The 70655-nt window shown below is 37.3% G+C and overlaps 2 protein-coding genes across 2 annotated transcripts in view; both read left to right on the forward strand.

The window, feature by feature from the left end:
* Positions 1-5721: 5721 nt before the first annotated feature.
* Positions 5722-60290, forward strand: ctnnbl1 (catenin, beta like 1). The gene is made up of 16 exons (XM_082145607.1): positions 5722-5881; positions 6984-7166; positions 10155-10261; positions 10495-10634; positions 11592-11689; positions 12948-13041; positions 19853-19944; positions 21412-21484; positions 23199-23257; positions 25672-25820; positions 27974-28155; positions 37919-38016; positions 40210-40290; positions 49751-49888; positions 49982-50054; positions 59886-60290. Exons 1-16 carry the CDS (start codon positions 5852-5854, stop codon positions 59972-59974), a joined length of 1686 nt encoding a protein of 561 aa, XP_082001733.1. The 5' UTR covers positions 5722-5851; the 3' UTR covers positions 59975-60290.
* Positions 60291-65415: 5125 nt separating this feature from the next.
* Positions 65416-70655, forward strand: part of vstm2la (V-set and transmembrane domain containing 2 like a) — a 75788-nt gene continuing 70548 nt past the window's right edge. Inside the window, exon 1 of the mRNA XM_082145748.1 lies at positions 65416-65679. Within this exon, the coding sequence (XP_082001874.1) occupies positions 65562-65679 (118 nt within the window). The 5' untranslated portion in view covers positions 65416-65561. The remainder of the gene's footprint in view (positions 65680-70655) is intronic.

Consider the following 70655-nt stretch of genomic DNA (forward strand, 5'->3'; position numbering starts at 1 on the left):
ACGTTCAAGTTCAGAAAAAAGAGGGATTTTGCATTTGCACAGCCTGACGGCAAACGACTCTGCGCTTGTCAGACTTTTAATTGAATTTCCAGTGGAGGTCTTATCAGACATTCATAAACCTGATTACCTGCATGACCCTTGGAGCCTGACAGCAAAAATCTCAAATCTGACTGCTTAAAAAAATGAGCAACAATAAACAATTTAGCAAATATCATTTAATATATGGGCCTTGAAAATTGCAATGCAATGCTGTCAATGGAGGGACAGAAAGCTCTCAGATTTCATCAAAAATATCTTCATTTGTGTTCTGAAGATGAACGAAGGTCTTACGGGTTTGGAACGACATGAGGGAGAGTAATTACTGACAGCATTTTCATTTTTGGCTGACCTATCCTTTTAAGCATATAGCCTTTGATATTAATAGACACCAACCATATTATGATAGTTATATTATGTTAAGACAGTAGATTATATCTATCTATCTATCTATCTATCTATCTATCTATCTATCTATCTATCTATCTATCTATCTATCTATCTATCTATCTATCTATCTATCTATCTATCTATCTATCTATCTCTTTCTCTGTGTTTTAGGTCCTTCTGTTGTTTAAGTGTGTTGGGTTGAACAGTGAATATTTTGGTGTGATAGGCTCCGCCCCCTGAGCAGCTGTTCACACACACACCCCCCTGACCTCTCACACCTGTTTCAATTAGAGCGCGTCACCTCGAACCTGCGCCCGCCGAGCAGAGACTGACACAAACACACGGGTCACACACACACACACACACACACACACACACACACACACACACACACACACACACACACACACACACACACACACACACACACACCACACACACACACTCCTCAGTGATTTAGTTTAGAAAGCGCTCAGACATATGCTGATGACTCGTGATGTCAATCACAATCACAGGAGAGATTTACACTCACAAAACACTGATGAATTGAGTTCTATGACACGGGGTTACACAATATAGAAAACTGTTTTCATTCATTAAAAGCATTTAACATTTCTTCAGGTATATATCTATATATCTATCTGTCTATCTATCTGTCTATCTGTCTGTCTGTCCTATCTATCTATCTATCTATCTATCTATCTGTCTATCTGTCTGTCTGTCTGTCCTATCTATCTATCTATCTATCTATCTATCTATCTATCTATCTATCTATCTATCTATCTATCTATCTATCTATCTGTCTATCTGTCTGTCTGTCTGTCCTATCTATCTATCTATCTATCTATCTATCTATCTATCTATCTATCTATCTATCTATCTATCTATCTATCTATCTATCTATCTATCTATCTATCTATCTATCTATCTATCTATCTATCTATCTATCTATCTGTCTGTCTGTCTGTCTGTCTGTCTGTCTATCTATCTATCTATCTATCTATCTGTCTGTCTGTCTGTCTATCTATCTACAGTATCTATCTATCTACAGTATCTATCTATCTATCTATCTATCTATCTATCTATCTATCTATCTATCTATCTATCTATCTATCTATCTGTCTGTCCTATCTGTCTGTCTGTCTGTCTATCTATCTATCTACAGTATCTATCTATCTATCTATCTATCTATCTATCTATCTATCTATCTATCTATCTATCTATCTATCTATCTATCTATCTATCTATCTATCTATCTATCTATCTATCTATCTACAGTATCTATCTATCTATCTATCTATCTATCTACAGTATCTATCTATCTATCTATCTATCTATCTATCTATCTATCTATCTATCTATCTATCTATCTATCTATCTATCTATCTATCTATCTATCTATCTATCTATAGAGGGGCAGTCATGGCCTAGTGGTTAGGGAGTTGGACTGGTAACCCAAAGGTTGCTGGTTCGATTCCGGAACCGGTGGGAAATGACTGAGGTGCCCTTGAGGCTAACCCCTATTAGATTAGCACCTAACCCCTAATCGCTCCCCGGGCGCCACACAAAGGCTGCCCGCTGCTCTGGGTGTGTGTATCCACGTTTGCAGTGTGTGTGTGTGTGTGTGTTAACTACTCACTACTCTGCTCCTAATGTGTGTGATGGGTTAAATGCAGAGGTCAAATTCCAAGTATGGGTTACCATACTAGGCCGTCACGTGTCACTTCACTTCACTTCACTTCACTGTCTGTCTATCTATCTATCTACAGTATCTATCTATCTATCTATCTATCTATCTATCTATCTATCTATCTGTCTGTCTGTCTCTCTATCTGTCTACGCTCCATTATAAGGTCCAAACCCTGTGTATAATGTGGATCCTCCATCAACCTTCAACACGATTCATTGCAGCTTCTGTGTGTCAGTGTGAGCTGTTTGTGTCTCACACTCAGTTTTACAGTGTAAAGTCATTATTCTCTGTCGTCTCTGAGTGTCTCTGCTAAGAGCTTCTGCTTGTTTTCTGTTATCTGTGCCGCTTCACCAGAAACATTCGCACATCTGTCGGCTTCATCCTGGAACCAATCACGAGTTTGCATGCTTTAATTGAACAGGAAGTGTCTAACACATAGTTAGACGAGTATTCGTTTCAGTGTTGAACTCAAGAGAGAACAAAGCCTGTCCTTGTAGTTCAAGATTTATTACCATATGGTGATTTGTAACTGCTAAATAATATAAAAATGTTTTTGCTCCTCTGAATTTCATATGCATTTGTTGCATGCTTTTCAAAGGATATATATATAAGGATCAAGGACGCCGCATGTGAGAAGTTTTTCAGGGTCCAACCTGTCAGATATTCACAGAATCACATCTGAAAATGTTGCTATAGTAACCATTCATTTGGACGTGCTAAAACAGGAGGTGACATGCAAATATCGCTCTCTGCCTCCCTCGCTTTCTCCTTTATGATTCCTCCTCTACACCTCTTTTTCCTCATTCTGTCTGCTTCTCCTGATCTCTCTCTCTCTCTGTGGTTGTATAAGGTATAAACCCTGGTGTTGTTTGACAGCTGTGTGTGATGTAGAGGTCTCTGGCCTCATTTTTCTCAGTGCACGCATTCATTATGCATGATATCATTCAGCGGTTTTCAAATATAGATGGTTTTTATACGCCGCTGGATCCGCACTGAGATTTTATAGGAACGTGGATTCAAAGCAATGAAGGCATAAAATGAAAATCAGTCACTGTTAAAGCACAAATGTTGGGAATATACCATAATTTCTACACAACGTCACTTAAAGTTTCTTGCACATCAAAACCATCAAACTTAGTTGTTTTTTTTCTGGACATGTTTTCATGACATTCACCCATCTACTGTATGTCCTACTGTACAAATAACATGCATGAGAATTAGAAGTTTTTGATATCGGCTGTTTTTTAACTGACTGAAATAGTCCTGCAATGGCAGCAGAAAAGCATTTTTTTTTTCTCGCAATTATGACTTTTCCCCCCGCAATTCTGACTATTCTTCTCGCAATTATGACTTTTTCATTGCATTTCTGACTTTTTTTCTCGCAATTCTGATTTTTTTTCCGCAATTCTGACTTTTTTCCCCACAATTCTGACTTTTTCCCCCACAATTCTGACTTTTTCCCCCACAATTCTGACTTTTTTCTCGCAATTCAGAAAAAAATTTCTTGCAATTCTGACTTTTTTTCTCGCATTTCTGACTTTTATCTCACAATTCGGACTTTTTTTCTCGCAATTGACTTTTTCCTCCACAATTCTGACTTTTTTCTCATAATTCAAAAAAAAATTCTTGCAATTCTGACTTTTTTTCCCCCGCAATTCTGATTTTTTTCTCACAATTCAGACTTAAAAAAATCTCGCAATTCTGACTTTTTCCCTGCAATTCTAACTTTTTTTCTCGCAATTCGGACTTTTTTGTCTCGCAATTCTAACTAAATTTTTTCGCAATTCGGACTTTTTTTCCTCGCAATCCAAATTTTTTCGCAATTCGGACTTTTTTTCACAATCCCGACATTTTTTCTGAAATTTTGACTTTTTTCTCGCAATTCTGACATTTTTTTCGCAATTCCAACTTTTCCTCCCACAATTTTGACTTTTTTCTCACATGTCCGACTTTTTTCCTCACAATTCAGACATTTTTCTATAACAATTCTGACTCATATCAATGACAGAAGTTGAACTGACTGAAATAGTCCTGCAATGGCAGCAGAAAAGCAAGATAATGTACTCAAACACAACCCTGATCCGCCCTTCAGTACGGATTCATGATGGGATGAATATTCCATGCAGGTCGGCTGGTGAGGCAGGCGGAAAATCACCTGTTCAGTCGGCATCGTTCTGGATTTATGAGTGTTGTCCCGATAGCGCCTCTGTCTTGTCAAATCTCACAGGAGCCAGTCATCCGTGACACGTAAAACAGGCCGGACAGAAGCGGCCGGGCCTGAGAGAGAGAGAGAGATGCAGGAGACAGATTCACAAATGAGGCCTTTCAATCAGATTCTTTGCATTATTTAAACAGCCAGTAAATATGAATTGCCCGTTATGCCCAAAGACCAGAAACATATGCAAACCTCAATGCCTGGCCAACATATTGCACACAAAGCTAATATGAAATAGTTTGCAGTATAATTGCATAATCTGCATATCTGTGTTGCATTATGAAGTGTTTTCAGACCAATTTTACAACAATGCAACCACATAAAGCACAATATATAGTTAAATGAATAACATTCACTGAATTAAATATGCAACATGATGAGGTCATGTGAAAACAGTGTTTAAAACATTTATTATTACATAATGCATACAGGGATGCACCGATATGAAAATTTTGGCCGATACCAATAACCGATAAATCTTTCTATTTGAGAGCCGATAACCGATATATTGGTCAATAAATCTAATTCCAAATTTTTCTATAATTTTTGAGAGCCTGATTACAAAAACAAAAGTCTCACCATTAAAATCCATATCCCAAGCGCACACAATTATGATGTTCTCATTATAATTTTATGTAGCCGATATGACAGACTTGCGCTGCACATGTTGCACTGAACCGAATTTTCCTTCGTTGAAGTGATTCCAATCATATTTCAAGCAATTCAAAAGCATCATGTTGAACATTATGCATAATGTTCACATAATACATTAATTATCGGCTTTAATATATTGGACATATTTTCGTATTGAGCCGATATCGATAACATATTTCGGCCGATACCGATATGGTGGCCGATATACCGTGCATCCCTAATGCATGCTGTTTCATATTTTATAAAAATGTTATGCAGTTTGCCGCATGCAGAAAGTAGTTTGCTAGTTTTCCAATAAGAGTGAGATTAAGGGAAACTGTAGCTGTGTTTCTGTAATCTCTGAGTGACTGTGTGAATAATTAAAGCTGTCTACTTACTTGCTTATCTTGTAGGGAAACAGATAAAAAACCTGCAGCAACGTTTGCATAAGCCAAACAGCACTGGACAGAATGACTGTTATAGATTTGTGCAAGTGATTTGAGGTAGTGGATTAAAACTGTCTGCTAAGAAACAAAATGCTGCATTGCAAGAGAGGTTTAATTTCCTGCTTATCCAATACACATATTAATACACGTTTCTGGACTCATTGTGAACCATTCTTTAGTTATTTCATTGTGACATGCAATACTTTTCATAATAACCAAACAAATCCTGGCAGATAGGTGTGCGTGTGTGTGTGTGTGTCGTAGTGTTGTAGTTTGTTCTCCTCGCCTGCTGGTGTCGCTGCTGAGTTTCGTCTCTCCTCGTCTCGCGCCGGTTAATCACGCGAAGAACAGAAATCAAGTTTTGTTCACGAGCGTGTTGTGTTTACACGCTGGTATACAAAACTTATACATTTTTAAGGATTATAACCCAGAGAAATCATCATGGATGTGGGAGAGCTGCTGAATTATCAGGTACTGACATGTTTAATGTCTCACCGTGATCTTTATTCGGATGAGTTTGTCACTGGTTGAACTGTTCTGCTACTACTGGTGTCAATGCTATCTTAAACTTTAATATTTAATGCAGAAATAAACTGTTTTTAGACGATTACACATTATTTAAACGTGTTTTAAGGTTGTTTAAGAATGTAAAAGATTATTAACCCGTTACCCAACTAGTACATACGCATGCGGGTTATTGAGTGTTCGTTGTTATTATACGTTTATAAAAGCATTGATTAGTCTTTTCCTCCCTGATATAACAGTACTGTAGTGGTGGAGTCAATGTAAGATGGGTATCTGACTTACTATGGTACTGAATAATTACCATATCCATGTGTCTGGAAATAATACCGTGGCATCATGCCCAAAAACTATGATAACACTGTCATTTTGTAAATTTGCAATTAAATAACATTTTCTGGATTATTATTGGATTCAAAATTAGGTGTTTATTAGTGCTGGGCAGCGATTAATCACATCCAAAATAAAAGTTTGTTTACATAATATATGTGTGTGTACTGTGTATAATTGTTTTGTATATATAAATACACACATATGCATGTATATATTTAAATAAATATTTGCATGTGTATATTTTGCATTATTTATACGTAATTTATATATATATATAAACATATTATATATACACATTTTCCTTAAATATATACATGCGTGTGTATTTATATATACAAAATAAATTGTGTGTGTGTGTGATGGGTAGGTTTAGGGGTTGGGTTAGTGTGTGTGTATGATGGGTAGGTTTAGGAGTCCGGTTAGTGTAAGGGGAGAGAGTATACAGTTTGTACAGTATAAAAACCATTATGCCTATGGAGAGTCCCCACAAAGATAGCGAACCAGGCTGTGTGTGTGTGTGTGTGTGTGTATACTGGACCAGTCACAAGTTCAGAAACAATACTATTTTTATTGTTTTTGAAAGAAGTCAAAATTTGTTTGCAATACCCCAACATTTACATAAAAATAGTTGGATGGAAACATAGTTACGGTTGTGAATGGTCAAATGGACCGTCAGGATCCGTCTCATCTTCACTCTCTCATGAAATCCTCTTTTCAGCCGGACCGCGGAGCAAAGAGACCCCGAGAGGAGGACAGCCATGAGGAGTCGAGAGGCAAGAAGAGCTCGGGCCGGGACGCCGGACGGGTCCTGGTGAGGTCAGAGCTGGACAGTGAGGAGCAGACGGGAGACGGGGACAAGATCCTGGAGAGACTGATGGATCAGGACGGAGAGGATCCAGAGGTGAGAACAGAGCATATTCATGTGGGTGTGCAACACGGAGGTTAAAGGATGCGTTCAGGTCATGGTGGAAAGACCGTATTTATAGGCTGAATACACATGATTGGCATCACAAAGTCGTGAGTACGAGTGGGAAACTCTGAACTTTCTTTAAGCCGGTTTTCGAGTTTAGGCCAGAGCCATAGAGAGAGAGAGTTGCGACACTCCCATAGACCTCCGTTGTAAATAATGGCGGCGCTTTTAACCGCCTACTTCCGGGATATGAAGATCGGAATAGTTCCAAACACTGTCATTTGGGCGTTGGACACCATTCACTTACATTGCTGCGTGTCGAGTTGTTCCAGAGTTAAGTTGCCGAAATATCGACCTCTTTTGAATTGTCAACTGTCTATATTGTATCAGAGGCCCTTTGCGATGCTTATACTGGTCTTCATTTGTACATGCACAGCGTAATTATTTATATTTTATGTTGGTTGTTTCAACCAATTTTCAAGCACTGCCTGCTAGCTAACGTTAGTTAGCTAGCGCGACTTCGTCAGCTAAGAGTTCGGTAATGAATCGCTACCACCTTTATAGCAACTTTTATTTAATTTAATTTTTTGGGATATACTAACTTTTCATTATGTTATTATTGTCTTGAGTGAAGCGGCTTGTGAGAACAATGCTGGACCTTTAGGATTGTTATGGCCATCACCAGTCCTGTCTGTTTCATGGATCACCTGCCCCTGGTTTTTGTTTTTCTTGTTCACACACACAAGCACACATTTTTGTTGTCTGTCATTGTTTAATAAAAAATATTTTATTTGAAAACCTTCATTTGTATCAGCCATGCTTAAATTCGTTTTTAATCTGTTATAGTTTTGATAATGTGTATGGCCTTAATCTTAAAATAATATTCTTAGTCTTAACATGATCATGTTTCACGTTGTGGTCCTGGGGATGGCCACTTTCATCAGAAGAAGTGAGCTAGCTTCTAAGCGAATTCTGAACGGACCGCCACGGCAGACCTCTTTGTGTGATCACGAAGATAGGCTAATGGCTGAATCAAAATTTATAAGCAAAATCACGGGAATCAATAGCCTAATACAGCCCAGTTGTGCTAAAATAAATATCATGAGACGTCCATCATCAGATGAATGATATGGAAAAGTTAAGTTAGAGCCGCTAAAGCCAGTGCTACTACCCATGCGAACATGAACACTAAGCTTTTCCCTCCAAAAATATAGCCTAAAACTTATCTCCAAATGCAAAACTGACATTAACAAAATGCAATAATGCAATAACAGCTGAAAAAGTACTTGGGTGTGTGTTTTATTTTATATTTACCGTTCAATAATGCAATCGCTGCTGTCTGTCCCATAGAAGAACATGACAGCCAGCGTACGTTTTGGAACTATTGGGGCTTACATGAACCACGTGACAGCCATAGCGGCGACATCAAAGAGTGTCGCAACTCTCTCTCTCTATGGCTCTGGTTGAGGCGGATGCAATGAACGTCGCATCTGTATTGATGGTGCATTTTTTAAATTAATGAAGTTATTATTAACAATAAAACTATCTAAGTTGCATGTACATATAGGTAGTATAGTAAAATTACGATATAATATAATGATTTAATTCACAACACTTTCATTAACGTAATAAAAACAAACAAAAAAGCGCCTATTCTTTATTCATCATTATAGAAATATTAAAAATCTTGCTAATTGTTTTGTAGAAAAGGTACACCACCTGACCAGGGCTGCGTTTCCCATACAACGCTGTAACTCGCTGCTTCACTACTATAGTGCGATACATCATTGAAGAAATCAACTAGCCAGTCACGACTGTTTCCCGAAACCATATAGTCACAAAGTGGTCGTTCAACCACGTTGGTTAATGATGTCACACATGTGGTGGAGTAATAACTTCTTTTAATGAAACTGTTTGAGATCGAAATCGAATTAATGCGAGATGTTTTGCTGTAAATTACAGACATCTGAGGACTATTCCTCATTTTTCTCAGTTATTTTGCTTTATTTCCAGATTGAATCATTGGCTCGTTCTTACACACTAGAGCACGTTCACACATGCGCACTCTTCAAAAACGGTGCTTTAAATCTCTTAAAAGACGTAAATGACACTTGTATGTATTCTAAATTAAAGACACAGGTTGTACTGAATGTCATCTTGCTTATATTCCTCAAGATAAGGATTTATTGAGTCCACATGTCATGCAAACTAGAAACTCTGCTTCTAACCACAGGTCAAGATCTGTCGCTCAAACACACAACTCTGAGATGCTGTTTGCGAATGTTTGTTAGAATGATGGTTTTGGGAAACACCGACTCGTTGAACTGCTGATAACGACGGAACTTGTGAACATAGTTGACTAACGATGCTTTTGGGAAACGCACCCCAGAGTGACTAACGTACCAAACGTCGTAATTAATACGACGTATTAATAATCCCAGGTGCACATGAATCCCCCAAGAGCCCTCTGATTGGTTTATTATAAGCACAATAATGCTCTCAGTAATGTGTGTTCAGCGAATAATGCTTTCAAGATAGGATGTTTTGTGACAATATATTTTTTTATATGTAATACATAGTTTAATAATAGTAACTGTTATAAAAAATAAAAAAAATGTGTCTGGTGCCAATAATAATAATAAAAACAATGTATTTAGTTAGGCCAAATGCTGATAGTATAAATATTTATTGTTTAAACAGTTTTTAATCAATAATGGTTTTTTTTTCATGTCTATACTGTTTTGCATAAAAAAAAATAGCATTCACAGTAGTGTTGAATTGTTCACGCTTCAAATTAAATTAGGCATCAAAACATAATAAAGTACAGCAGAACAGATGAATAATAACTGTTAATACTTTTAGAAATCTGGTGTAGAAAAAGAGTATTTTTAACTGGGGAAAAGTCTCATATGTAATTCAGAGGCGCACTGTAGATGAGAATCATGACCTTTGACCTTCTGACCTGCTGTGTGTCTGCAGGGGGAGCCCGTGGATGAGAGCACCGTGAAGAAAATGATCCTGACCTTTGAGAAGAGATCCTACAAAAACCAGGAGCTGAGGATCAAGTTTCCCGACAACCCAGAGAAGTGAGTTACGGAGAACTAGAATCTCACCGTTCACTTTTAAATGTGAAATGAGATGCAAACGTTAATCCACAGTGGCTCACAGATATACTACATGTGCATGACATATGTGATGCTTTGCTTTATTTATCATTTCGTTGTATGTAACGGTTACATTTTTGCTATGTACTTATATTTTTGACACCTTGGCATTAAGAAAAAAATATAGAAATGACATCACTTCCTGTTGTCGGCAGATTCATGGAGGCGGAGCTTGATCTGAATGACATCATCCAGGAGATGCACGTGATCGCCACTATCCCGGAGCTGTATCATCTGCTGGTGGAGCTGAACGCGGTTCATTCTCTGCTCGGCCTCCTCAGCCACGACAACACTGATATCCTGACCGTCACATGACCTTAGAGTGACACCGTGTCCTAACCTGATGACAAATCATGCGATGTGTGTGTGTGTGTGTGTGTGTGTGTCGTTGAGACTCAGGGAAAATGCTCCGCTGGTTTGGATGCTAATATAGTTATCAATATAGTTATGGTTGTTGGTGTGAACAGGCCTGTAATAGTAAGTTTGTTAAATTTGTTATTACGCACAATATATTGACATTTTTGTTTAACTTTTATTCATTAGATTTACATTTATTTAGCAGATGCTTTTATCCCAAAATTCATGTCTAATTATTTTTTTTAATTTTACTCAACCTTTAAAAAAAATTGTGCATAAAAAAAAAGGTTGTTGGCTGCCATAACACAATTATTATTTTTCTGTAAACAACCATAACAAGAGGAAACATTAGTTATTAGCCATAAAATACAAAAAGTTTGGGGTCAGTAATTAAATTTTTTATTTTTTTTTGATAGAAGTCAATTTTCAGCATCATTACTCCAGTCTTCAGTGTCACATGATCCTTCAGAAATCATTCTAATATGATGATTTGCTGCTCAAGAAACATTTATGATTATTATCTATGTTGAAAACAGTTGTGCTGCTTCATATTTCAGTGGAAACATTGAATAGAAGTTACGTTCATTTATTTGAAATATAATCTTTTGTAACGTTATAAATGTCTTTTCTGTCGCTTTTTATGTTTGATCCATATTTGCTGAATTAAAATATTAATATTAATATTTCTTAAAAAAAACTAAAAACTTCCTGACCCCAAACTATACAAATGTTTATATATATTATTGCACATAAAAAACATGGTTATTGGCCATAACACACCAAAAAAGATCAATATCTGCAGAAAAAAATGTTGTGCATCCCTATTTAAAATAATGCTTGTTATGTTTTATCTTTAGCTGATGATCAGTATTATAAATCCTTAACGTTGAATCACATATCAGCATCGCGGTGGTTGATCTCCTGCAGGAACTGACAGACATCGACACGCTTCACGAGAGCGAGGAGGGGGCCGAGGTGCTCATCGACGCACTGGTGAGAAAATATTTATTTAATAATCAGAGAAAAACATCATCAGTGTCGTCGTTAGAGGAGATCACCGGCGGATTCACGGGCGCTAGCGGCTCACGGTCCATCAGCACAATGACATTATTATGAGAAAATGACATGAATTACGACATGCGAGAAATTTTGTCTGGTATTGGGCCTGACTTTTGCAAGAGAAAGAGAGAAACAATGTAATATCCAGACTGTTGTTGTGTGTGTGCATCAGACGGATGGAGGAATCAGGAAGAGCGCGTGAACAATCAGAGGTTGATTGAGTCGTGTGGGTCTGATTGCTGCTGTCTAGTATTTGTGTTGTGCATTCAAGCAAACGCATTAACACGTCTGAAAGAGCAGCTCCGCGGACAGGCTACAAAATAGGGCTTGAAACGTAGTGTGTGTGTGTAAATATGCTTTATTTAGCGTACGTTAGTAGCGTAGTCAATCATTTTATCCCTTAAAACTCATCTTTTATCACCAAAATGACATATTTAAATGTTTTTTTCCTTAAAAAGAAGTTCTTCATCCCCTTAAATATCTTGAATGTAACTCGACACCCTTGCCTCATTTAGTATACGCGGTTCTATGAATATGCAAATGAGCCCCGCCTCCACTCACTCACTCAGCTCAGAGATCCACTGGTTGACGATCACACGTTGATCTGATTGGTTACAAGGTAGTTTGTGGTCAGAAACACCAGCGATTTCAAAGCGTGTGTTTGAGACTGTCTTTGGTTCACTGCAGTTTTAAGGAGGAAATACTCAGCAATGCTGTCGACTTATGAATTTACACATGCTTTGTCTTAAAGCAAACACCACATAGACACATAAACAACATTAAAAGCTGGATTTTCACCACAGGGGGACTTTAAATTGATCAAAAGTGACAGTAAGGACATTTATAATTTTAGAAAAGATTTATATTTCTAATAATAAATGATCACAGGAATAAATGACCGTTTAACATATATTCACATATAATACAGCTATTTTAAAATGTAATTATTTCACAAAATTACTATATTATTTATCAAATAAATACAGATGAGCAGAAGAGAGGCTTAAACTTCAGCAATTTATCATCTACTTTCACATTTTTATGGCTTTTATTTATTTATACATCATAAAGTTTTGCAGCGTGTCTAAATTTAGTTTTAAACCATGATTTGTGTGATCATCTTCTAGCATTAGCCTAAATAAATGCTGACGTATTTTAATGTTTGTTAAATATCTTTTATTTGTTTGTTTAGTTGGAGGGTCAGGTCGTAGCTCTCATGGTGCAGAATATGGAGCGTTTGGACGAGACGGTGAAGGAGGAAGCGGATGGAGTTTATAACACTTTAGGTAAGACACAACAACCAACTAACACACACACACACACACACACACACACACACACACACACACACACACACACACACACACACACACACACACACACACACACACTAACACTAACACACACACACACACACACACTAACACTAACACTAACACACACACACACACACACACACACACACACACACACACACACACACACACACACACATAACACTAACACTAACACTAACACACACACACACACACACACACACACACTAGAGCTGGAGTCAACCAATGCACAGGGTTTTATCTGTCAAGGTGAAACAAAGTCATGTTTGCAAACTCCCAAACTATAAGAAGCAACAGATAATCTCTGGATTTGCCAGGTTAGACTTAGAAAAATATTCAGAGGTTTCTTTTAGATACTTTGTAGCGAGTTAACTAGATCTGCACAATCACTTATATACATACATACACACATATATATATTATTTATATGTGTGTGTGTGTAAATGTATATAGTATGTGTGTGTACACACGGTATATAGCCGCTATATATAAAATATATAATAAATATATTATATGCAAACAAACATATAAATAAACATTTTATGTATTATAAATATGCAATATAATTATATATATGTATTGCAAGTGTTCCATCTGAGTCTAAAACATATAATAAATGTCCTTTAATGAGGGAGTAAAATGCTCAAGCACTCTTTTAAAGCTGTTTTGCATGTTGGAAACACTGCGACTGGCTTGCGTTTACAGGTTTGGTTCTGGATAGATGCTGTTCAGCTGCAGAGAGAGAGATAAATGCTCTGACTGAACGGATTTAAACGGCACATTTCCTCCATTTCTTTCTCTTTCCCTGTCTTCCTCTCCCGTTCCAGTTCTTGTGTAATCTCTTTCCCTTCCTCGTGAGATTTCTCTCTCTCTCTCTCTCTCTCTCTCTCTCTCTCTCTCTCTCTCTCTCTCTCTCTCTCTCTCTCTCTCTCTCTCTCTCTCTCTCTCTCTCTCTCTCTCTCTCTCTCTCTCTCCTCTCTCTCTCTCTCTCTCTCTCCCTCCCACTCATCCGCTGTGAGATTTTTCTCCCATCATGCCTCTGATTGAGTTATCAGGTGTCTTCAGAGTCTTTTATAATACAGATGAGACTCCAACTCCCCTGTGATGTGTCATATAGAGCTGTTCGCTCTGCTCGCTCTTTCCGTCTTTGTGTGTCCCGCGCTCGACAATGAGGATTTTTTTCTTCTTCTGCTAGTCCAGGAGGTGGTTCAGATTTTTTGTGACATTTTCTCTGGCCCTGAGGTGATAGGTGTGTGTGTGTGTGTATGTGTGTATGTATATATATATATATTATTATTGTTTTGTTTTTTTATAGCAATTTTAAATGAAGAGTCAGATGCAAAGAATATTTTTTTATGAAAGCAATAGTTCTCCCAAAAATTAAGCCTCTTCTCTTTTACAGCAGCAAAAAGGACAAGAAAAATACCATAAAAGTAGAATCATACTTTCAGTCATACCATAAATGTGTAGCGTGCGCTTTATTCCAAGTCTTTGTGTGAGAAACTCGACAAAAACGTAATTTCTCAATGTAATTTAGTCAGACAAAAACCATATGAAACATTTCCAGAAACATTCAATATTATGATCATCAGTGTTTGAAATGCATGTTTACATAAATTATATAAAAATATATATGGAATAAATGCATATTTATTTTATACATGTAAGTGACAGCAGCCTAATATTCTTGCTGTCTGTTTTTAATGTTAATCAAACCTCAAAATCACTCACTAGTCTTGACTGAAGAACTTTTGTAATTTTAATAAGGATTTAATAAGGATGTTTAATTTATACATTTATACAGTGAAGATTATGCAGTGTTATTTTACATTTGCTTTCTTTATTACATTCCTGTACCTGAAAACTACTGGCAAACCGTCATGAAAAATCTGAAAAGTATCTTTGTTATATTGTATTTTTTTTGTGTGCTTTTGCTTCTAATTTGATTATTTGTTCTTATTTTATTACTGAGTGTTTACTTGTCTTTAATAATGTTTTAAATTTAATACGAGTTAGGCTAGTAGTTTTAGCTGTGGTATCGAAATCTGTATAAAGAATTGTGAATTTTCACTGGTTTCTAAAGTTTTGGTGTCATTACGGTCTGTTTTTGCAAAAACAGTTTCATGGCAGGTAAAAAATATTTATGGCCGGTAAAATTGAAGTCAAGTTACTGGCCATTGGCAGGTGTGGCAAAAAATGTACTGTATATATACAGTGTGTGTGTGTTTGTATATAAATAGTTATAATATACGTGTATGTACAGTATGTGTGTATATGTATGTATAAAAAAAAAATAGTTGAGTGAGACATGCGTTGAGTGAGAGATGCGTTGCGTTGAGTGAGACATGCGTTGAGTTAGACATGCGTTGAGTTAGGCATGCGTTGCGTTGAGTGAGAGATGCGTTGAGTTAGGCATGCGTTGAGTTAGACATGCGTTGAGTTAGGCATGCGTTGCGTTTAGTTAGGCATGCGTTGCGTTAGACATGCGTTGCGTTGAGTTAGACATGCGTTGCGTTGAGTTAGACATGCGTTGCGTTGAGTTCGGCATGCGTTGCGTTAGACATGCGTTGAGTTAGGCATGCGTTTCGTTGAGTTAGACATGCGTTGCGTTGAGTTAGACATGCGTTGTATTGAGTTAGACATGCGTTGCGTTGAGTTAGACATGCGTTGCGTTGAGTTAGACATGCGTTGCGTTGAGTTAGACATGCGTTGCGTTGAGTTAGGCATGCGTTGCGTTAGACATGCGTTGAGTTAGGCATGCGTTTCGTTGAGTTAGACATGCGTTGCGTTGAGTTAGACATGCGTTGCATTGAGTTAGACATGCGTTTCGTTGAGTTAGACATGCGTTGCGTTGAGTTAGACATGCGTTGCGTTGAGTTAGACATGCGTTGCGTTGAGTTAGACATGCGTTGCGTTGAGTTAGGCATGCGTTGCGTTAGACATGCGTTGAGTTAGGCATGCGTTTCGTTGAGTTAGACATGCGTTGCGTTGAGTTAGACATGCGTTGCGTTGAGTTAGGCATGCGTTGCGTTGAGTTAGGCTTGCGTTTCGTTGAGTTAGACATGCGTTGCGTTGAGTTAGACATGCGTTGCGTTGAGTTAGACATGCGTTGCGTTGAGTTAGACATGCGTTGCGTTGAGTTTGGCATGCGTTGCGTTAGACATGCGTTGAGTTAGACATGCGTTGCGTTGCGTTAGACATGCGTTGAGTTGCGTTAGACATGCGTTGCGTTGAGTTAGACATGCGTTTCGTTGAGTTAGACATGCGTTTCGTTTAGGGCTGGGATAAACGATTATTTTTTAAACGATTAATCTAGCGATTATTTTTTCGATGCATCGATTAATCTAACGATTCATTTTTCCAGTCCGATTCGATTTCGATTCGATTCGATTCTCGCTTATCTCCCCAATCCCCATTAATTGACTAATAGCAATTTATACATGTTAATTTACATATCTGAAAGAAAAAAAACATGAATTCCTTAACATTGCAATATATGTTTATTGCTCTTAAAATTCCAAAATAAAAGACTATACAAGTGCATAGTAATGCATTCTTAGTCAGGTAGCATTCATGCCTTGAAAACACATAGCTTACTGAAACAAGCTTACTGAACACATAGGGCCTAGCTTACTGAAAAAAAGTTATTCTTTCAGATGAAAATAACAACAACTTGATGTCTAGCATTCAATAAAAAAATAAAAAGGTCACCCCAAATACTTGTTTAGAGCAATTGAAAGAATACAGTAACCAATGTAAACTTGGGGGCTTTAAGCTAATACAGAGACTGCTTTTCCAACAAAAAATAAATAAAAATTAACAGTGGGAGCCAGCAGCCTGTCATGGCGTCCTTCCTGAACCAACAGAATTGAACATTTATGTTGAAAACACATAGTCCTAGCTTACTGAAAAAAGTGCATATTTTAATTCTTCATTCACATAAAAATAACAACAACGTATAGTAATACACTCTGCCACTCACCTTTTTCTTACATTTTTTTTTTTTTTTAAACGAATAAAAAAAAAGTACTTAACTAGAAGTTAATAAATGGAACATTTGTAAAGTGTTACCGATTTGTTATACACCGATTCAGACGTCTCGTGAGTTCAGTGTTGGACAGATCAGTTGTTTTAACCATTCATTAAAGTGAATCGGTTCAAATTAGTCATTAGTTCGCGAATCGGACATGTCATTAGTGGACGTGTAACCTACGGCAAGCGTTGTGTGATTATCCCGGCAGTTTATTTTTTACCACAATTCACACTCCGTGGTAATTCAAGAGAAAAAAATCTCCGAATGCTCCACGTGAAACTTTGGTCTTCCGCCCTTTTTCTATCGTGTGTCTAATGATTTTGATTAATATGCACGAGGGCAGTGCCGTCGCAGGTGGGGTGCGAGGCCCTGTGCGAACTTGAAATGCGAGGCCCTGCTCTTTGATGTGGATGCTCAATTGCGCATGACACACGGACGTAGCTGTTCTAGTTCTATTGCACGCATAACCTCGCTGCAATACGTTTTTATCAAGTAAAATAATACAGCATAATCATGCACATAGTCTCAGAGTCAGCTATGACTTTTTGCTATTTATTTCAGAGGGAAAAAAATCAAATGTGCAACGAGCGGCTTTACATCAAGTCAGCTCGAGAATTTTCATGTGAATATATACATAGATCCGCCTATGTTAAAATGTGTATCTTAATGGTCCAGTGGAAGAACTTTCGCCTATCGTGTTAGAGGTTTTCGGTTCGGATAGTATTTTTTTTCGTATAGTTTTTTCCCTCATCAAAACCGATTATGTTCATCAGTGATTGTATATCAAGCAGGGACACATTTGTGTGCATTATGTTTGGTGATTTCACCAGAATGAAGACAGTATTCGCAACGGATTGAAGCGCGCGTCCGAGTGAAGTTAGTGCGGTGTGTGCGCGAGCCACACGAGAAAACACTGTATCCGCCCACTGATCGCAGCCGCAACAGCACTTTGATCACTTGATTTAAAAAAACATTTCAGCACTAGATCATCTCTTATTTAAAAAACGAACGAAATGAATGCTCTGCCAGTTAACTGGCAAGATGTTTTATAAGATGTTTTATTTGTAGAATTGTTATATTCGTGCCGCGAGATGTTTTAAAAAGTGGTGGGGACAACAACAAAAACATATGTAAAAAAAAACAAAAAAAACAGCAGGATTGCGAGGCCCCCTAGTGGCGCGAGGCCCTGTGCGGTTGCACAGTTCGCACAGCCTATGCGACGGCTCTGCACGAGGGAGAGAGAGAGAGCAAGACAGCGCTCGTGTTGTTTGAAGACGGTGAGTGCGCGCGCGCGCGGCCGGGGCTCTCTCTCGCACTTATATGCGTCCTGTCAAGCGCAGTCAGTCATTCTATTCTACATCACTCACCGATCAAATAAGGCTTTGGCAGCCACCAAAAAAAATTCAATGCAGGAAAACCCCTGGATTGGTTATATACCGTTGGATAGAATGATGGCCATCGCGTATCAGCGCACATAAGGTACACACTGTGAAGTAATTTGCACACGTTTTTTAGAGAAATGAAAACAGGTCGACGAATCGACGCGCATATTTTGCGTCGACGTATTTTTTGCGTCGACGTCATCGATGACTTCGACGCGTTGTCCCAGCCCTAGTTTCGTTGAGTTAGACATGCGTTGCGTTGAGTTAGACATGCGTTGCGTTGAGTTAGGCATGCGTTGCGTTAGACATGCGTTGAGTTAGGCATGCGTTTCGTTGAGTTAGACATGCGTTGCGTTGAGTTAGGCATGCGTTGCGTTGAGTTAGGCATGCGTTGCGTTGAGTTAGGCTTGCGTTGAGTTACACATGCGTTGCCTTGAGTTAGACATGCGTTGCGTTGAGTTAGACATGCGTTGCGTTGAGTTAGACATGCGTTGCGTTGAGTTAGGCATGCGTTGCGTTGAGTTAGGCATGCGTTGCGTTGAGTTAGGCATGCGTTGCGTTGAGTTAGGCATGCGTTGCGTTGAGTTAGACATGCGTTGCGTTGAGTTAGGCATGCGTTGAGTTAGGCATGCGTTGCGTTAGGCATGCGTCAGCCATGCGTTGCGTTAGCCATGCGTTGCGTTAGCCATGCGTTGTGTTAGCCATGCGTTGCGTTAGCCATGCGTTGCGTTGAGTTAGCCATGCGTTGAGTTAGCCATGCGTTGCGCTGAGTTAGACATGCGTTGGGTTGCGTTAGGCATGCGTTGCGTTAGGCATGCGTTGCGTTAGGCATGCGTTGCGTTAGGCATGCGTTGAGTTAGTCATGCGTTGCGTTGAGTTAGCCATGCGTTGAGTTAGACATGCGTTGCGTTGAGTTAGGCATGCGTTGAGTTAGACATGCGTTGCGTTGAGTTAGGCATGCGTTGAGTTAGACATGCGTTGCGTTGAGTTAGCCATGCGTTGCGTTGAGTTAGACATGCGTTGCGTTGAGTTAGGCATGCGTTGAGTTAGCCATGCGTTGAGTTAGACATGCGATGCGTTGAGTTAGACATGCGTTGCGTTGAGTTAGCCATGCGTTGAGTTAGACATGCGTTGCGTTGAGTTAGACATGCGCTGTGTTGAGTTAGACATGCGCTGTGTTCTGATCTCACTGCAGTTTCTCCATCAGTTATCATGGCAACTAGGTGAAGCAGACTTTGCAAAAACTAGGTCATAATACAACACACACACGATTCTTAAAAGTGTGCGTGTGTATGACAAGCTTGGACACTCAGTAACAGCAGATCTCTGTGTGTGTTTGTGACAGCTGTGATTGAGAACATGGCTGAGTTTCGTCCCGGGCTGTGTACAGAAGCGGCCCAGCAGGGTTTGATGCAGTGGCTGTTGAAGAGGATCAAGGTAACACACCATCCCTCACTCCTAATGGAACTTCATTCACTGATGGCTCTTTATGAATGTTAGTCTGCTCATTAATATAGTCTGATAATGGAGTTTGACTGACTTATTATCTTGGCTTAACAAAACAAATATACTGTTATTGTGCAAACTTGGCTTGAGTTTTTCCCAATCTCTAACATGACAACATTTTCTTAGAGCTTTAAAACTACATCTGGTTTGTTTGTTTATTTAATTTATTTTTTGCATTTATATGCTTGACTTGAGTTTACTCTAAATTCTCTGAAATGAGACCAAAGTTTCCTAGAGCTTTCAAACTTCATCTTGTTTATTTATGCATTATTTATTTATGCATGCATTATTTATTTAGGCATTTATTTATGAATTTAAGCATTAGTTTACTCATGCATCTATTTTTTATGCACTTATTTAAGTGTTGATTTATTTACTCATTCGTTTAAACATTTTTGTGTTTATTTTTGCAGTTATTTAATCATTTTATTTGTGCATTTATATACTTGGCTTGGGATTTTTCAAATTCTCTAAAATAACCCAAATTTCCTAGAGCTTTCAAACGTCATCTGGTTTATTCATTTATTTATTTATGTATGTATGCATTTATTTATGAATTTAAACATTAGTTTACTCATGCATTTATTTTCTTAACCTGGAATTTATTTATGCACTTTAAAAGCATTTTATAACCTTTTTTTGGGCATTTATTTATTTATTCATAAGCATTTTTGCGTTTATTTTTAACGCAGTTATTTAATCCTTTATGCATGTACTTACTATTTACACTTATTATTTACAAGTTTTGCTTAATTAGCTTTTCTTTACTATTAATTATCATAACTATGCATGAATACATGGTCAGCAAGTTACACAAGTGTGTAATTCCTGTGCACCAAACAGACTTGCAAAAACAATGACCCCATTTGTTGAGTCACTCAAACACACAGCAGTATTTCAGTATTTTAAAAGCACACTTTTGATATTACTTAGCGTTGACTCTCTGCACATTAAACTGGGATAGACATCAAAAAAATTACACACTTCACCCTTAAAGTTAAAAGTCAAGCAAAAATATATATATATTTTAAATAACTTCAGCCTTTTTTCATAGCAGTGAACAGACAGTGTCAGCTGGTTTGAAGTTGGCTGTACGTAATGACGGGTTTAACTCGATCATTTATTATTTTTGAGCTGGATTTGAGATTTTCATAAGAGCTGTAGGCCTGCTGCCACAATTCACAGTGTTTTTTATCCACATGAGGTGAAATCCTCCTCAGATTTACCGCTGGCTGCCGGAATAAGAGCGTCATGCTGTTCGAGTCTTAATGCTCCCTGAAGACTTCCATGAATCCAGCGCACCAGCAATTACAGTGACAATAGTGAAGACGACGCACAGATCGAATGGGACGCTGCTGCCAACGCCATTGAAAGTGTGTTTGTTGTGTTCCCAAACAGGCAAAGATGCCTTTTGATGCCAACAAGCTGTACTGCAGTGAAATACTGGCCATCCTGCTACAAAACAATGACAGTAAGGAAAAATAAGGGACGGATTGCTTTGTTTAGGGATGTGCATGGGTTTATCATTGACTCCAGTGCATTAAATCTGTGCTAATGTATAATTGCAGACTCTGTGTTGAAAATATGGAGTAACAAACTGTTAAAGGCCTTTTCACATCAATAGCAACATTCACAGCGCATTCTTGATGTGAACAGGCCTTTAGCTTGACATTTTGTGACATTTCCAGTTGACATCCCACTGGTTTGTCAAAATGATTTGTTGATAATAATTGATATATTAGTTTGATTAATATTTTTGGTTTAATATTTTGCATTTTATGGTACTAAATTATATTTATGCGGTAGTTATAATCCTTTATTCCCTTTTTTAAGCATGTACATGTCATAAATCTTTAATGCTTTTGAGCACAGACTTAAGTTTGGTCTGTTTTTAAAAACGGCACTTGGAGGATTATTGCTGAAGTGAAAAATAACTAAAATTTAATTTTTTTTACTCTAAAACTGTGAAAATCAAAGCCATAAATCAATCTAAACAAGCTGTGCTCCAAATTTGAGGTTGATATCTAAAAAAAATTAGCTTTCAGTAAGATTTTGTTTGTGCGCAGTACCAAACATTTCCACTGGGTGAAATTAAATTTTTGACTGCGAACAGTGACTATTTTTTTCAGGGCTATTTAACCTTTTTGAATTGTCCATGATTATTTATTTTTTTGTGTGTGTGTTCACACGGCAAGTGAAGTAAAGATGAAGTAAAAAATTCAGAAAAATAACAAAATGTAAAACAATGCTGGTCAAAAATGACTCCACAGCACATAGAGTAAAATGATATATATTTACATTTTATTCACATCAACTCTCAATGATGACATCATTTATAAATGCTATAAAAGAAGTGTATGGCCAGTGCTGATATCTAAGAGCAGAGTCACTGATATATTGCTGATTTGACTCTATTTACTCTAACAATAACTGTGCACCCTCATTGAATTTAAAGTCTTATATGCAGTATATTTCTGCATATATTTAATGTTGATGTCAAGATAACAGATGTTTGGGGTTGAAATTCCAGCAAAAACAACTAATATTGTGATATATACCATTACTGTAATATTAATAGGGCCCTATGTTTTATGCAACGCAGAAAACGTAGACTGAATCCAGTCGTAAAATGTAATTTACTGTTTAACGTGGAATGTCACGGAATACGGCAAATTTGGGATGTTCTTCACAAAAACCCTCCAAAATAAAAGTTTGGTTTAACGTGAAGAAATTATGATAAATATTCTGTATATTACAGTACAATGTACTGAAAACCTGTTTGTTTGCAAAAAAAATAAAAGTAATTGTTTAATTTTCATTTGATTACATTTTAAAAGATTTATTAAATTCTTAAAGATGAAAGCAATGACATGCTTTTTGATTATTAAAATATAATTAAACTATTAAAACGAAATCTAGAAAAATTGAAACGAAAAACAAAATAAAACTAATTTCATAGTGCGCCCTCCGTTACTAATGGCTTCAAGCGAGCCTCAGTGAGCTGCTTCATTGTGTGTGTGTTGTATTCCTGTACAGTGGGGTTTATCACATTCACATCTCTCTCTGTCTTTTCTAAGGTTTATTAGCACACTGAACTAACATTCATCATCTTTTCTCTGTCTGTCTCGCACCACTCACTAATTTCTTCCCTCCCCCTTCTATCTCTCTTTCTCTCTCTCTCTCAGAAACGAGGGAGCTGTTGGGAGAAATGGATGGTATTGATGTACTACTGCAGCAGCTTTCAGTAAGTCTCACTCTCTCTCTCACTCTCTTCACACTCTCTCTCACTCTCTCACTCTCTACTCTCTCACTCACTCACTCTCTCTCTGTCTCTCTCTCTCTCTCTCTCTCTCTCTCTCTTTCTCTCTCTCTCTCTGTCTCTCTCTCTCTGTCTCTCTCTCTCTCTCTCTCTCTCTCTGTCTCTCTCTCTCTGTCTCATTCTCTCTCTCTCTCTCTCTCTCTCTCTCTCTCAGCTGCTGTCTGAAATCACAGTGTGAGACTCTTTAGAGATCATCATGACCCAGAATATACGGGCAGCTTCTTTCATTGTTCTCCAAACTGCTATTTTCTCATTTAACAATCTGTTCAAAATCTCTTTGATTGCGTTTTCATGTTGTTCAACATGACCATGCAAAATGTAATCGTTTACTTGCAAATAAAAATGTAAATGTGCATAAGATCCCACCGTCCCTTCAGAGCGTCTCCAAAACACGTGAACACACACACCTGACTGCTGCAGATTCATTTCACCGTTGATAGTGTTGACAATGACACGCATCATTTCGAGTCACAGATTACAGTAGTTATGGTGTGAATGCAGCAAAAGCTGGTTGTTTTGGTTCAGGAGAAACTGTATAAGTCGGCTGCTGTTCGTTTGCGCTGCTCTGTGACTGACGTCTGTCTAAAGCCCTATTCGGACGGGACTAGTGTAACATGGAGAGGAGGGGTAGAGTAATAATGACCAGAGCTTCTCAGTGATTTTAGTCCCGTCCGAATATGCATCTCAGTGATCATGACGGACAATGTCAGTAAAGATTACGCAGACTTTTACCTTCAGGAAACAGCGTAACACACACACACACATGAGGACAGGAGTGCCGGCGGTGTGTAAAATCGAGTTACTCTCACACTTCTGCTAGTTTTACTGAGATCTCTTATCCTGTGAGAACTGGCCATTAATATTACAGACGTCCTGTGGTAAAATTACACTCCATCGACCCTTGTGAAGCTGATCCCGTCCGAATAGAGCTTAACCGCATTCAGTGCTTGGACGAACATTTTATGGTCCTACACTTTTCCTTACATTTGATATATATATACAAATAAATATATTTAGACCACTTAACTTAGTGATTGCTATCAGGGTGTGAAGAGACTTTCAGTCAGATTAACAAACAGTTTCTGGAACAAATCGTTCCAAAACATTTCTTTAAACTAAAATCTATGTAATAAAATAAAATAGAGGGTATTCATTTTTTGTTGTTATTTTGGCCTGCCAAATAAGATAGTTTTTATTTGTTATCGTTTTTATGTATATATATATATATTAGGGCTGGGATAAACGATTATTTTTTAAACGATTAATCTAGCGATTATTTTTTCGATGCATCGATTAATCTAACGATTAATTTTTTCAGACCGATTCGATTTCGATTCGATTATCGATTATCTCCCCATTAATTGACTACTAACAATTTATACATGTTGATTTACATATCTGAATGAAAAAACATGAATTCCTTAACATTGCAATATGTTTATTGCTCTTAAAATGACAAAATAAAAGACTATACAAGTGCAAAGTAATGCATTCTTAGTCAGAGATAGCATTCAATAAAACCTTAAAGCCTTGAAAACACATAGCTTACTGAAACAAGCTTACTGAACACATAGGGCCTAGCTAGCTTACTGAAAAAAAGTTCTTTCAGATGAAAATAACAACAACTTGATGACTAGCATTCAATAAAAAAATAAAAAAGGTCACCCAAAATACTTGTTTAGAGCAACTGAAAGAATACAGTAACCAATGTAAACTTGAGGGCTTTAAGCTAATACAGAGAGTGCTTTTCCAACAAAAAAAATAAATAAAAATTAATAGTGGGAGCCAGCAGCCTGTCATGGAGAAAAAAAAAATCTCAGAATGCTCCACGTGAAACTTTGGTGTTTCGCCCTTTTTCTATCGTGTTTAATGATTTTGATTAATATGCACGAGGGAGAGAGAGAGCAAGCAGCGCTCGTGTTGTTTGAAGACTGTGAGTGCGCGCGCGCGGCCGGGGCTCTCTCTCGTACGCGCCCCAGCAGTCATTCTATTCTACATCACTCACCGATCAAATAAGGATTTGACAGCCGCCAAAAAAAAGATCAATGCAGAAAAACCCCTGGATTGGTTATATAACGTTGGACAGAATGTTGATCCGGCCATCGCGTATATTCAGCGCACATAAGGTAAACGTTTTGCAAACGTTTTTTGGAGAAATAAAAACAGGTCGACGAATCGATGCGCATATTTTGCGTCGACGTATTTTTTGCGTCGACGTCATCGATGACCTCGACGCGTTGTCCCAGCCCTAATATATATATATACTTATTTATTTTTAAAACATTGATGTCCCAGACATTTGTTTTGTGAGAATAATCATATTGATGTTCTCCTCACAGGTGTTTAAACGTCACAACCCAGCAACGCCGGAGGAACAGGAGATGATGGAAAACCTGTTTGACGCCCTGTGTTCCTGCCTCATGCTTCCGGCCAATCGGGATCGTTTCCTCAGGGGGGAGGGGCTTCAGCTCATGAACCTCATGCTCAGGTCCGTCTCTCCCTTAGTTTTCAGTATTCACCTCTCAGATGTACTTCTTATATCTTTTAAATTAGATTTTCTTTTATTATTAGTATTAGATTTTTTTCCCATATATTTGTTGAACATTACCGGAAAGGCATTAATAACTGAAAGATTATTAACAAGACTGAGGTTACATTCAATCATCACATCACAATAATTATTATTTAATTTAATTGTATTATTTTATATTTTATTTTCTCTCTCGCTCTCTCTTGCTCTCTCCCTCTCTCTCTCGCTCTCTCGCTCTCTCGCTCTCTCCCTCTCTCCCTCTCTCGCTCTCGCTCTCGCTCTCTCTCTCTCCTTCTCTCTCTCGCTCTCTCTCTCGCTCTCTCTCTCTCTCTCGCTCTCGCTCTCGCTCTCGCTCTCTCTCGCTCTCGCTCTCTCTCGCTCTCTCTCGCTCTCTCTCGCTCTCGCTCTCTCTCTCTCTCTCGCTCGCTCTCTCTCTCGCTCTCGCTCTCTCTCTCGCTCGCTCTCTCCCTCTCTCTCGCTCTCGCTCTCTCTCTCTCTCGCTCTCTCTCGCTCTCTCTCGCTCTCGCTCTCTCGCTCTCTCGCTCGCTCTCTCTCGCTCTCTCTCTCTCTCTCTCTCTCTCTCGCTCTCTCTCGCTCTCTCTCGCTCTCGCTCTCTCTCGCTCTCTCTCTCGCTCTCTCTCGCTCTCGCTCTCTCTCTCGCTCTCTCTCTCGCTCTCTCTCTCGCTCTCTCTCGCTCTCTCTCTCGCTCTCTCTCGCTCTCTCTCTTGCTCTCTCTCTCTTGCTCTCTCTCTCTCGCTCTCTCTCTCTCGCTCTCTCTCTCTCGCTCTCTCTCTCGCTCTCTCTCTCGCTCTCTCTCTCGCTCTCTCTCTCGCTCTCTCTCTCGCTCGCTCTCTTGCTCTCTCTCTCTCTGCCAGTCTGTGTTTCTCTTCTTCTTCTTCTTGACATCTGAAATATTTTCCCGCGGCGTTGATAAACTGTTGTTTGTCACTATGGGATGAAGGAAGTGGCAGTGTGACGGACAGCTACATTTCCCTTGAGCGAGGCCATGATAGTCGGCTTGTGTCTGTACAGAAACTGTTTCCAGCGTCTGACACGCTGCTTATGTCAGTTTCATGTTTTATATACACCAAGCAAATTTAGACAATTGTTCCTAGACTTTCGGAACAACCCGTGAATATGTAAAATGAAAGTGGACAAAGCCTTTGTGAATGAACATACGTTTTCTTTTTCTAAAACAAAAATAGAAATGAGTTCTTGAATGAAGTCCAATGTCTCTTGCTCTCAAGTTTGAGTTTAGTGAATTCTAAAAAATGTAATGCATTTTTTTTTCCCGCTGGTTAGGGTTATAGCCTACAATTTGAATTGTAGTAAAATTTATTTGCAAAATAAATAGTGAAAAACTTTTATCACTGCTTTTATTATATAAATATATATATTATTTAAAGTCTGTAATTATATATAATAAAAAAAAAAATCTGTATTATATAATTGTTTATTAGTTTGTAATAAAACTGGATGCAATATAATAGTTAAATACAATTTTGTAAACTTTAATGTTAGTTGCAATTAATCACGATAGATATAAATAATTTAGTGCTTAAAATCGATTACTCGCAATTAATATATATAATTTAATATCGTAATTAAATTAAATATTACTTAAATAATTTAAGTAATATTTGTATGCAACTTAATTTATTAAAAAAATGCTATTAGTTTATTTGTAATGTTTATGCAATACAATAATAAATTAATATATTATATTTGAAATCAATTATATTAAAAATTTTATACATACAGCACTTGTATAATTTTTTTGCAAACTATATTGTAAATAAACTAGTAAAATATGCATTTATTATATCATTATATTGCATTATTTAATTGTTTTTTTTATTGTATTAATTTATTTGGAAATGTATGCAAATGCACTTTTTTTTTTACCTGTTAATTTCTGCTCTGATTCCTAAAAATTGCACATTTTGTCCCTTAAATGACTTGTAAGTAGGTAATTACTTCTTGTTAGTAGTTTCTTTGTTAGTAGTTTAGCTAACTACTTAGTTTAGTTTGCAGTTCTTTGAGTATTTTTTAAATATTTCAATATTTCTGATCGTGTGTGTGTGTGTGTGTGTGTGTGTGTGTGTGTCCAGGGAGAAGAAGATGTCTCGGGTCAGTGCGCTGAAGGTCCTGGATTACGGGATGATCGGTCCAGAGGGTTCGGATAACTGTCACAAGTTCGTGGACATCCTGGGCCTCCGGACCATATTCCCTCTGTTCATGAAGACTCCCAAGAAGATGAAGAAAGTGGGAATATCGGACAAGGAGCATGAAGGTTTGTGGAAACCTTCAACACTCGAGGAGAAGTGTGCTGTTCTGCTGCTCTGTCTCGGTTGTAGTTCTGCTTCACTCCCTTTTTTAATCTTTTTCTCACCAGTTTTATTCTCTTTAAAATGGATTTAGTTTGGCGGAGTTGCTCAATTAGCGGGACAAACACACACACAGAGGCATTGTAATATGACGGCGAGTTCACACTAATATCTTTTTCCCAGCTATTATTTACACTTCATCCCGCGGTTTCTTCCACGGGGAGTAAACTCTGCGGCTACTGTTATTGTTTTGCCACGGCGTTACAAATAAGCTCCTCAGACGATTGTTAATAATTATTACAGAGAGAGCCTACATCTACTATAGTTCTGAGTGTGATTCTGCACACTAGAATAAGCTCTGATAGGGCGTTTCATGGATGTGTGAATGTGTAAGATGCGTGTCGAGGGTGTGGAAAGAGCCGAGTTTCAAAGCGAGCTGAAATGGACCATATTCAGGATAAATTACATATGTGATCCTGGACCACAAAACCAGTCACATGGGACAATTATTTAAAAATGAGATTAATACGTCATCTGAAAGCTGAATAAATAAGCTTTCCATTGATGTATGGTTTGTCAGGATACAACTATTGGTCGAGATACAACTATTGAACATCTGGAATATGAGGGTGCAAAAAAATCTAAACATTGTGAAAATCTCCTTTAAAGTTGTTCATTTATGTGTGCGATCGTTCTACATTCACTCACAAAAATACATGTTTTATATATTTATTACGTTAGGAAATTTACAAAATATCTTCATGAAACATGATCTTTACTTCACATCCTAACGATTTTTGGCATAAAAGAAAAATCGATCATTTTGACCCATACAATGTATTGTTGACTATTGCCACAAATAAACTGGTGCGACTCGTGACTGGTTTTGTGATCCAGGGTCACACAGTTAGTTTGAATGCTGACAGTGTATTTCAGAGTTTGTTGGAAAGTTTTACAGTTTGGCTGTAGTGGCCGGTTCGGCAATATAAGGACATACTGCCACATTATAGAAATATGTCTTAATACTCAGACGTCTTTGTGTACTGGTTTTGTTTAGATGGAGAATTAAATGTGTTGCCAAATTAATGAGAATTTTTTTTTTTTTTTTTTTTACACTGATAATAATCAGAAATTATTCTGTATATAACATGAAAAAAAAATACATACACACATATATATATATATATATACACACACACACACACACACACACACACACACACACACACACACACACACACGTATATATACAGCACTAAATTATTTATCCATCGCGATTAATCGCAACTAACATAAGTTTACAAAATGTTATATAACTATTATATTGCATACATTTTTATTACAAACTAATAAAATAAACAATTATATAATGCAGAAAAAAATTAAGAAATTATATATAATTACAGACTTTAAATAATATATATATTTATATAATAAAAGCGGTGATAAAGTTAAGTGTTTCACTATTTAGTTTGAAAATAAATTTTACTAAAATTCAAATTGTATAGCAAAAAAAATTTAATTCACTAAACTCAGACTTGAGAGCAAAAGACATTGGACTTCATTCAAGAAACACAAGCAGAACTAATTTCTATTTTTGTTTTAGAAAAAGAAAACGTATGTTCATTCACAAAGCCTTTGTCCACTTTCATTTTATATATTCACGGGTTGTTTTATAAATTTGCTCGGTGTATATAAAACATGAAACTGACATAATCAGCGTGTCAGACGGCATCAAATCATCATATTAGAATGATTTCTGGAGGATCATGTGACACTGAAGACTGGAGTAATGATGCTGAAAATTCAGCTTTGATCAGCTAAAGTATGTTAAAATAAAAATACATTATTTGAAATTGTAATAATATTTCACAATATCACTGTTTTTTCTGTATTTTTTATCAAATAAATGCAGGGCTTGATGAGCATAAGAGACTTCTTTCAAAATCATAAAAAATTTTAATATTTCCAAACTTTTGAGCGGTACTGTATGTGCAAAAATATATTTGCATAATTATGTTCTGGCTTAGCAAGTTTGTCCTCAACAGAAACTCTTTATCCTTGAAAGTGAAAACACTTGTGCACATTTTTATTTTCTTCGTAAATTGGTTTGTTTGTTGCTTTAGGAAACGTGATTGCATTATGACATGATCATGTGAAATATGGCTGTTGTGAGATTACGCCGCCATCAATCAGCCGTTAGCGTCTTAATCCCTGACGTTCGTTCAGAGACAAAAGGTGCTTATGGAGACAAAGCCGCATTAAACTGATGAATTAATTATCAGCTTTGACGACTGAGAGTTTGAGTAATTTAACAGCTAAGCTCTTACGGCCGATGGAGAAACTTCACACTGATCCCTGTGAAACTCCCTCTGAAACACATCCCACCCCATGACGAGGGACCGCGTGCTAGCATTAGCATTCGTAATTAGCTGATTACAAAACGCGCTTTCCATTTGCAAGCGGAGAAGAAAGGTTCACCGTGGAGAAATAATGTCTTCTCCCACAATGCATTGTGCGCCAACTCTTTTATTGACGGATAATGGTTTGAAAGAACAGCAAAAAAGTTTCATTAAAACTTCTTTAAAGCGTATTTACTGCGTCCTCCTTTTGTATGAGGAACTGAAATGGAGCGTCCGCAAGTAAACAATCCTTGACAGGCACAAAGAAAGCGAGACGGCGTTAATCTCCCACTGCGTTTTAGGCTCGCTTTCTCTTCTTCAGTCCAGTAATTACATGTCGTCGAGCTGAAAAGCAGAAGAATTGAGAAATTGTCAGGATGTGTTTTAGCTAATGATGTCATGACACGTCTGTCTCAGTCGCAGTGAACTTTGAACCCAGCAGCCAATTTAGACTTCTTTAATGCAGTTTGGCTGTTTTGTGTGTGTATGTGTGTGTGTGTGTGCACTCTAAAAAAAATGCTTGGTTGTTTTAACCCAACTTTGGGTCAAACATGGACAAACCCAGCCATTGGGTTACATTTTTACATTACATTTTTAACCCAACATTTGGGTTTGTCCATATTTGACCCAAAGTTGGGTTAAAACAACCCAGTATTTTTAGAGTGTGTGTGTTTGTTTCGTTTCTAACACATTATAATACATAGAAAATCACAAGTGTATTTATCTGTACTGATATTTATCGTTGAACCAGAGATTAAAATCGATGAACTGAAATGATTTCAGAACTGATTAATGCAAATTAATATCAGACTTTCCAACTACTTCTACTACTGAGTCCTTTACATCTGAACACTCTTATACTTGCAAGTTGCAAGTGTTGTTGAGACTCAGGGAGAACACTCTTTGATGAAGCTGAAGGTTTGGGGGTTCGTCCTGCCGGGGGGATGAAGGTCACGGTAGCGTCGCTCCAGGGTCGGGGAAATGAACATCCTCGGGACACAACAGAACAGAGTCGAGACGCCCCGACAGGGACTAATTCAACATCTGAAGTGGCAACTAGCTGAAATAATATTTAATATTTTATTTTATCTCACATAACTTTTTAACTAGTTTTACTGGATAATTCTGAATTGTACTATTATTTAGATTTATATTATATTTAAATTAAATTAAATTTAAATTTTTATGAACTAAATTTAAATTACATTTTTATTACTATTCTGAATTCGTTTTTTGTTTTCATTTTAATATTAAAGTTTTATGTTTTTCCATTTATGAGTTTTTTTTTAAATGTCTATATAGTTTTAGTTATTTAAGTACATTAAATTAAACTAAATGAATCAACTGAATTTTTTTTTTTTCAGTTAATGTTTATTTTATTCCAATCAACAAAACAGTTTTTTTATGGTTTTAGTCTTAGTTTGAGTTATCAACAATAACCCTGACTCTGCTTTCTTCATCCAAGTGTCAGTCGTTCTGTCTCTCTGATTATTTATTAGTCTTCATAGAGTAGTTTTAGACTGAATTGCTGGAGTGGTTTGTCTATTGCAGAGGATAATGATTCTTTAGAGAGATGTAAGACAACGATTGAGACAAACCCATTTGCTTTGACGTCTCAGTGGCGACTCAAAATTGGCCAAATGTGAACCGAACAAATGGCGGAGGGGAGAAGCAGCAGTTCATTTATTTCTAATGATTGTCTTTTAACTGCTTTTTAATCTCTACCGGACACGTGATAATTGCGGGAAGCGCTGGAATTGCTGTGCTAAATTGGATCAAAAGCGTTGGTGTAATTGCGCTGATCTCCAGAGCTCTGCTAATTCTCTCGTTTCAAATGAAACTTGGAATCGGATCATTGTTCTGCCGTTCTCAAAGGTTTCGCTAATGGATTCATTATTGAAAATTAGCTGTTCTTTTGGCTGCAGATTCGCATGTTGATAATGTGATAATCCGCTTTGTTTGAAGGGATTTTCTTGAACTGTAACAAAACACCTTTGTCTTCTCTCTGCATATTTTTCATTTGATTATTCAATTTCTGTAGTATTTCTTACTATATATTAAATAAAGCTAGCCTACTGTACCTGGAAATCTCTTTCGTCTCTTCAAGTAGTGTTTCATAAAATATGCAAATTGAAATAAATATGTGAGTAATATTTTGGGGGCAGTTTTGAAATCCCAGGTAAGAATTTAAAGGGATTTTTGATTCTTGTGGTTGCAAACCTGTATGACTTTCTATGAGTTTTTCAAGCTCCAAAAAGGAAAGAAAATAATGTTAAAGCACAGTGAACAGTCCTTGTGACTTGTTTCACATCTATTTTATATGACAAACACACTGACATTTCACTGAGTTTTCCCTTCTGCTGTTGCTCTCATATCAAACATCGCGTCACTGATTTGGTTTCCGTGTTTAATGTAAATTTTGCCAATGTGTCATTTTGTAATCCATTTAAGCTTTGTCTGAGAGTAATATCGTTAAATAAAGACTTAAGACTTGTAATCACACAAAGCGGTTGCATGACTTCCAATGTTTTGGAATATTTTATGAAAATGAATATTAATAAAAAAAAAATTGACTTTTTTTTTATATGCAACTTTTCATAAATATATATATATTTAATATTTTTAAATACATTTTGCTAAATTATTTTACACTTATTCTTTTTTAATTAATTTATTATTTTGTGTATAATTAATAAAAACACATTTATTAATTGAATACATTTTTGTATAAATTATTTCATTTATAAAAGTATTTTCAATTATTATAAAATTGAAAAAGAATTACAATTATATGTGTATATATAATATATTAATTATGTTAATTATATTAAAAAAAAATATTATTTTTAATTGTTTTTATTTGTAAATTAATTATTCATTACATTGTTTATAATTAATAAAAACACACATATTTATTAATTATACACCGTTTTATAAATTATTACATTTATAAAAGTTTTTCCAAATATGTTATATATTATTTTATTAAATGTATAAATAATTTATTAATTATATTATATTTTTATTCTTAATTTTTTTTAATATATAATTATATAGCTGCATTTTTATTTTATTTCTAAATTATTTGAATACATTATTTATTTATTTATTTATTATACGTATTTTTTTTTTTATGGATACTTATTCGAAATGATGCCTTATTACAAATGATAGAAAAATCACTTTACAGTGTATTCATTTTTATTAAATGAATTTTATTGTCTTTCATATTACATATCACACTATATTACAGGCTAAAAATGGTCAAATGACACTTTTCCCCATTCTTTGTATTTTCCTTTATCCTTGTTAGAGTAGAGTACAGTCCCGCCCCCTCCTGTAAGCCCCGCCTCCCTCACCTCCTGCCAGCCAATGGCCTTCCCCCCTGTTGCCACGACGACCTGGAGTGATGTAGTTTTGGTAGCCGAGTCTTCTTTCCTGTGTGTAATGATGACAAAAGCTTTCCCGAGGCAGAGCTGGGAGATAACACACTTATCTCAGACCTCTCTGCTCTCATCCGCTCCCTGTGGCGCTGTTCCTCGCCCCAGACACTTTATTCCTCCGCTAATAATGTTCACTTTTCTCCCGGTGGCCTCGAGTCGACATCCTCACAGTGCTGACCGGGCGTTTCTTCTCTCCGTCTGGTGATTAATGCGTCTCCTTCGTTCACCCGACGCATTAGAATGCATGTGTTGGTTAAGAGATGATGCTTAAACTCATTGGTATTCAGCGGTGATGAAGGCCAAGGCCAAATTAAATGGTTTTATCAAGGCCGTCTGATTATATGATGTGAGTGTTTGTGCAAGATGGTGTTTAAATATTGATTTTTAACCTGATGAAGGACTACTCTTATGAACGTGTTGTTTTAGAAGACGTTAAATGATTGAATTTTTTTGGTAAAGTATAACCTCTTCAAACACTCTTACAGTTTTCTTACGGTTTAGAAGTGTGTGGAAGTTTAAACAACGTAGAAGAGCGTAATCTGCCCTAATTAACCATAAATATGAAAAAAAAGAAGTAAAATCTCAATAAAAGTCAGATTGTGATCTATTATTCCCTGCTACATACACACACACACTCAGTTTTTCTTGTAATTCTTTGTTGATTTGCTTTTTGTTGTATTGTCGTTCTGTTTTTGTTTCTTCTTTCGTTATTTTCTCTCTCTTGGTGTTTTAGCGTCGCCTGTGTTCGCTGGTTTTTTCTTCGTTATTTAGTTTGCTAGTTATATATTTCGCTCTCGTTTGCTCTCCTTTTGTTTGTTTGTTCAGTTCACTTTCGTTTGCTCACGTTTGTTTTCATTAATTGTGTTTTGCAGTGAAAGAACTAACAAACAAAAAGCTGAAAAAAATAATAACATGATATATTTTTCCGTCACATGCATGAACAAACTCAACAAAAATTTTCGCATTTTCGCTTGTAATTCTGTGTTGATTCGTTTTTTTTTTTTTTAGCTTTGCAACTCAATTTGTTTTTGTTTGTTTTTTCTTCTCTTTTTTTGTTTTCTGTTTTTTCTTTAGTTATTTCATTCTTATTTGTTTTTTTCAGGGTTGGCTATGTTTGTTATTCATTTTTTTTTGCTAGTTTAATCTTTCACTTTTGTTCGATCTTTTTTGTTTTCATACATTGTTTTTTGCAGCGAAAGAACTAACAAAAAAACAATTCATTTCAATTATTCTGAGATGGGCTTTAAAGCAAATAATTTTTTGTCCATACAATGAAAGTCAATGGGGTCCAATGTTGTTGTCACTGACTTCAAAATAAATATATTTTTTGGTGTTCATCAGAAAGAAAGTCATGCAGGTTAACTTAAAATATAAAAAGTATAAACTAGTATAAAAAAAAAAAAGTAAAATGATGACAGAATGATCATATTTGAGAGAACAATCCCTTTAGCATGTTGACATTTCTTTCTTTTAGATGTGATATTTCTTGTGTGACGGACTCAGTCTGACTGTAAATTTAGCTTGTTGTTCCTTCTTGGAGGGAAACATGCCATCACATCTGAGTCTTGTTGTGTGTCGCTTCGCTCAGCTCTAATTCTTCTTCATTGGTGTGTTTTTATAGTCGACAGCAGCGTGCAATGACTTTCATGCACTTCACTCACGGTCATTAAAGCTTTTAGTGCAGCCTCGTATTTTCCATTTGCAGTAGTTATCTAAAGCAGTCACTGACTCGCTCGCCAATTTTTGTGCAATTTCTCCTTTTATCTCTAAGTAAATTACAACTTTTGACTCTGTGTTGATACTTACTATAAAATGGATTAAAAAAACAAGCAGTAAGACAAAAATAAGACATGTGTACCATATATTTCTGTTTGGGATGCACAATATATCGGCCACCATATCGGTATCGGCCGATAAATGCTCGTTTTCAATGTTATCGTTATTGACCCTATAGGGACATTTCTCCAATATATTAAAGCCGATTAATAATGTGTTATTTCCTTCAGCTGAGACGCTTCAGATGCAACTGTTTGCCATGATGGTTTTAAATGACTTGAAATATGATTGGAATCACTTAAAAAAAGAAAAGAAAATACTGTAAAGTACAACATAAGTCTGTCATATCGGCTACATAAAATTATAATTAGAACATCATAATTGTGTTCTTGGGATCTGGATCTTAATGGTGATACTTTTGTTTTTGTAATCAGGCTCTCAAAAATTATATAAAAACTTGGATTTAGATTTATCGGCCAATATATCGGTTATCGGCTTTCAAATATCGGTTATCGGTATCTACCAAAATGTTAATATCGGTGCATTCCTAATAAAAATCAATGAAGCTTAAAGCACCTGTACTTAATAACTGGTAGAGTTTCCATGTCTTCTGTAGCACTGATATACACTACACATTACCATTCATTATGATAAAAAAATAAGAAATTAATACTTTTGTTCAGCATTAAAGTTACAGTAAAGACATTTTTATAATGTTACAAAAGATTTCTATTTCAAAAACACTGTTCTTTTTGATATTCATAAAAACAAAATACTGAACACAATTTATAAAGGTTTCCACAAAAATATGAAGCTGCACAACTGTTTTTAACATTAATTATAAATTAATATATATTTCTTGAGCTTCAAATCATCATATTAGAGTGATTTCTGAAGGATCATGTGACACTGAAGACTGGAGTAATGATGCTGAACATTCAGCTTTGATCACAGGAATAAATTACACTTTACAATATATTCACATAGAAAACAGCTGTTTTAAATTGTAATAATATGTCACAATTTTTACTATATTTGATCAAATAAATGCACTCTAAAGCCCTATTCGGACGGGACTAGTGTAACATGGAGAGGAGGGGTAGAGTAATAATGACCAGAGCTTCTCTGTGATTTTAGTCCCGTCCGAATGTGCATCTCAGTGATCATGACGGACAATGTCAGTAAAGATTACGCAGACTTTTACCTTCAGTAAAAAGGTCTGGAAAAATTCCCTCAGGTGATACTGATCCCGCGCGAATTCACCCGCTGTAAATATATACGTCAATATTCCATCATTTCCTGTTTAAAAGTAGTTTTCCGCGGCTTTTCGAGTATGGAGACGCTTGATAAAGCATCAGTTGTGTTCTAGACGCTGGAACGAGTCTGTGGCAAAACTCAAGTGTTTCACACACACCATTCAGATCAGAGAGAAGATCGACAGCACTTGTTAGAGGAACGAAACATCTTTTAGCGTTAGATAAGAGCCTATTACCAACACAATCCAATCTGAAGTTCATTAATACATCGCTCGACCGGACATAAATATAGGTTATATGTGTTTGCGCACGTGATATCAGGAAGCAGCGTAACACACACATGACGACAGGAGTGCCGGCGGTGTGTAAATCGAGTTACTCTCACACTTCTGCTAGTTTTACTGAGATCTCTTATCCTGTGAGAACTGGCCATTAATATTACAGACGTCCTGTGGTAAAATTACACTCCATCGACCCTTGTGAAGCTGATCCCGTCCGAATAGACCTTTAGTGAGCAGAAGAGACTCCTTTCAAAAACACACACACACTCACAACAATCATACCGACCCCATACGTCTGAACGGTAGTGTATAGAAGCAACTCAACGTGAACTCTTCTCTCTTCTCGAGTCAACTTTACTGTCGTTTCTGCTCCACTTTTGATCACAAGCGAAAGACGGCTACAAGAGGAGAACGAGGACGTGTAATCTGTGTTCTCAGTCTAGAAAAGCACATTGGCCTTTCACGGGTGTCACCTCCCACTCATTGCTCTGTGTTTTCCCTTTCTTTAGTGTGTGTGGATGACAGGAGTGTGTTTAAATGAGGACACTAACGCCTTGTTTTCTTCTCCCAGAGCATGTGTGTTCCATCATCGCCTCCATGCTGAGGAACCTCAAAGGCCAGCAGAGAAGTCGTCTCCTCAGCAAGTTCACAGAGAACGACTGCGAGAAGGTAAAAATAAGACAGCTGACGGTACGCCTTTTATTATCTTCTGCTTCTATATCCGGCAGAGAGCGCTTGAGGAGAGATGGCGGCAGATGGGCTTAATGCTGCCGTAAAGATTATACACGCTGAGCTACTTAAAGAAGTCCAATTCATCTAGAAACAAAACATTACCGTCTTGGCTAGACATGTCGGTTATTATGTTTGTTAATTGGCTATTATGAAAAAATACTACTTTAACTACTTTAGTTAACATGAACTGAGAATGAAAAATACTGCAGCATTTATTAATCATAATGTTAATTTAAACATTTACTAATGCATTTTTAAGGTCAAAAATTTTATGTTAATGCAGTGTGAACTAACATGAACATTTTTATTAGTCTATTAACAGTCTATTATTTATTTCTTTTTTTTTGATTTGTTGGTTTGTTCACCTTACTGTTGTTTTCATTTATTATTTTGTTTTTATTTTATTTGACGTTCTTTATTTCCTGCCATTTTGTTTTGTTTGCTCTTGTTGGTTGATTTTTGTTCATTCTTTCGTTTTTCTCTTTGTCCTTTTGTTTGTTCATTTGTTTATTCATTATTTGATTAATTCTTTCAGTCTATCATTTATTTTTCATGTTGTTAGTTTGTTCTCCCATTTTTGTTTTTTTTGTTAATTTGTTTTTCATTCATTCTTTTATTAAATCTTAAATTTTTTGTTGTTGGTTGGTTCACCCTTTTGCGTAGATTTTTTTGTTCGTTTTTTCATTTGTTCTTTATTTTCTGGTGTTTTGTTTGTTCACTCGTTTTCATTTATTCTGTAGTTTTTCTTCATTTGTTCTTTATTTGCTTGTTTTGCTTTGTTGGTTTGTTCACCCGTTTTCGTTTATTCTTTTTAGTTTTTTCATCTTTTCTTGATTTCATTGAGTTTTGTTTTGTTTTGTTCGTTTGATTTTTGTTCACTCTTGTTGGTTGGTTTTGCTCATACTTTCTCTTCTTTTTAACGTTAAAGGAACCGTATGTAAGAAATGTATTTCAATTAATCATAAAATGGCCCTGATATGTCACTAGACATTAAGAAATCATGTTTATTTCAAATACTTATATCACTGACAACAGTAGTCCGGCCAGGATATTGTCATTTAAAAGTGAAGTTGCAGCCCTCAACTGATGTTTATGTTGTCATGTTGTGTTTTGGCCTGAAGCTCCACCCTCCATCTATCTACCAATCACGAAGTCAGTAGTGTTTCAGCATCGGGGTTGCCAGCTCTGCTCTAGTTACCACAGCTTCAGCTACAAACGTGTCGGATAAAAAATGCCAGCCTATCTGGCAACCTGGAGTCAGGGGGGAGGGGGAGGGGATACACCGCTCTACAGTAATTTGAAAGTGATTGCAGTACCAGTTTTGGCCACAATCCTACATACAGTTCCTTTAATTTTTTTCAGCATTTTTAAGTTCTTTGTTTCCTTTTGTTTTGTTATCATGCTGTTTTGTTCGCAGGTTTTTTTCTTTCATTTTGGCTTTCCTTGTTTTGCCTATTAATTATATCAGTCTGTCATTTATTTCTTATTTGGTATGTTCACCTTTTTGTTTGTTTTTCCATTCGTTGGTCTTTTATTTCCATCAGTTTGGCTCTTTTCACTTGTTTTGTTCGCTTTCTCTCTTGCTTTCTCGTCGTTTCGGTCCGCCGTGCCTCAGTGTAATGTTTGATGCGTGTGTTGTCTGGACTCTCTCCGCTGTGTTCATGAGGTTCGCTTCATCTTGTGTTATACGTCTCCTTTAGTCTCTGCCGGGGGTCTCCATACATCACCTGGACGAACACGTGTGCTGTTATCGCTCAGCAGTCACTACACTTAAAATAACCCTCACAGTCCTGCTGGGCCCTGTTTCATCTCTCTGACAGGAGCAGTGCATTATTGGTAGTTTCACGAGCTCAAAGATTTCGGCCATATGGGCATCATGCCTCAGTTCTGTTTTCTGTCTTCAGATTGTCACAGTAATCGCTAGAAAGAGGATGACGAATGTCTCTTTTTGTTTTTAAACAACACAGCACCATTCGTCTTGTGTGGGATTTCGCCGCAGTTAAATATGAATATAATTTACATAACGTGAATTTGGGTCCTGAAGCACATCTCCTCTTGCCGTTGATGGTGTGTTCGTGTGGTGTTTCGGTGCATTTGTAACGTATGCTCACCCTCGCTCTCTTTCTGCAGGTTGACAGACTCATGGAGCTGCATTTTAAGTACCTGGAAGCCGTTCAGCTCGCAGACAAGAGGATCGAAGGAGAGAAGCACGTAAGATTCACACACACACGCACACACACATTCACGCTTGATTGGCAGTATCTCCTCTGCGAGGGCAGATCTGTGTGTGAAGATAAGAGCAGACCTACCAGAATCAAACGAGTGCAGGTCGACACGCTTCTCTGTTGGTTCGCTCGCCTTTAAAACCGAACGCTGTTAAACTTTTACACCGAGCAGTGATTGAGCACACATTCCCATCAGCCCTAGAGTCTGTGAAGTCGTAACTCAACAAACACCCAAACAAAAGCCTCATCATTGGGTTGGTCTTGCTCCATTAAAAATGCTACATCAGAAACAGCTTGTGTTGGCGTTAAAAGACTGATCCAAATACTACAAATATGTTCTCAGACCTTAAGACCATGATGCTGCATGTTTGTTAGTGGGCAGATAATGCAGTAACAGTCATAATTCGGCCCTCAAGTCAATGGAAATGCGAGAACCGGCGTCATTTTGTGGATCCTGGACAACTATAATGTTACCTTGTGATACTTCTATTATTTCTTCTTAATAATAATAATAATAATAATAAATAGTTTTTTTATTCATTAATATGCAGTAGTCATGTATGCATAAATATAACTACTGCATTAAAAATATATATTTATTTTATCAATATACATACACTGATGAGCCAAAATATTGAGCAGTCACAGGTGAAGTGAATATCGTTGATCATAAACAAGGCCACATATTAAAGTCCCCCCGTAGTCAATAATTTTATCCCTTAAAACTCATCTTTGATCACCAAAATAACATTTAAATGTTTTTTCCTTGAGAAAAAAATTCTTCATACCTTAAAATATCTTGAATGTAACTCGACACCCTTGCCTCATTTAGTATTCACGGTTCTATTAATATGCAAATGAGCCCCGCCTCCACTCACTCACTCAGCTCAGAGATCCACTGGTTGACGATCACACGTTGATCTGATTGGTTACAAGGTAGTTTGTGACGTCAGAAACACCAGCGATTTCAAAGCGTGTTTTTGAGACTGTCTTTGGTTCACTGCAGTTTTAAGGAGAAAATACTCAGCAATGCTGTCGACTTATGAATTTGCACATGATTTGACTAAAAGCATATTAAAACACCACATAGACACATAAACAACATTAAAAGCTGGATTTTCACCACAGGGGGACTTTAAAGTCTGGTTAGATGGTGAGCAAACAATCAGTTCTCGTTATCAACATGTTGAATGCAAGAGGAATGGACAGGAATTAAGATCTGAGTGACTTTGTGAAGGGCCACATTTTTATGGCAAGGCGACTGGTCAGAGACTCTGAAACTGCGAGGCTTGTGTCTCAGTGGTGAGAATTTACCAACACTTTCTGAAGAGGGCCAAACACAAACCGTCCAAGGCTCATCGATGTACAAGGGCAACAAAAGCAATCCCATCTGGTCTGAGGCAACAGAAGGTTTGCTGTGGCACAAGATACACAAAATCGTAATGATGGAAGGAATGTGTCGCAACTGCTGTGTTTGGAGCTGGAGACCAATCAGAGTGAATGTGGCCCTGGACCACAAAACCAGTCATATGGGTAATTTTTTGTTAATTGAGATTTATATATCTAAAAGCTGGGTAAATAAGCTTTCCATTGATGTATGGTTTGTTAGGATAGGACAATTATTGGTCGAGATACAACTATTCTGGAATCTGGAATATGAGGGTGCAAAAAAATTTAAACATTGCGAAAATCTCCTTTAAAGTTGTTCATTTATGTTCACGATTGTGTTGCATTCACTCACAAAAATAAATGTTTTATATATTTACGGTAGGAAATTTACCAGATATCTTCATGGAACATGATCTTTACTTAATATCCTCATGATTTTTGGCATAAAAGAAAAATCGATAATTTTGACCCATACAATGTATTGTTGGCTATTGCCACAAATATACCCGTGCGACATGTGACTGGTTTTGTGGTCCAGGGTCACACATGATGATCCCTGTCCACTGTCGAAAACGTCTACAATCGCAAGTGTCGCAATTGGACCTTGGAGAAGAAGAAGGAGGTTGTCTGGTCCAATGAGTCCCGTTTTCTTTTACAGTCAAACCAAAATGTATTCAGACACCTTCAACATTTCTCACATTATCACAGTTTATTCGCTATAGTTTAGAAAATCAAAATCAACTCAGTTGTTTTTTGTCCGTCCTTCTGTTAGACTCTCACTGATGAATTATGATGAATATCTGTCAGCTGTTAAATTTAACTACACAATTACATAATACCAGTTTAGCTCAAACAATCACCAAGCAATGCTTCATTTTGTTCAGTCTGTGTGTGAAAAGAGCATTAGCAATTAAAGAAAAAACACTTCAGCAAAACATGATCAGGTCAAAGAGTCTGAAGAATTTTTGGTCCCAAATTAGTATAAATGTTACTGGTAGTCGCTGTATGAAGAATATTGGGTATAATATGTCACAGTTTACTTTATATTGCTCTCCTCACTTACATAAATGAACTATAATGTCCTAGCTAGTAAAAAATAATATCTGGTGTCTGAATAATTTTTTGGTTTGACTGTACATCACGTGTACGTGTGCCGCGTTTACCTGGGCTAGTCATGCACAAGGACCACTGTTGGATGATGATGGGAATGTGATGTTCTGATGAAACCCAGTATCCGGTCACTCATGTGGGAAACCCAGTATCCGGTCACTCATGTGGGAAACCCAGTATCCAGTCACTCATGTGGATGTCAATTTGATGATAAACATTGGCTGCGTTTACACTTGCTATAAACATGCGATCAAGCAGATCGGATCATAAGCCAATCAGGACACGGTGCGTTTACACCTGTCCACATCAAGTGGCTTCTGTGTCTGGATAACAGATCAGATCTCGCATTCCCAAGAAAAAATTAAATAAAAAGGATGGCTCCGGTGCAAAGTCGACCTGAAGGGGTTTTCAGTCGGGGGACATTTCACAAATCTGACAAAATGAGGAGGATAAAGAGGCCGGAAGTGCTAATAATGTGGATAGATGCTGTAATGGAAACGGTACAGAGAAACATATGGGTCCGAGAACGTTGCCAGCTGTGGTGGGAAAAATGGGGGGTGTTGTGTGACGTCCACCTGTGAATGCAGACACGATGCTGGATTGCGTTTACATTACACTGAGATCCGATCACAATGTGTCCTCGACTACCTCCGAACCCGGACACGCTGATCGTGATCGGATAACATTCCCATCAGAAGCGAGTTTACACTGGTCTTTTCAGTGAGTATGTGGACAACATCCGGATACAGGTCGCATGTTAATGCCCAGTGTAAACGCAGCCATGTGTCAGGGACAGCCCTTCATGACAGTGGTGTTTCCTGGTGGAAGTTCAGGAATGGTTTAAGGAACATGATGGAGAGTTCAAGGTGTCCGAATTCCCCAGATCTCAGTCAAATTGAGCATCTTTAGGACCAACAAGTTCGATCCTCTGTGGCTCCACCTCGCAACCTACAGGACTCGAGGATCTGCAGCTGATGTCATGCTGCCAGAAACCACAGCACACCTTCAGGGAAACACAGAGGAACAACTGCATGTTAGGCTGGTGCTCATAGTGCTTATGGTTAAGCCAAAGCTTATGCAAAACGCTGAAACAAACCATGCTTTATCTCTTAGATTGAGTGGTTGTAATTTTTTTTTTTTAAAGTTACGATGTAGTTTGTGATATTTGTTGCATTGCAAACATTTGCATAATTCCAAATATGATGATATTGCATATCATTTTAAAATAATATATTATTATTAATAAATGAATGATACAGTATTATCATTATTACTATTAAGAAGAAAATGTAATAATATTAGTAATTTATACTTATCAACGTTTTTTTTTTTAAGTTGGCATTTAATTGGCATGTGGTCACAGGTGTGTGTGTGTGAAGGCTTTCTTCAGCCAGTGTTAATTAAAGTGGAGAAGATTAAAGGCAGATGTTAATTGATGATAATTGGCAGGTTGGGGTGATTAATCCACATTGTGTAACTGGCATGTGTGTTGTGTTAGTAGGTTAGGCTGTGCTGTGTGTGTGCATCTGGTGATTACACTGTGTGTGCGCGTGCGTTTGTGCGATTATACTGTGTGTGTGTGTTTGTGTGATTATACTGTGTGTGTGTGTGTGTGTGTGATTATACAGTTTGTGCGTGTGTGTGTTCGTGCATGCTTGTGTATGCGTTGTGTGTGTGTGCTGGAGGATATTGGCGTGTGTGTGGAGGATGTGAGCTGGGCGCTGATCAGGACTCCTGCGGCTCGTGTCTCATCCATCCTAATGTGTGTTTAAGACAGGCGTTCTGTTTTCAGGGTTGCTTGAGGTTGGGCTTTCTAAATATGCTTGAGAGATATCTTGAATTAAAAAAATACATATATCTTAAAAGTATTTTTTTTTATGTAAAAATGCAGAAAGTTTTGTGTGATGGGAAGGTTTAGCTGTCGGGTTAGTGTGTGTGTGTGTGTGAGTGAACGGTAGGTTTAGTGGTCGGGTTAGTGTGTGTGTGTGTGTGATGGGTAGGTTTAGGGGTCGGTTAGTGTGTGTGTGTTATGGCTAGGTTTGGGGGTCGGTTAGTGTGTGTGTGTGTGTGTGTGTGTGTGTGATGGGTAGGTTTAGGGGTCGGTTAGTGTGTGTGTGTGTGTGTGTGATGGGTAGGTTTAGGGGTCGGTTAGTGTGTGTGTGTGTGTGATGGGTAGGTTTAGGGGTCGGTTAGTGTGTGTGTGTGTGTGATGGGTAGGTTTAGGGGTCGGTTAGTGTGTGTGTGTGTGATGGGTAGGTTTAGGGGTCGGTTAGTGTGTGTGTGTGTGTGATGGGTAGGTTTAGGGGTCGGTTAGTGTGTGTGTGTGTGTGTGTGTGTGTGTGTGTGATGGGTAGGTTTAGGGGTCGGTTAGTGTGTGTGTGTGTGTGTGTGTGTGATGGGTAGGTTTAGGGGTCGGTTAGTGTGTGTGTGTGTGTGTGTGATGGGTAGGTTTAGGGGTCGGTTAGTGTGTGTGTGTGATGGGTAGGTTTAGGGGTCGGTTAGTGTGTGTGTGTGTGATGGGTAGGTTTAGGGGTCGGTTAGTGTGTGTGTGTGTGTGTGTGTGTGTGTGTGATGGGTAGGTTTAGGGGTCGGTTAGTGTGTGTGTGTGTGTGTGTGATGGGTAGGTTTAGGGGTCGGTTAGTGTGTGTGTGTGTGTGTGTGTGTGTGTGTGTGTGTGTGTGTGATGGGTAGGTTTAGGGGTCGGTTAGTGTGTGTGTGTGTGTGTGATGGGTAGGTTTAGGGGTCGGTTAGTGTGTGTGTGTGTGATGGGTAGGTTTAGGGGTCGGTTAGTGTGTGTGTGTGTGTGTGTGTGTGTGTGTGATGGGTAGGTTTAGGGGTCGGTTAGTGTGTGTGTGTGTGTGTGTGTGATGGGTAGGTTTAGGGGTCGGTTAGTGTGTGTGTGTGTGTGTGTGTGATGGGTAGGTTTAGGGGTCGGTTAGTGTGTGTGTGTGTGTGTGTGTGTGTGTGATGGGTAGGTTTAGGGGTCGGTTAGTGTGTGTGTGTGTGTGTGTGTGTGTGTGTGTGTGTGTGTGTGTGTGTGTGTGTGTGATGGGTAGGTTTAGGGGTCGGTTAGTGTGTGTGTGTGTGTGTGATGGGTAGGTTTAGGGGTCGGTTAGTGTGAGGGGACAGAATATACAGTTTGTACAGTATAAAAACATTATGCCTATGGAGAGTCCCCATTTAAGTAAACGTGAGTGCGTGTGAATGTTTTTGTGTGTGTGTGTGTGTGTGAGAGAGTGAGTGAGTGTATGTGTGCGTGTGAGTGTAAATGTGAATGTATGTGTGAGAGAGTGTGTGTGTGTGTTGTGGCGCAATCATATTTCGCTTAGCTCTAGTTTCAGGTCTTTGTACAGGTGTGTCAATTTAAAACCGTCTCGTGTGTTTGTGTGAGTTTGAGTGTGTGTGAGTGCACGTTTTTCCATCCACCTTATCTGCCTCTCCTCCTCTGCGTGTTCTTCAGGCCGATAAATCGTGTCTCAGAGGCAGTGACAGGAATACGAGCGTGGAAATGTCTGCTCTTGTTTCGCTCCCGTCGACTGAATGCACCAGCACTCCCTCCAGATGGATCCGCGCTCCCAGCTTTCTCCGAGTGCTATAAAACTATATCACCCATAGCAGAGCCCTTGTTTAAGAACGCCTCGGAGTGCTGTCAGCCAACCCGTCTCGCCTCCTTTTACTGCCTAATGACAGCTACAAATTCTCTCCGAATTGCATTTCCTAAACACAGACCCCCATAAAATCCCCTCCGCGTTCGGCCTGCGATCTCGTTTTACCGCAGCACTCTTTGGGAAATCTCGAAAGGATCCTCGGAGGAAGCGTTTGGCAGGGTGTGCTGGGATTAATTTGGTGTCGGCGTGTCCCGTGAGACTCAATCACAGGTCCCGGCGCTGCTTTGTTCTGCCTGTCATATTAACACCTGTGCCAGCCTGCAGTTCTCCAACATAAAGTGACTAAAAATCACTCCGTTTCCCGGAGGTGACGCCGCTTGTTATTTGCACTGATGTAATTGACTTGCCGAAGGCTTCACCTCTGTAACGAGACTCGAGTAACGAATGCGAAAGATCAAACTGTTCTGACATCCTAGTGATGATGAACATATATTATTTTTTGCACACTTTCAATCAGCCTGAAAATATGAACTAAAATCAACGTGTTCCTGGTCATATTTTGCTCAGTTCATTGGTGCACATTATTTTAAATAAAATGAATGTTTGCCTTTTTAATCTTTCCTTAAAATGTGATTAACTTGACCAATGTTCTGATCATTTACTCACCCCCACGTCATCCAAGATGTTCATGCGTTTCTTTCTTAAGTTGAAAATAAATTGTTTTTTGAGGAAAACATTCCAGTATTTTTCTCCATATAGTGACTTCAATGGGGTCCAAATGTGAGTTTCAGTGCAGCTTCAAAGTCTCTACATGATTCCAGCCAAGGAATAAGAGTCTTATCTAGACAAACCATCGATCATTTTCCTAACAAAAATAAACATTTATATACTTTTTAACCACAAATTGTCATCTTGCATTAGCCCTGCTCATTACGTAATCACGCTGAAAGGTAATGCGTGTTCCGGTTAAAAAAATGTAAGGAAGGGAGATAAACTCAAAATTGTCCGACATCGTTTTACCTTTTTATTTATTTATTTTATTTGTAAATGCCGTTTGACTTAGTCTTTGTACATTCGCTTTGTAAACACTAGGTCGGTACTTACGCCTACGTCACGCTTGACCTTTCAATGTGATTACGTAATGTGTGGCGCATCACAGCTAGTCCAAGACGAGCATTTGTGGTTAAAAAGTATACAAATGTTTTTTTTTTTATAAAATGAAAGATGGTTTGTCTAGATAAGACTCTTATTCCTCGGCTGGGATCGTGTCGAGCCTTTGAAGCTGCACTGATACTGACATTTGGACCTTCAACCCTTTGGACCCCATTGAAGTCCATTATATGGAGAAAAAAATCACAAATAATGATCGGTTTGAAAAGGAAACCCCTCCATTGAGCTGCTCTAAAAGAGGAACTTGGCTTTCATCCTCATGTCTGGCTCAAAAATCCTATTTTTTAATGGATAAAATCACATCCTGTTCTTAGAATTGCACTGAAAGCATCTATATTTCTTGCAGAACATCTGAATGGTGTTGGCCGATCTAGTTCTTTCAGAAAGCCTCTCTCGACGACATGAGCCTGTTTTCAGCAACCCGTGACCACTGTGCACTTCAGTTCTCGCCAGCCTGCTGTTTCTGCAGCGTTCCCAGTGTTCACAAGCCTCTCTGTTCATGTGCTTGCCAGTGTTTTATGCTGGAAAAGATTTGAATCCCCTGGAGAGAGGCCAGTGTCAATCGCCACAATTACGCTATTCAACAAATGCCAAATGTCTTCGTCCCTTTAGATTCGGCTGCAGGTGCTGAGAAGCAGAAATCTGTGAAAAAGCAGCCTTTTAAACTGATCTGAGATCAGCTCCAACCTTTTCTAACAGGAGGAGAACATGCATGGAGCTGCATGGCAATACACATCACTGCATGTGATCTTCTTGCAAATCAATATGCATTTATTTATTATGAGTCTACTGGTCATCATTTTCCTCTATTAGGGCTGCACGATATTGGAGAAAACTGATATTGCGATATTTAGTTTTTCTGCAATATATATTGCGATATGAAAAGATACAGGAATTTTCAACTGATTTATAGAATAGCTACATTTGGAAACAATTAATCATTCTAGAGTGAGTAGGATGATTTATTTTTGGCGGAAGAGCATCTGCATGATAAATTAAAAAATATTTTATTCTTAGTTTTTTGTTTTTGTTTTTTGTGCCAAATCCTTGTAAAAGTTGAACGATTTGGGAAAAACTTGAAAAATGCGAGTGTTCACCATTGGGTTTGCTTTTTCCTAGAAGCAAATCAAACCTCTTTCAGAAACCATAAAGTTGAACGGATTTAAGAAAACAACAACTTTCCACTTGAGTTTTCATAAGCCGCATTCCCAGTTTTTTCACCTTTTCATTGACTATAAAATAACAACAATATTTTATTGTGAATCAATTCAAATTCAATTCAATTCAAATTTCTTTATTCAGTCATGATGTTATTACAGACACAATAATAATCACATCAACAACAAAATAATAACATTCAAAACTGAATAGGAGCATGAGGAAGACCTAGTCTTATCATTTCATGCCCCTTTTTTTAATAATCTGAGCTAACACAAAACAGATGGCTCGCCGTGTTTTTTTTGTTTTTGTTTTTTTGTTTTTTTTGTCAAAATACAATATTATATTCACATCTTAACAATTTCGAATTTGTCAAACATTAGTTCTTATACTTCACTGCCTTCATATTTTCTAAGTACATTTTTTTTATACATTTTATTAAATTGAACAATCGAGTTACAATCATGTTTAATAAAAAATATAAACCACCTTCAACATATATATTCTAATAATACTATTTCTTCATTTTCCACCGGTAAGCCATCAAGCATTTATTTTGACGGGTTGCAAGCAAATTAAAATATGCGCTGCTGTGATTTTTTTATTATTATTATTATTATTAATAAAAAAAGAAATCAAATAAATATATTGTAATACTATTGTTCTGTAATATAAAAAATCAAGTAATAAAAATACTACTTATATTTACTTTTTTAATTTATTCTTTTTTTAATTATTTATTTTCTTTTTTTCTTAATATATTATTTTGTTAAACCATCAAACTTTTATTTTGACGGGTTGCTGCCAATAAAAATATGCGCTGCCAGTTTCAGAATGCACTGTTCATTTACACACATGCAGTCTGAAACCGCTTCACTCTGAAACCAATAGCACATATATTTATTTAGTCAAATCACAGCCTGCATGATTTGACAATTGCACTAAGAAATAACACAATATCAATTAATTTTCATATATTGTGCAGCCGTAACCTCTGTTTGTGCTGCTCAGGATATGGTGCGGCGTGGCGAGATCATCGATGACGTGATGGACGACGAGTTTTACCTGCGCAGGCTCGACGCTGGACTCTTCGTTCTTCAGCTCATCTGTTATATCATGGTGGAGATGTGCAGTGCTGGCGTTCCTCAGGTGCGTCACACACACACAACCCTCGTCACACAGGCATCGTTTCAGGTGTAACTAAAGCTGAACGTGTTTAATTCTGCGTGTCTTCTCTTCCAGTTACAGCAGAGAGTCCATCAGATCCTCAATCTCAGGGGAGGATCCGTCAAAATAGTTCGTCATATAATGAGAGGTAAGATTATACAATATATTGTGAGCTTTTCAAATGCATATCAACATCTGAAGAGAAATTATGTTTTGCATAAATAATATGAAGGCTATTTTATGACCATGACTATGATTTTTTTTGCACTGTGACATAAATCTGCTTATTTCTGAGATCCGCGCAATCTCATTTTATGTAAGCTTGCTTATTTAAAGTCCCCATGAAATCAAAATTTGTTTAACGTGCTCCAAAACAATGACAAAATTCACATTTAGAAGATATTAAGCGTTCAAAACGTAGTCTCTCACTTATTCCAATATGGATCAATGACATCACTCTGCACTTCAGCCTCTCATCAGATTTTCTATCCAATCAAATGCTCTCTAGAATCTGAAGCTCCGCCCCTACACTATAAATAGACGCTGAAGCTACACCGCACACTTTCATGTGCCTTCAGCCTTCATCAGGGTGTGGGTAGCAAACACACTCCGGGTCCTTTTAAACAACAGTTAGTTAGTCATGTGACAGTCACCTGGTTACGTAATATACAGTAGTCAATATTTCAAGTGGATCAAAAAAGTTCATCAAAGTTGTCCTAAGACAAGAACGGGTATTGTTCAAAATGAATGTATAACTTTGATGAAAGGTTTTGATCCACTTCAAATGTTGACTTCTGTAGAATATTCCCAATAGAGAAGACATGGCTCACCAAAACATAATTAAACCCAACATATGTTCCAAAAAAAAAAAAAAGATATAATATAACAATGCACTTAAGTGTATCAAATCAGAATCAACAATGTATTCCAATAACATAATTCTACAAAAAAACAAACACATTTCTTCTAGAATGATCATTTTTATCAAGCTCGGTTATTTAAGTTCAGTCATTTCACTTAAATGACAATTAATAGGTAATCTTCATTGCCATTTAAGTGCAATTACTGAACTTAAATATACGAGCTTCATAAAAATGATCATTCTAGAAGAAAATTTCAGATTGCACTTAGAGGCTTTTGCATCTGAACTCTTCATATATATGTATATATACAGTACAGGCCAAAAGTTTGGAAACATTACTATTTTTAATGTTTTTGAAAGAAGTTTGTTCTGCTCATCAAGCCTGCATTTATTTGATCAAAAATACAGAAAAAAAAAAAAGAAGTAATATTGTGATATATTACAATTTAAAATAATTGATTTTCAATACTTTAAATGATCATTTATTTCTGTGAAGCAAAGCTGAATTTTCAGGATAATTACTCCAGTCTTTCACATGATCCTTTAGAAATCATTCTAATATGATGATTCATTATCAAAGTTGGAAACAGTTCTGCTGCTTAATATTTTTTCATAACCTGTGATACTTTTTTAGGATACTTTGATGAATAAAAAATAAAAAAAGAAGCAAATGTTTTAAAAATAGAAATCTTTTGTGACAACAATATACACTACTGGTCAGTCATTTGGGGGTCAGTAATTTTTTTCTTTCTTTTTTTGAAATAAATCAATACTTTTATTCAGCAAGGATGTGTTAAATTGATCAAAAGTGATAGTAAAGAAGATTTATATTATTAGAAAGTATTTTTTTATGTTGAATAAATGCAGTTCTTTTTAACCTTTTATTCATCAGATATATTAGGCAGCAGAACTGTGTCCAACACTCATAATAAATCAGAATATTAGAATGATTTCTAGAGGATCATGTGATAGACTGGATGTCACATGTGACACTGAAGACTGGAGTAATGATCCTGAAAATTCAGCTTTGCATCACAGAAATAAATTATTTTTTAAAGTATATTCAAATAGAAAACTATTATTTTAAGTTGTAATGATATTTCACAATATTACTGTTTTTTTTCTGTATTTTTTTATCAAATAAATGCAGCCTTGATGAGCATTAGAGACTTCTTTCAAAAATATAAAAAAACGTAATGTTTCCAAACTTTTGACCTGTACTGTATATATATGTATGTATGTGTATATAAATACAAGTACAACATTACATAAGATATCAATGAAATGACCGATTTATGACTTTGGTCATTATATTAGGCCTCTCAAACCTTTAGCACTCAGTGTTTTCAGATTCGGTTCACTAGTCCGGTCTCTGTAGAAGTGTAACAGTATCAGGTGGATCGTGTGAAGCCGGTGAAGAACACACTTCCGCAGGCGATCAGCACATTCCCTGTTGCTAAAGCAAAAGGTTTGCTGTGCGCTGCAGTGCTCCTCGCTAGCGGCGTATTTCACTCGCACTTCCATCCACTCACTCTCTCTCTCTCGAGCGATATTACTTGTTCGGCTTCGCCCACTCTTCAGCCCACAGCACCTTGATTAAGTCTTGACAGCTTTCTCTCTCTCTCTCTCTCTCTCCCTCCCTCTTTTTTAACCACTACTCTTTCATACTTCATCCAGTTTTTCTCTCGGAAAGAACCCAACTCTTCTTTGATTTTGTTTTTATCAAAGTATAGCGAACATTGTGTCTGGAGGTAATTCTGTGATGTCGTGTTTCATCCGAATGATGAGGATTTGCGATATTAAAAATTAGCAGCAATGCATTTTTTATTTTGCCATTAAGTTTCCTGATCCTTTTTTTTTTCTTTCTTTTTTTCTTGCAACTTGCAAGTATAAGAGTGTTAAGATGTAAAGGACTTAGTGGTGGAAGTAGTTGTAAAGTCTGATTTTAAAGGAGCTGTATGTAAGAAATGTATTTCAATTAATCATAAAATGGCCCTGATATGTCACTAGACATTAAGAAATCATGTTCATTTCAAATACTTATATCACTGACAACAGTAGTCCGGCCAGGATATTGTCATTTAAAAGTGAAGTTGCAGCCCTCAACTGATGTTGATGTTGTCATGTTGTGTTTTGGCCTGAAGCTCCACCCTCCACCTATCTACCAATCACGAAGTCAGTAGTGTTTCGGCATCGGGGTTGCCAGCTCTGCTCTAGTTACCACAGCTACACGCAGCCTACGTTCCTGCTGGATCCTGCAGCCTATCTGGCAACCTCAAGTCAGGGGGGAGGGGGAGGGGATACACCGCTCTACAGTAATTTGAAAGTGATTGTAGTTCCAGTTTTGGCCACAATCTTACATACGGTTCCTTTAATTTGCATGAATCAGTTCTGAAATCATTTCAGTTAATCGAATTGAAACTCTGGTTCAACGATTCACTCGTTATCACTCTAAAATACACTTCCCATGTGATTTTCTATGTATTATAATGTGTTAGAAACAAAACAAACAAACACACACACACACACACACACATGCATATTTGAGATATTTTCCCCCTAATTAGATTTTTATTTTAATTTTTTTAGAAAATGTTCCTATGCTAATTGAAATGATAGTTTTACATGCGTGTAAATGAAACTGACAGCAGCTTATTGAATGATTCATTCAAGAATGAAGCTTTGTGAATGAGTCATTGAATCATCGACTCACCCGATTCATTCAAAAATGCTGAATCATTCAGTAAAGAAAAAACTACTGAGTCAGAAACAGATCTTTGTTTGGAACTTTTTCTGTTGGTGAAATTGAGCAAAAACAGTCAATATTTTGGGTCTAAAACTTTGCAACAATGCATTTTTATTTGCCGTTTATGTTTCCCGATCCTTTTCCAGAGTGTGTCAATGAATTGATTTGAATCGCTGGTTCAAAGATTCACTCATCAGTCTAAAACACAATTGCCATGTATTTTTCATGTATTAAATTATGTTAGAAACAAAAACGCATACATATGACTTTTGTTTAAGAAGGGTTTCTTTACCCACTGCTTATTGGAAAGCACAAGACCTTTCTTTGTGCTCTTGTTAAATTGTGCACTTCCTCCTCGGCGTGAACATTAATGATTCATCATAGAGAGCGCGTTCCCACCTGAACTCTGCTTTAGCTGGTGACGGAGATGAAAACTGCCGGCGGTAATGGTCAAGAACGCACCCTCCCTGTTCAAAGGCACAAGCGTTGCTCTTTAGAAAGCTGCTATTAATGTGAGCTAATGGTGTCTCTGCTAGAAGTGGTTCATGCGAGTCGTTTAACTAAATCTCCATCCCCATTTAACTGTCCGTTCACTGCAGATTCTCCAAACTCTGCTGTGTTTTACAAGCTACGTATTTTAATCCAAATGTATTGAAATTGGAAATGCGTATTATTTTGGTGGATATATGTAGTGGTCATATTTAGTTTTTTTTGGGTGTATGTCTGATTAGGATGATGATATAATTGAATTTTTTTTATTTTAACAAATGTCACTTTAAAGGGGTGGTTATAATGCACTTTTCACAAGATGTAAAATAAGTCTCTGATGTCCCCAGAGTGTGTGTGAAGTTTTAACAGATATTTTTATATAGCATGTTAAAGTTGTCACTTTCTGAGGGTGAGCAAAAATGCAGTTTTGTGTGTGTTCCTTTAAATGCAAATGAGCTGCTGCTCCCGGCACAGGGGGCGGAGCTTCAACAGCTTGCACTCACACAGACATGCACTGAAAATTTCAAAAACTTTTAGCCTTTTATGTTCAAACCGGATTCAGACAAAGATGGAGAGACTCGAGAAGAAGTGACAACATGTAGACAACATTTCTGAATGGTTAGTTGATGAATTTATGCAGCTGATGTGTAGTTATCTTCTAGTCATTGATTAGCATATTCTGTCTTGATAATCTATAAATCGTGTTCAGGGGGCGGGTTTATGTAAATTTTAGGGTTAGTGATGTCACTAACCCGGGAGGAATGTGGTGTAGTCTCTACCAGACGTTTGTTGTAGTCCTTAAAAAGCGATTTCTTTAAAAGCAAATATCTCCCTTTGCTTTGAACTTTGAGCGTCGTAACTTTGCAGATGTTGTTTATGCTCAAACAGCAACATTACACACTAACTAAAGTTAGAAAAGTGAAATCATATTCAACCACCCCTTTAAAGTTTGATTTAGAACGGTATTTTTTTTTGTATATTTTATTTTACAATTGATTTATATTTTACAGAAAAACATATTTTCAAAGTGGTCAAATGTATTTGTCTGATTTGGACAATCAATCTATGAAACTTTTCGAAAGCCCTTAGTTTTCCATCTTCACTGCTGTAAATTTAAACCGTTTGATGCTTTAGATTTTTTCCCCAGTACACCTGATTGAAATCTCAAACCCACTGGAAGCCTTTGTTGGCATTTGTCACGGTTTGTGGTGTCCTTCAGACTCGTGACGGGTTTAATCCGAGCCGCAGGTCTGGAACAGTCTCAGCTGCTGGAGGAGTGTGTGTGAGCGTGTGTGAGTGTGTGTGAGCGTGTCCCAGCAGCTGGTGTGGGCGATCTCTGCTGAGAAATTGAAGATTTCACCTGCCCTCTGTAGCAGCTGTGCCCGTGTCAGAGCCGTGCCCGTGTCCTGGGCATCGCGCCCGCAGGTCTCTCAGTTCTGCAAATGTGCTTACACCGTATTAAAGGCAATCACGGGGAAAATGAAAACAAATGTTACATGAGGAATCAGACAGGTTGCGTTTGCTCTGCGGTTTAACTGTTATTGCCGTTTGTTTACTGGTTTGACTGATGGAAATGTTCCATTTCATTTTCTGCACCATGGGAAAATAGTGCAAATCTGTCGTTCTGTCTGTCATCCAACCATCCATAGATCGTTCTGTCTATCCATCTATCCATCTATCTATCTATCTATCTATCTATCTATCTATCTATCTATCTATCTATCTATCTATCTATCTATCTTTTATCTATTTATCCTTCTATCTATGTATCCATCCATCCATCCATCCATCCATCCATCCATCCATCCATCCATCCATCCATCCATCCATCCATCCATCCATCCATCCATCCATCCATCCATCCATCCATCCATCCATCCATCCATCCATCCATCCATCCATCCATCCATCCATCCATCCATCCATCCATCCATCCATCCATCCATCCATCCATCCATCCGTTATCTATCTATCCTTCGATCTATCTATAGTTCTATATATCCTATCTATAGTTCTATCTATAGTTCTATATATCCTATCTATCTATCTATCTATCTATCTATCTATCTATCTATCTATCTATCTATCTATCGTTCTATTGTTCTATCTATCTATCCTTCTATTGTTCTATCTATCTTTCTATCTATCTATCTATCTATCTAAAAATCTATCTATCACTGTGTGCATTAGCAAAAAAAAATAAAAGTGTAATTATTTTTAAAAAACTTTGTTCTGTGTAAGATTTGAGCCAAAGCCGCAGCATTTCTATCATTGTTGTCAGGTGTTATTGGTAATTTAGAGTTATAGTTTCAGCTAATTGCCTGTTTCCCAGATAGAAAACCGCTTCTATGCAGGAAATCACTGGCGAAACCAGGTTTATCTGCTGTGTTTGACTGCAGAAACTCTGAAATGAAAACGCCTACAGAAGCCTCGACACACTCCAAGGCCACGTTTGAGTCACAGGGAGTGTGTCATTGTGTTGCGCGCGTGACCTTGCGTGTGTGTGCACTGGTATCAGTGGGAAGCTCCTCTGCAGTGGGATGAAGTTTCCAGCATCTCACAGCTCATAATGGATAATCCTCTCAGATCATCCGGCATGCAGACTCCTCAATCCTCCCTCTGTGTTTTTCCAGCCACTTTCTCCAGCCCTCGGGCTTCTGTTTTAATGTGCCACTTAGCTTCTTTTTTTTCTTATTGCTTTATTTATTTATTTAGTGCTGGGTTTGATCCTCTGTCCCAGGGCTTGAGCAGGGCTTAGAAACTAATCCGAGAGCATGTCTACCTTTACACGCTTGCCGCTTGTGGTGTACACTTCTCAAAAACCCTCTGTCGAAGTCGGCATGAAATCAAAATGGACCCTATTTCCTTTCTTGATGCACATTCCTGGTCTTATTGTGAACGATTGATCAATGCTGGTTATTTTAAAAATAGGCGTTCCTATAGCCAAGGTCATTGGTTTGATTCTTAGCAAATGCAAGAACTTACAAAATATAAACTGTGCCTTCAATGCAATTCAAGTTGCTTTGGATAAAAGCTTCTGGCAAATGCATAAACGTAAATGCTAATGCAAAAGTGCAATTGTAAATCATCTTTAAACAGCGGCCATTATATATATTTTGAACATTTTCAAGTTTCTTTGGTGTGTAATGTGAGTTTCGGTTCATTTGTGTGACGCGCTCCAGTTCAAGAAAACCAATACGGCAGAAAGAGCTTCTTGTTGGTTTTTCTTATTTTTCCAAATTTACAACGTTTTGTTGTTATTGTGAGAGCATGTCTACCTTTACACGCTTGCTGCTTGTGGTGTTCTCAAGAACCCTCTGTTGAAGTTGGCATGAAATCAAAATGGACCCTATTTCCTTTCTTAATGCACATTCCTGGTCTTATTGTGAACGATTTATCAATGCTGGTTATTTTAAATATAGGCGTTCCTATAGCTCAAATTGTAGAGGTTGTCGTCTAGGTCATTGGTTTGATTCTCAGCAAATTCAAGAACTTACAAAATGTAAACTGTACCTTCAATGCAATGCAAGTTGCTTTGGATAAAAGCATCTGTAAAGCATCATAAACGTAAATGCTAATGGAAAAGTGCCATAATAAATAATCTTTAAACAGCGCCCATTATGCTTTTTAACATTTTCAAGGTTCTTTAGTGTGTAATGTTTAGGTCTACCTCCGCTGAGTTTCGGTTCATTGTTCTTGAAAACCAAGATGGCAGAAAGTGCTTCTTGTTTGTTTTTATTTATTTTACAAATGCACAACGTTTCGTTTTTATTGTGAGTTTGCACAAATTAAAATAGTTTCGAATGAGGTATTACTCTTATCGGCATGACTAAAATGACGGAGTATTTTAAGTTGTTTCCGCTGTTATCAGGAAAAAAAGTGATCGCGCCGGCGCCTCCATGTCATGCAGTAAACGGAAACGCTTTAGCTTCCACACTCCGCACAAACACTTGGATATGCGCCTTATAATAGCGCACATTTATCTAGGTTAACGTTAGAGAGAGAGAGGCAAAGTGGCTACTACTTGCATGTTTCAAATGTTAAGCCATATTTAAGGTGTCCAATTCTGGAATCGAATACTTGAGGTCAGGAATTGGATACTTTTTATAACATTTAAATTTTGATTCCTTTGTGAGCATTTCAATACGACTTTAATCCATTCAAGCATGAGACGACTCCAAAACGTGCGCACAGAAAAAGTGATTTTAAACCATTCAAGCGCGACTCGACTGAAAGCATGTGTAACTATATTGTGCAGCTCTTAAAGTGACAGCAGCCTAATATTCCTGCTGCCGTCTCTATAATAACACTGATCAAACAACAACAGACAAAGAGAAAATTCACTCGTTTTACACTGAACAACTTTTGTAATTATATTTGTAATGTATTTTATTTATAAAGTGCAGTGTTATTTTACATTTCATTACAGTTTCTGTACCCGAATAACTGAAAATCTTAAAACACTGTTTATTTCAATCGTTTCTTTGTTCACTTGTCTATTTGTTGCAATTAGCTAATTTTTTATTTGTTGTGTTTTACATATCTTTAATAATGCTTAATTTATATTAGTAATTATAGGCTTATAGTTTTTTTCTCTTTTTTTTGGAATTGAAATTAGAAATAGATGAGAATCCGAATCGATAAGCAGAATTGAAATCGGAATCGTTAATATTCAAATGATACCCAACCCTAATTGTAGTCTTGAGTTTTCTTCCAGGAACGAACACGTCACAATATTCCTCATTTAAATAATTAATATGCAGAATAAAGGGGCGGGGCCTGGTTGAGTTAGTTAGTAGTGTGTTGAAACTATGGTAAAGGGCGGGACATTTCCCAAACACACTCGAAGAGCTTGACCAATCACAACACACTGCTTCAGCCGACCAATCAGAGCACAGTGTGCTTTTCAGAAGGAGGGGCTTCATAGAGACAGGAACTAAACAGAGCGTTACTGACAGACTGGGAAGAGAGGAGCAACAATGGAGAATATGAGGAAAATAATGAACAATCATGCAGGAAAACCTGTTCTAGTAGAGCATCAAGATATAGATCCTTTTTAAAGAAATTGTTGTCCGACAAATGACAATTAACACTTTTTTTTTTTTACTCGCCCTCATTTAGTTGCTTACCTGTATGCTCTTATTTTTTGTGTTGAAGAAACAGTGAAAGAACAGAAACAACAGACTGAAATTCAAGTCGTTTTTCATTGACGACCGTCAAACCTGGCTTTTTTGAGTCTAAATACAGATGCTAATGCCATTTCAGAGCTTTAGTGGAGGAGAACAATAAGGTCTCTTAAGCTCAGTCGAGGAGTGTTGTAAGTGTCCTCACTGCGCACATAAAAGTCTCGTTCTAAGCATATGCTGCCTTTATCGTAACGTCTGTAGCCCTATGATTTCTTGGGCAGCGTTCCAGCTCTCTGCAGGTTACAAGAAACCGGAGTGTCCCGAAATAGCTGGACCTCAATCAAAACGGCAGATTTGATCTGACTGAAGGACACGCTCTCAAAGGCACACATCAGACGGCCACGGATCTTAAAGCTATTTGCCCGTTTAAGAACGGTACTTCTTAAATCCCAGTACCTCAAACCCCAAACTTGCAGACTGAAGCCTAGTCTTTTTTCCCTCCATAGCTCATGCATGACGAAGGAGGTCTGAAAATAAACTCTGGTGGGCTGTCAAGTGATGTGTGACAAATTTTGTAAAAAAATACTTTCAAGGATACAAATTCTCACTTAGATTTTTTTTGTGATTAAAGTATGCAGCCTCTCCGTTGAGACGGCGTTAGCGAGGGTTTCTTGGCAGGGATGTACACTGGTGTACATGAAATTCATCCAAATTACTAAACATCCTGTTTCTTTTTTCCTCTCTTTTTTCCCCCAGAATATGCAGAAAATATTGGCGACGGCAAGAGCGAGGAGTTTAAGGAAAGTGAGCAGAAGAGGATTATGGAACTACTTGAGACTTTCTAAAAATCCGGCTGGAACTCGATGTGTTTTTTTTGTAGCATTTTTCCGTGTACTGGTTGACGACTATGTGATGCTATGTGGATTTTAACTTTCATCGTCATCCTGTCCTGACTTCTTTAAAGAAGCTGAGAAGGAAAAATCTGATTTTTAACATTTGCCGGGCTGATTGTATCCCGACAGATTGGATATTGCTATTGTATTTGTTGATATCTGACACTTTTTGTTTGTTTATAGTTGTTTCCTTTTTTCTTTTTTAAAGGATGGATATTTTGTGTCAGAACAACTTAAACTTTCTTGTAATAAAAGTTTGTGCTTTGGTTTCTTGGTGATGTTTCCTTTGCTAGATTTCATACATCACCTTCCACAAGACTTAATGACTCATCGGACCAGTTCAGGCAGGGAGCAACTCTGGTGCTGTAACATCATTTAGGAAAATGTAATGTTTATGACTCTTTTCTCCACTCCAGCGCTCCTGCGGTAAGCTAATTAAGCGAAGAATTCTATGTTTTCAGTCTTTTGTTTATCATTTGATCATTTAGGTCTCTTTATATGGATCTAGGGGCCAAAAAAAGAATAATTCTGGTGGATTTTACTGGCCATGAAACTGTATGTTTCTCTATTTTCTCGTTATATCTGCATTTTCTAATTTTCTTTATTCTCTTATTTTAGTTTCAGTGGGGAATGTCTCACCACATGGAGTTCTGGATTTCCAAAAAAACAAACAAAAAAAAACATATTTGGCTTCTTAATAGCTAAGCTAATCTTCTGAAGGTACATTTCAGGGTTGCCGCATTTGACCAATATATTTTCATAATTTTTCTATGATGTTTCCAATTGGTTGTGATTTACTGGATAAATCTATTAAATTAGGGATGCATGATATATATCGACATCGGGCGATACATGTCCATTTTTAATGTTATTGTTATCGACCTGATAAGAAAATTTGGCCGATAAATTAAAGCCAACGAGTATGATGGAAATACAGTAAAGTGCAACGTGTGCAGCGCAGGTCTGTCATATAGGCCACATAAAATTATAATGATAACATTATATGTATGTGCTTAGGACATGGCTGTTAATAGTGATACTTTTGCTTTTGTAATCAGGCTCTCAAAAATTATATAAAAATTTGGATTTAGATTTATCAGCCAATATATATGTTTTCACCTTTCAAATATAAAGAATTATCGTTTATATTATCGGTACTGGCCGACTTTTGTTTATATTGGCGCATCCCTATTTTAAATTATTTTCGATTCTGACCGATTTGCTACTGAATCTCTTTAAACAATTTGTTTCTGTTTGCTGAAATATTTTCTTTTATAATAGAGTATTACTTGGTGATTTGGTGAGTTTTAATTTTCCTAATATTCTCAGATTTTTCATGACTGTGGGAACCCTGAAATGTTGTTAGAAGATGTGTAACATACGGTATATAAAATTTTTAGCACCATACTTTACTGTTTGAGCTACAGGAATATTTAATACATAAGTATATGGCACAAAACATTGCAAAAATATATATATGTTGCAGTTGTTAAGTGTTAATTTTGGTGCTGTAGATTTGATCTTTCTCTTTCCATTAGAGGAATTGGCTGCTGTGATTCTAATGGCCATTAATTAGATGTTTGTCCAGTGGCGATGAGCCAGAGATTCAAAATCCCTTGCTAATAGCAGGCTTGCTGAGCTAGCGTGAAGATGCTACAACTCTCTCTCATTTTCTAACCTCTCTTACATCCCCTTGTTAATTTACAATCCCTGCCTCTCTCTCTCTCTCTCTCTCTCTCCCGCGGGGGTTAGCGTATGTATCGCGGTGGCCAGAGGAAACGTTCTGCCGTATAGAGAGAGTTTGCTTACTAAGCTCTCCTTCGGTACGGACAGTCTTCAGCTGAAGGTTGAGAATGATTGTTAAAGCTCTAAAGCCAAATTTAATCAATCCAGAGGAGTTCTTCGACAGGGCGAACGGGGGGCCATTACGTTGGATTTATACTCACTGGAGGGCCACCGCTTTAACACAGACATTATGAAGGGAAATTATTATTGTAGTAACAAAAACATCTCGTGTGGCTCCGGGGCCTTGATGAATCGGCTTTGTTTGACGTGGCGCTGCATTTCTCCAGCTAATTAAGTGCCTCAGTCTCATTACAGCTGCACTTTATCAGACATCGACAGCTCGAGGCCCCTGTGGTCATCGCTCGCCGTACACCGGCTTTCAAGCGCTCCTACCGTCAAAACAAAAACCAATCAGACAACGGATATCTTTTTTTTTTTTTTTTTTTTTTACCAGTATGTGCAGGAATGTGAATTCTATGTGAATGTGAGGAGAGCAAAATAAAGTAAACTGAGACATATTATACCCAAAAATTCTTCATACAGTGACTGCCAGTAACATTTATACTAATTTGGGACCAAAAATGATTCCGACACTTTGACCTGATCATGTTTTGCTGAAGTGTTTTGTCTTTTATTGCTAATGTGAACTTTTTACACACAGACTGAACACAATGAAGCATTGCTTGGTGATTGTTTGAGCTAAACTGGTATTATGTAATTGTGTAGTTAAATTGAACAGCTGACAGATATTCATCATAATTCATCAGTGAGAGTCTAACAGAAGGACGGACAAAACCAGTGAAATATCAACTGATTTGATAACTCATATTTTATTACCATTTTCTAAACCATAGTGAATAAACTGTGATAATGTGAGAAATGTTGAAGGTGTCTTGAATACATTTAGGTTTGACTGTACATGCACCAGTTGAACCAGTCAAAGGCCCTTGTTTTCCGGCCCGTTGTCGTTTTCCCGTGATAACTCCCTGTCCTTTATCCCCGGGACAAGTGCACAAGAGTCATTATCTCTCCGACTCTTTCTCCGCACGTTCTCTTTTGTTTATCCATCGGCCTTGTCCTCGGAGGAGCTCCACTTTTCCCCGCTCCCGGCTGATGCTCCTGGCATATTAAATATTCTCTGGCTGTCCTTTCCATGCTTCTACTGGCGTAGCACAGCTTTATTTGTGAGATCTCTGTATTTCCCAGCGTCTCTGGAGGTCAGTGATTTCCCGCTAGTTCTCGCTGTTACCAGGGAGATGGTTTTCAGAGAGAGGGAGGCGTAAATACTGTAGAGGAATCCCGACAATTGGAGGAGGAGGTGATGTGCGACAGTTACCCATCTGTTGAATTGTACATCATGATGAATAGTGTGTGCTGAGAGCATTATTGATGCCTCTCTGCCAACGCATCAAACTTGAAATGCAAATGAGCGGTAAGTAGAGAACAGGGCGAGCGCCTGGCGCGCTTCAAGGACATGCTCATTACCGTAGCCAAGCTTGTCGCTAGCAAATGCCAATCACTTTCGTCTGGTTGGTTTGCCGAGGCCGCAACGACTCACGCAGAGCAACATCTGCTTCCACCCTCCCTTCCTCTGAAATCACCCATATAAAACTTGGGATCGTTATTTGCATTTTGAATTGACGGGAAGGGCAGGTATCCCAGCACGCATCTCTTATCAGTGATTATGACACCGGCGCGCTAACGGTGATTCAACAGCAATTTCACAGCCCAGAGAGCTCGGAATAATTGTCTTTTTATGAGTGATTGAGTTGAGCTCGGCAAGCGCTGATTTTCACCGCTTTGCATCGGCTAAATTGATACGAACCTGTGGCGGGAATGTTCTTTTATTTCCACTTTATAGTCCCAGTATTGTGCAGGTCACAGGGAAAGGTTGTATTGAGTCTGTAAGAAGTCAGGAAGTAGGTCAGTAAGAAGTTGATAGTAGCATTCCCTAAGTATTTATCTCCCAAAAAACATGTAAAATCATTTTTATCTTTACTAAAAGTAGTGGAGTTGTCCAGGTGCTTCCTATATTCTACATAGTATTGTTTACCATATTCATAGGAGATATATATATATATATATATATGATACACATATATAGTATCCAAAAGCCATATTTTTTAAGATAATGTCATGTTGAGAAGGCATGAAAACCACTGGCCTTTTTAGTCACATTGCAGCTGTAAAAATTCTGGGTTTAAATGTCATGAATGCATTTTGTTTTTCTCACAATCCTTAAAGAGAGAAGAAAAAAAAAAGAAGAAAAAAACCCTGTTGTGTATTTTTACTACTATATTTGTGTTAAGTATTGAGTTTAAACAGCCTTTACATCATTGACTATGTTCAGAATAGCATAGGCCTACTACTATAATTTTTCTGTGTACAATACATTATATGCAATTGTTTATGCATTTTCTGCTTTTTCATTGTGATTATTGTGTTCCACAATGCAATGTGCTTTACTTCACCTTCCATTTTCAGCCTGGTGAAAGGCCTAGAGGTAATATTTTTTCATTATTTAATTACTCATTCAATCAGTAATATGATAACTCTACTTTTTGCATTTAACATGCAGTGGATATATAAGTTATAACAGTTTAATGATGGTGAAATGTAGATGTATTAAAGATATGCACAATTGCACAATGTAAATGAACGGTAAGTTTGCACAAAAATATTTACTCATGCCATTTCAAATATTTGCCTCTCTGAGATATTATCTTCTTTTGTGAGGAACGACAAACGTCATGCAGGCTTGGAAGTGGAACAACATAAAGGTAGTTGATGATGACATTTTAATTTTTAGGTGAACCATCCCTTTTATCTGACTAATCACTTCTGTTAATCAGCCAGTCAGGCACAGGTCCTCTACCCAGATTAATCATCCTTCCACTAAACATCATGAGGTAACGCATACGACTTGTTGGACAACACTTGTTTGAAATGTTTATCATTCCATATTAAATATTGTTTAACACTATATGTTTATAAAATAGGCAGTATTCAGTAATAGAATGTGGAGTAGGCTAAGCAGCAGCAGTTGTGCTCTGTCCAAGATACAGAAAAAAAATATTTTGCTGCCAACAATATCATACTTGTTGATGACTGAAAAGCCCTCTACATTTAAAGTTAAATTTACCACAGAAACATTTTCAAATGGAATTTTACCGCCACCAGCGATGACGTTGATCTTTGACCGTTTGCGCGACGCCATTTGCATTAAGATGCTTGTGATCTCAAAAATCGGCTTATTTCTTATTTGAGTCACAGAAAAAGCAGATAGAACTAGGAAAAAACCATAATGTGCATTTCAAGATTCACATTTCTTGTTCTAGCCATAGTGCCATATTGAACATTCAATAAGTTACATTTACCTCAGAAACATGTTCAACTGGATTTTTACCGCCACCAGCGATGACCGTTGATTTTTGACCGTTTGCGCGACTCTTCACTGTAAAAAATCTCTTCGTAATATTATTCCGCCTGATTGAAATTGCCTAATGACAGCCACCGCACTCCCACTCCTGGTGCTGCATCCCTCCGCCGCGTTGATTAGATCCGGGGAGTTTCTCTTCGCGGAGAATCAAATCGCATCAGTGGGCGACTGCAAACACACACAGCCTCCTCTCATCCTCTCCTGCCGCTGCCACCAGGGACAAAAACCACCAGTAAACACTCACCACACCTGGATCTATCTCTTACAGCCGTATATTTTCACCTGATGTGAGAGAGTGTTTTACAGGGAGCAGTGATGGGCGCGTTTGGAGTGATTCTGAGGAGTTTACATTGTATGGGACTCTATATCCAACTTAGTGCCAGTCTCAGACAAGCTGGAAGCGACGACGTGGAGAACCACATCTCCAGTAACGGTAAGATTTGTGGGATCGATCCGGTTCTGTACTCGAAGATTCACGGGTTTGAGGTCCGTTACGGGTGTAATTTGAAGCCGAAACGCGCGCAAACGGAACAATGATGGAGATGCGCAGAGCAGTTCATCTCAGACCCAGACCACACAACTGCACTGTGCTTATTGACAGGTGGTACCATGGTATTTGATGGTGATATCATGGTACTGGATAATTACCTTATATACCATGGTACTTTAAGGTACAACTTCAACGAATATCGTGCTATTGCCATCATTGGTATTAGGTGGTAATTGCTTGGTAGGCTACTGTGTAACATATTCATATAGACTACTAAGGTCCTTTAAGGTATTTCAAACAATACCATTATATATTAGACTAATCTAAAATATGGTATTATCATAGTTAAAACATGGTGTTTCCATTCTGTGGCTTTTTAACCAAAGTCCAGTGGCTGTTCTGTTTCATTTAATGGTGTTAAATGTTTATCTGTCCTGTGGTACTGAATGGTTACTGTATTTATATCCAAAAATACCATGGTATAAGCTTTGTGGTAATGTCCAGAAATATCATTCTGCGGCTTTTGAACCTGAACCTTTATAAAAAGTACTATGGGTCAACGAGGCAATTTAAATAATTATCGTAGAGGCGATATTATATTGATAGTCTCCAAAAACACGGAATTGCAATGGTTAAAATAAGATGTTTACATTCTATTACTTTTTATTGTGATAAAAAAGAACCATGGTATACTTAAACATGAACTATACTGAATGATTGCCATATTCATGGTGTTTATTTGGTTTTAGGTGTTTCAAAGAATACAATTGTATTGATATAGTAGTGTCTGCGAAAACATGTTTGAAATTTGGTGGTCATTTTTAACCTTGATGGTATAAGATGTTGGTTAATAATTATCATATTCATAGCTTCATATTGTTATTTCACTTAGCCTATTTGATGGGTTATACCATGGAACTGCTTTGCATTGCTTTCATAGTGAACTTAAAATGTCTTCCTTTTTAGCCAAATTAAGTTGCATGTGATTTAAAAAATAGGCCTATTTCTTATTTGCATCAGAAAAAGAACTAGAAAAAAATCATTTCTAGACTCACATTTTTTGTTCCACATAGTACCTGGATATCAAACATTCTTCAAACTATAGTAATTATACATTGGATATTTCATAAATGCCTATTCTGTATCCATTTAAGAAGTTTTTTTTTCAATTGCACGAACAATAGATGACTAATGCAATGAATAAAGCAGTGCTGATGAACCCAGGCATGCATCATGCTGATGAAAGAGTTCACACGCTGGATTGTGGGTCGCTCACCATGAAATTAAAGGGCAGAATGTGATCAGAGCTGATATTCATGAGGAATATTAAGAGGGCCGATGTAGTGGGATCGGGAAACGGATCTGAATGTGCACTGATGACATGGAGGCCTGGACTTCTGTATGATCTTAGGCTGGATTTATAGTGGACGATCAGACTGCACTGGAATACAACTAACACTGTTTCCTTCAAATAGTTTTATTGAAAGATTAGGATCATTATTTGTTGATTCACCCAAGTGTTCATGGGTAGATATGAATTTAGGCCCATTAAGTCCTATGGTTTTCTTCTCATGAAGGATTGTTTGTCTGGAAAATAGTCATAATGCAAAACAATAGACTCCATTTTCACAATGCAAAATAAAACTGCATTGTTTTTCCCTTCTGACTGGCCATGTTGTGGTGAGATTCACCCAATTAGCTCGACCTGATTGTGCTATTGTTCATTTGTGATCTAAAGCAGAGCTGGTTCCAGCGTCTCTGGAGTGATGGACAGCTTACCGTGCTCGTGTTCAATACCTGTGCGTTAGTTCCCCTGCCGCTGGGAATGCCGTGGCCTGCGGTAACGAGGCTTAATTAATGTCAACAACATCTTAAAACCTCTGTTTTCCTCTGACCTCACAGTAATGAAACAAAGAGCGCAGACCTCGCCGCAGAGCAGCACACATCAGATGAATAGCAATAGCGGAAAGTGGAATCTCATTTTCTACGCCAATAGAGTTTTAACACACACACACACACACACACACACACACACACACACACACACACACACACACACACACACACACACACACACACACACACACACACACAGTGTTTCTAAACATCCGGCTGTCCTTCGACTGTCTTCTGCTGGAGTCATGGCTGTGCTGCCTGTCTTCAAGATGTGGTAGTCAACATGAATTCAATATTCACTTGTAAAATACACAACGCCTCCTGGTCTTATAAAAATCAAGTGCCGTTCTTTCCTTTTTTTCTAAATCCTCGTTGACCGTCTTGTTTTGGATTGTGAATGTGGTTTCATGTTGATTTTAAGCGTTCATATTTCAAAGTTTGATTGGTGGATCTTAAGATCCTCAAAAAGTTCATCAGAAAAGTTTTTATGTAATTTATTCATTGTGTTCTTTTAGACCTTTTCTATTGATTGGGCGGATAAGATTCTGATGATCAGTGAATCATAAGATCAAGATCCTCAAAAAAAAAAAAAAAATTTCGTCCGAATATTTATTTATTTTGTCATTTATTAAAATTTATATTACATTATTTATTGTTTTTATTTATTTATTCACAGATCAACCCATTTGAAAGAGAAAGGCTTAAAGTCTGGGAAACCACAACAAAAAACAAAACAAAAAAATTCTTCAGAATATTTATTTATTTTGTCATTTATTTAAATTTATATTACATTATTTATTGAATTTTTTTTTATTTGTTGTTGTTGTGGTTTTCCAGACTTTAAGCCTTTATCTTTCAAAAGCGTTTATCTGTGAATCATACAATCCTCAAAAACTAACAAATTCTTCAGAATATTTATTTATTTTTATTAATTATCTTTTTGTTTATTTTTATATTTTGTGGTTTTCCAGCATTGATCTTTCAAAGGGTTTGATTACCAAATAATAAATTCTTCAGAATATTTTCTTTTATTTTGTTGATTTTATTAATTTATTTTTTATTCTTGTTTTTGTTTAATTTATTTCCAGACTTTAACCATCGATCTTTCAAAGAGGTTGACTTGTGAATCACAATATCCTTAAAAACAAATCAATTCTGTTTAGAATATTATTTATTATTTTATTTTATTTAATTAATTTAACATTATTTATTGATTTATTTATTTATTTATTTTTTTTGTGGTTTTCCAGACTTTAAGCATTAATCTTGAATATTGATGTATTTATTTATGATAACTTATTTTACATTTATTCATCATTTGTTTGGTGGTGGTTTTCCAGACTTGATCTTTCAGAGAGTTTGATTGGTGAATCATAAGGTCCTCAAAAAGGATTTGTTAATTAATTAATTAATTATTTATTTAATGAATTTTTTGTATTTTTCCAGACTACAGGTTAGATAATGCAGGTTTGGACTAAGGCGTGTATTGAGTGGGAATCTCTCTTGGCTGGTCAGGGAACAGTATTTTGTCTCTGGCCGTTCAGCGGTCTCACAGTGACCCGTTGATTCGTCTCAGCTCCTCTAATTCTCCGTGGAGCGTTGTGTTTCTCCTCTCAGTGTGTGTCCGGGTGAAGCGCTTGATCATGATGTGCTACAGAAGATCAAGGCACAGCGAGGATGGAGAAAGTCATTTTTTTAAAAGCTGTGGGACCGTTGGAGATTGTCTTCTCATAGATGCTTAAAGGCAGAGTATAGGCAATGTTTGTCATAAACACGTTTGAAACTCTCTTCAGATCCTGATAGAAATCAATAATAGAAGTGGTCTAAACATTAGAAAAATGCACATATATCTTCCATGAGAGTCTCAGGTCCAAAAAATGTTTGTCCAATCATTGCGTTCGGCCTGTGACGTTCAACTCGGAGCTGTTCACGTCCTCAGACGCTCTTCTATGGTCAAGTCAATTACCTTTTATTTATGTAGCGCTTTATACAAAGCAGCTTTACAGTAATAACAGGATAATTATTCAGTGATGTAAACAGAGTTTATTTCAGCCGTACAGCGGACAGTGTGTCAACACTATCATCGGTGTAATGAATGTGCAGCAGTCAGGTGTACAGGTCCGAGCTCTTCAAGTTGTTTGTGTTCATTATTATTGTAAAGTTATGTGCTTTGAGATATGAGGTAGTCTAACGTTGTCTCTGCCGTGTGTGTGTGTGTGTGTGTGTGTTCATGTGTTTTGATGGAGACGCTCTGAAGGGACGGTGGGATCTTATGCTTTCAAAGCCAGTTCGCTATTGCTAGCCTCTCAGAAATTGCCTTCCCTTCCTTTACATGTGTGATACTGTCGCTGAGTTAAAAGTTGCTATCATGAGAACATTGGTCTGTTTGTGTAACTGAAATACAAAGGTGAATCTAATGAGAATTTTTTTTTTAGGTCATATTTCACACCAAAATCAGAAGAAAACCATATATTTGCATAAAAATTAAGACTTTTTTTTTCAACCATTAATATTTTTGAATTCTTTTAATGACCAATAATTTTTTTATAACAAATGAATCATGCTGTCTGGGCAAAATGAGTTATTTTATTTATATCATTTTTTTTTTTTTAAACAAATGGATTAACATGGATTAAATTTGGGATAAATGTGAACTAACAAATGTGCTTTACAAATATTAATGGGATATTTTTTTTTTTATCCCCCCACAAACGTGGACAAATCGTTATAATGTTTATTTTTCTTTTCTTTTTTTGGCTTTAAATATGACCCTGAGATTTCTTGACACTTTTTATGAGATTTACCCTCAATTTTGAATCTATGATGTCTTTATTGTGTCAGATGTAGTCTTCTACATCACAATTGTGTGTATATACACACACACACACACACACACACACACACACACACACACACACACACACAAAATGAACAGAAAGCTGGCCTGTGTGTGTATGTGTTAAACCTCTGCAGTTCATGTTCATTGGTGTTTTTAACAAGTTTATTACTGGTTTGTTTACGCT

This window comes from Leuciscus leuciscus (genome assembly GCF_965113295.1).
Source record: "Leuciscus leuciscus genome assembly, chromosome: 18".
In the NCBI taxonomy this organism is placed as follows: domain Eukaryota; kingdom Metazoa; phylum Chordata; class Actinopteri; order Cypriniformes; family Leuciscidae; genus Leuciscus; species Leuciscus leuciscus.

What these genes read in the sequence shown, in the direction of transcription:
- ctnnbl1 (XM_082145607.1), top strand. Translation starts at nt 5,852, where the DNA reads ATGGATGTGGGAGAGCTGCTGAATTATCAG. An exon ending in CTCATGAACCTCATGCTCAG is followed by an intron (nt 25,821 to 27,973) that starts GTCCGTCTCTCC and finishes GTGTGTGTCCAG; the next exon opens with GGAGAAGAAGATGTCTCGGG. An exon ending in CAGAGAACGACTGCGAGAAG is followed by an intron (nt 38,017 to 40,209) that starts GTAAAAATAAGA and finishes CTCTTTCTGCAG; the next exon opens with GTTGACAGACTCATGGAGCT.